At 47.2% G+C, this 71,508-nt stretch overlaps 1 protein-coding gene across 1 annotated transcript; it reads left to right on the top strand.

Moving 5' to 3' along the window:
* The first annotated feature begins 21,106 nt into the window (after window positions 1-21,106).
* LOC130489505 (trafficking kinesin-binding protein 1-like) lies at window positions 21,107-60,849 on the top strand. The gene is made up of 15 exons (XM_056863246.1): window positions 21,107-21,245; window positions 35,166-35,242; window positions 35,798-35,914; window positions 37,751-37,851; window positions 39,605-39,713; window positions 41,495-41,573; window positions 42,733-42,863; window positions 44,398-44,472; window positions 45,912-46,049; window positions 47,157-47,227; window positions 47,983-48,210; window positions 50,413-50,714; window positions 52,587-52,805; window positions 54,148-54,250; window positions 60,381-60,849. The coding sequence occupies exons 1-15, from the start codon at window positions 21,107-21,109 to the stop codon at window positions 60,847-60,849; spliced, it is 2,358 nt and encodes a 785-aa protein (XP_056719224.1).
* The last annotated feature ends 10,659 nt before the right edge of the window (window positions 60,850-71,508 follow it).

Genomic DNA, 71,508 nt, shown 5'->3' with positions numbered 1-71,508 from the left:
CCGTAACACGCGGTAAAAGCTCCATTTCCAGGAGTGTGAGTATGGGGTCGGATTCCCCGCCGAGCAATGGTTGTATTCGAACTGCCAGCGCGGGTGCCTCGGCTCCAAATGTCGAGGTCAAACATTGAGCCAAGGTGGCCACCGGGGTGTCCTTTGTACATTCCACAAGGAGAAGAGCGGTGCGAATAGCGACCCGCTTGGCTTCAGCTTGACAGCTGTCCACATCAGGTATTAGGGAAAAACCCTCCTGCGGGGCACCTGCCATGGCAGCGTTTCCCGGGGTAACAGAGGGAAAAGTCCCCCGAGAAATAAGGTTGTCCAAAAGTCCAGTTAGTACTTGTAAGTCCTCAGTTGCCAACCGGGCATCGTCCAGTAATTGATCCAAATCCTGAAGATCTAAACGAGTATTAGTATCCTCAGACGTCAACATCCAGAGAACCCCTCTTAGAGATTGCCACTGTTCCTGTACCAGTCCCCTCAAGTGGCAAACCTCTTGGGTAGTTCGAAAAAGTTCAGTGACTATGTCCTGTAACAAGGTGGGATCCTCCGGAGAGGAATCCAGGGTAGTAGGTCACTCGGAGAGCCTCCCAGCTCCCATCCAAGTGGCAGGCGAACCCCCCTCGGGCTCCAGCCTGGCTAGTAGTACAATGAAGAAGGTGGGTTAGCTGCCATAATGTCAGCTCCTGACCCTTAGAACCAGAAATCACCACAGAGTCATATAGAATCCAAGCAGATGGCTTTTACTGGTCAAAAAGGCAATACAGTGCAAACAGGAAAGTATGGCAGCTATGAGAGTCTCACTAGCTGGAGGATAATATAAGGCAGTAAATGGCGGGAGATTACAAAGCATCAATAACGCACAAGCAGAATACACTTTCCCAGGGGTAGCATTCCCAGGCTTTGGTATGTGAGGTCGACCTTGAGTCTAGACAGTTCAGCACAGATACAGAGGCAATACTGAAACCGAGATAGCAGCCTGACATCTAGGAAGAATTTTTTAATAGAGAGGTTCCTGAGTGGAACAGGCTTCCTCGGGAGATGGTAAGCTCTCCTTCCCTGGAGGTTTTTAAGCAGAGGCTAGATGGCCATCTGTCAGCAATGCTGATTCTATGACCGTAGGCAGATCATGAGAGGGAGGGCATCTTGGGCATCTTCTGGACATGGAGTAGGGGTCACTGGGTGTGTGTGCGGGGAGGTAGCTGTGAATTTCCTGCATTGTGCAGGAAGTTGGACTAGATGACCCTGGTGGTCCCTTCCAACTCTACAGTTCTATGAAAGACAGCCTTTTCTTTTTCGGTATTTTTATGAAGTCGGGTACAACTGCACCCACCCTACACACAGGATTCTAGGAGTTTCTTGACCTTGGGATCAAAGTCCACCTCCCATGAGCTTTGCTACCTGGGCAAACCAGCTAGCACCTGACATTTTTACATGTCCCACTGACCCTCAACACCGATGACTTCACAGCTATGGGTGCCATAAACCCAGCCCGAGACTGGCAATGAACTTTTGATGTGCCAGCCCTTGTCTCTCTAGTGGGCACTCCCAGACTGGAAAAGATCTGAAACCAGTCATTCGTTTTTACTTCTAACGTGAATACAGCTGTTAGGAGTACCTGGGGAGAGAAACACGACCTTTTTTGGTGGAGGTGTCCACCGTTTGCTGAAGCAATTTCAAGCTCCCAGTTCTTAAACTGAAAATCTTGCTCACCTCTCAGCCCTGATTACCATTTATTCAAATAAGTCTATGTAGCACATAGGCTTTTAGACAAAATAATATAGCAATAATTAAACTGCAAGAGAAAAGGAACATTCAGCGCTTAAGGGAAAGTAGATATTAAATACATATTTTAAGATAGCCAATTAAAATTACAATTAAAATACTCACGGAATCACAGGATATTTAACTGGGCACTGAATTGAAGGCAGTAGCTTGAATTTTTTGTACAGCCGAGATATATTTGACAACTGCCCGAGAGATGTGGTTTTCGTTTCCAGACAGAAGATTGAGTATGTGATAGTCCTCTGAACGGCTGGAAAAGTTAGAAGAAGGGGGGATAACAGAGAAGTTCTTAAACTGTCATAGAATTTGCATGCAAGGAAAAAATGTGTCCGGGTTTCAGGCACCTCAGGACCGCAAGAACAAATTCTTTGACCATGTGATCCAGCGTAGCCGTAGTGTAGTGGTTAAGAACAGTGGCTTGGAGTGGTGGACTTTGATCTGGAGAACCGAGTTTGATTCCCCACTCCTCCACATGAGTGATGGACGCTAATCTGGTGAACTGGGTTTGTTTCCCCACTCCTACATATGAAGCCAGCTGGGTGACCTTGGGCTAGTCACAGCTCTCTCAGCCCCACCTACCTCACAGGGTGTCTGTTGTGGGGAGGGGAAGGGAAGGAGATTGTAAGCCAGTTTAATTCTTCCTTAAGTGGTAGAGAAAGTTGGCATCTAAAAACCAACTCCTCCTCCTCCTCCTCCTCCTCCTCCTCTTCTTCTTCTTCTTCTGACAGACAGGGAGACAGACCAGGGAGGAGAAATGGCAATAAGAGGGAACCATGAGAGAACATACTTATTGCTGGCAAATGGTCTTGAAGGAGTAAAACCCAGGTACAATGGTAGCTTACATGATTCTCCTGTCCTCCATTTTATCCTCATGACAACCCTGAGAGGTAGGACGGGCTGAGAGAATGTGACTGGCCCAGGATTACCCAGCAAGCTTCCATGGCAGAGCGGGGTCTCCCACATCCTAGTCTGACACTCTAATCACTCTACCACAGTGGGCGTGTTTTGAATTAATAATAAAGAGAGCTTCTGAACTTGCACCAAGTGTATTTTTGCCACCACTGACTAATCACACACCTCTTGTTGACTCTGATAGGGCTTCAAGGCCAGAGGGTGCAAATTCTAAGTGACGGAGGGAAGGGAAGCTGGCATCCGGACCCTTGGATCCCATATCCAGCTCACAGACATCAGCACATGAAGTTGCCTTATACTGAGTCAGACCATGGCTCTATCAAGGCCAGTACTGTCTACTCTGACTGGCAGCAGCTCTCAGTCTTTCCCATCACTACTCCCTGATCCTTGCAACTGGAGACGATGGGGACTGAACTCAGGACTTTCTGGATGCACAACAGATGCTCTACCACTGAGCCACAGCTTCTGAGGGCATTTTGGGTTAGAGCAAGGAGGCAAATGGAATTCAAGACCACTCAGTCCTTTTCGAAACTTCCAGAGACATTTCATAGCTGAACTGGATTGCTTATGTTCTCGCTCTGCTCTCCACCCTAATCTCTTCCTTTCTCTCCTCAGGTGTGGAGTGGAATTTGGGCCCTAGATGATCTTCCCCTGCCGAGGCCCAGAGCTGAACTTCCTGTGTGCTAGCCACATCTCCCCCTGTGATCAGCCAAACTGGACACATCCGCATCGGAGGGGACACACCCAGGCCAGAGCCTTTCCGATAACCACCCACTTTTCCTATTCAGCCAGGAGCCGACGACTTCTGCCTCCTACGCAGTGCGAAAACATCATGATGCAACCACCCTCACCGGTGGGTACAGCTGGAAAAGCATGCTCAAACATACCTCGTGGTAGCTGGGCACAAGTCCCCAGTGAGCCCATGGGCCAACTGGTTTTACAGTCATTCCCTCTTTCCAGGGAAACCTGAGAACTGCAACTGTGGGAAGGAAGGGTCTGGATCTGCACCAAAGGAGTCTATGGGCATCCTCACCAAACTACTGCACCCATGATTCTTTGGAGAAAACCATTGCCATTAAACTGCATACATCCAAAATATTTTTTGAGTGGAGATATTGGCCTTTTATGCATGGGTAGTTTCCGCAGGATATGCTGTTTTCTCAATACCCAGCAGTTGAACTTGAAGTCTCAAATCACTATGCACAGGGGCTTCCCCCCCCCCCGAAGAAATTCTCATAGTACTTGGGGTTAAATTTATGCATCACCAGGGAAAGCTTGCTAGCATTCTTGCTAGTCGCAAATTTTAAAAATCCTGTTTGATCAGGCTGAGGTCTGAGACTGACCACACTTGCTGTGAAACTGACCAAATAAGCAGCCTCATAGTATTCCAGCTTTGAAGAGAGGGGTTGGATGGGGGAAAGACAAGTGGGCGGGAGAAGTGAGAATGGGCATGGGGAGAAAACCCCGAATTGACAAGTATGCACAGGACCAGCTTTCCATTTGGGATCAAGGCAGACATTAAACTTGGGGGAAAACAACATCCACAAAATGTGGGGGAAACACAGGGGGAGAGCGAGGCAACTTCTAAAGGTTGGAAAATACATGCATAATGAGAACAAAGTACTCGGGGCTTGAGGACGATGGAAACAACCCGTGCATAAAAAGACCATTGCCTAAGAACTCTTTCTCAAAAATCAAACCTGTTTTTTGGATTTAAGTGATCAGGAATAATCCACAAGCTCAAGGTTTTTATACTCTTGATCATTAACACAGGTAACAACAGCCCTTCAAAGCAGGTACTGAAGACTGAATGAGGGCTGATTCACATGTTACAAAGTCCTTCAGGTGTGTTCTGGGAATTCTGTGCCTTCCAGATATGTGTGGGCCCAATTCAGATTGGGACCACTTTGTGGGGTGGAGGGGTTCCCACACTTGTGCTTTCTCACAGGTGCTTTTCCCCATACTGAAACATTTGGGAACTGTCTTGTTTGCCACATTGGGAAAACATATGTGTAACTGTCACTACTTGTAAGTTTCCCCAAAGGGGCAAATAGTAGCCCCCTTAGGGGTGTTTCAGGTCAGGAAAAGACTTAAGAACCCTCTCCTAATACACCCTGGCTCAATGCAAATCAACCCTGTGCGCACCTGAGAATTAACTTCTGAGCACAGAACTCCCAACTAAGGTTTCCACCCTCCAGGTGGGAGCTGAAAATCTTCCAGAATTACAGCTGATCTCCATACTATAGAGATCAGTTCCCCTGGGGAAAATGGCTACTTTGGGGTGGAGGTGGACTCTATGGCATTACACTGTGCTGAGGTCCCTCCCCTTCCCAAGCTCTGTCCTCCCTAGCCCCCCCCCCCCAAAGTATCCAGGAATTTCCCAACTGGGAGTTGACAACCTTACTCACAACAGTTGTCTGAAAGTCCTTGGGGGCAGCCACAAGTACTTTGTAATATGTGAATTGGCCCTTTGCAGCCTACCCTGTTACTTGTCTTCAGGTTGAACCTAATTAACTAAATTAATGCAATTAAAAGCATGATAGAAATCAAATTTGTCTGCGCTACTTTATTGCCTTGCCCTGACCTGGGTGGCCCAGCCTAGCCCAATCTTGTCATATCTTGGAAGCTAAGCAGGGTTGGCCCTGTTTGGTATTTGAATGGGAGACCACCAAGGAAGTCCAGGGTCGCTATGCAGATTCAGGCAATGGCCAAACCACCTCTGTTTGTCTCTTGCCTTGAAAAGCCCATGTGGGGCTGCCATAAGTCGGCTGTGACTTGACAGCATTTTCCACCGCCAGTTTATTGCCTTAGCTATAAACTGGTTAGTCTTTAAGGGGCTACTGGACTCCTGCCCTTTTCTACTACTGCAGATAGACTAACACGGCTACCCACTGTGAACTATAAAACATATTGATTGAAATCTTCGAACAGCCCCAGGGGATACACTGCATGTTTCATTAATACTAATATTTTGACTGTGTTCTAGAAAATGATTGCATATTTTGCAATAACTTAAAGTTTGTGAGCCTAGATCTGGTCTCTCTCTTACAGTCTGCAGGTACAATAGGCTTTTGTAGAGAGGCTGAAGAACTGAGCGTTATATGACAAAGAAGAAAGGGCAGATGGCAGCAGAAATGGAATCCTGGAAAGAAACATTTTCTAGTGTTGATTCCAAAATATTTGTGTCTGCAAAGCCGACACCTGATTCCCTTCTTGCATAAAAGTCCTCATCTCTCATGCCCTCGGCCTTGGGGGTTCTAATCCCTTCTCCCTCAGGCAGGTCATGCTGTAGCCAGCATGGTGTAGTGGTTAAGATCTGCGGTTTGGAGCAGTGAACTGTAATCTGGAGAACTGGGTTTGATTCCCCACTCCTAAACATGAGTGGCGGATGCTGATCTGGTGAACTGGATTTGTTTCCCCACTCCTACACATGAAGCTAGATGGGCTAGTCACATGCTCTCAGCCTCACCTACCTCACAGGGTGTCTGTTGAGGGGAGGGGAAGGGAAGGTGATAGTAAGCCGGTTTGATTCTTCCTTAAGTGGTAGAGAAAGTTGGCATATAAAAACCAACTCTTCTTCCTCCTCCTCCTCCTCCTCCCCACTAATAGGCACAGGAATTCAACAGATCAAGATTTCATCTGCTGAATTTACACCTCTTGTGTAGCTGTTGGAGACGTTGACTTGCCCAAAAAAGAAAACCTGTTCGCCAACATGGAGTCAATCAGAAAGCTTACTTTGCCCTGGGACAGTCCTAAGCCTTTGCTGCCTAAACCAGTTTGAAGAGAAGCAAAGCCATGTTCCAGGAACTCCACAAGTATAGGCCTGCAGGTCTCCCAGAGATCATAATGCGCAGCTCTCAACAACGGTTGGCAGTTTGAGTCTAATCACACCCAAACTCGCAAGCTTTTGATCTCAAAAGTTCTTGTATCTGGGTGGAGCTTTCGGTTGGCTCTTGTGGCTGGTTCTGGCAGGCACAGGAGGGTGAGTTTGCATCTGGGAATGGTGCGTGAAAGTGAACCATAGCTCTGCCCATGTTTCCCTGGTGGGAAATAGAGCATTCAGATAGACTTTCCACCTGCAGTCACCAAACAGTTCCCATGTTAAATCAGAGAAAAATGGGTTTCGTTCTTCTCCAGATTAAAGAGTTACAGTCAGAGTGAGGCAGCATCTTGGGAACGTTCCTCTTTAATCCAGGGGTTTCCTGCTTTCTGTATTGGGGGGAGGAAATCCCAGGTGGAAGCAGCTTCTGTCTCCCTACCTTTCTTTTGGCTTTCTGCTGTTACTTATCCTTTGCGTCAAAAGAAGGATTATAATAATAGTGTGCCATCAAGTCAAAACCAACCCATGGTGACTCCAGGACTATGGGGTTTGAAAACTTGTGGTTAGGGATGCCAACCTCCAGGTGGCACTTGGAGATCTCCTTCTATTATAATTGATCTTCAGACTACAGAGATCAGTACCCCTGGAGAAAATGCTTTGGACCATGAGTGGGGCAAGAGATGAGCAGAGGTGGTTTGCCAGTGCCAGTGCATGCATCTGCATAGCAATCGCAGTGTGGCGTTGAGAGCCAGCGTGGTGTAGTGGTTAAGAGCGGCGGGCTCTAATCTGGAGAACCGGGCTTGATTCCCCACTCCTCCACATGACCCGCGGACTCTAATCTGGAGAGCCAGGTTGGTTTCCCCACTCCTCCACATGAAGCCAGCTAAGTGACCATGGGCTAGTCACAGTTCTCTCTGAACTCTCTCAGCCCCACCTACCTCACAGGGTAGAGCCAGCATGGTGTAGTGGTTAAGAGCAGTGGTTTGGAGCAGTAGAGTCTGATCTGGAGAAGCAGGTTGGATTCCCCACTCCTCCACATGAGCGGCAGAGGCTAATCTGGTGAACTGGATTTGTTTCCCCACTCCTCCACATGAAGCCAGCTGGATGACCTTGGGCTAGTCACACTCTCTCAGCCCCACCTACCTCACAGGGTGTCTGTTGTGATCCAGCATGGCTTTTCTTATGTTCTTATTACCCAATGGGGCAAACTACAGTTTCACAGGGGACATTTCAGGTCAGGAAATGCTAACCCCCTCTCTTTGTATGCTGTAGTAGAAAAGGGCAAGAGTCCAGTAGCACCTTAAAGACTAACAAAAATATTTTCTGGTAGGGTATGAAGAAGTGAGCTGTGGCTCACGAAAGCTCACACCCTACCAGAAAATGTTTTTGTTAGTCTTTAAGGTGCTACTGGACTCTTGCCCTTTTCTACTACTGCAGACAGACTAACACGGCTACCCACTGTGAATTATCTTTGTATGCTGTGGTCCTGATCTGAACTGGACCCCCCACGCCCACGGGGTTTATATTGTGAGGATGGAACTCCCAGGCTGGGTCTGTCAACAGTCCATGGGGGAACACATAGGGTTGGTAATGTGTGAATCAGACCTTGGCCTCTTTTCCCCTCTTGCTCACTGTCTCAGATTTGGAAAATATTCACTTCTTTCTTCGCACAACTGCTTACCTCTGTCCACAAGGGGGCAGTAAATTTCTTTTATTGGAAGATAGCAGGTTGGAAGCATCATTCGCTTGGGCCTGATTAAAAAAATGCTCCCCCCCCCCCACAGTCCCATGAATGCAGTATCATGAGTAATGAAAGAAAGACTGACATAAGTCTCCACTGGCTTGCAGCCTCCGATCTGGTAAAGGTGGATCTATTCCCCCCTCCTACACACACACACTGACCTTTCATGCATGGTTGTTTCTCTCACGGACAGGGGTCTTTGTTTGGATTATGCATGCCGTTTCTGACTGTCAGAGGTTGCCTTGCTCTCTCCCTGCATTTCCCCACGTTTTGCCCGTGTTTTCAAATTTGAGATAAAACAGGGCTGTTACCGTACTAGGTATCCCCAGCGATGTATTAAGAGTTTGGAAATGTTATAAAAAATACTGTTTGCACTTTCTATGTATTCCCAGCGATGTATTAAGAGTTTGAAACTGTTATAAAAAATACTGTTCGCACTTTGTTTGGCCCCTTGAGCTGTGAAGGCGGCTTCCAACCATTTATAAGCCGTGGTATCCAAAAACCCTTTTAAAGCGATGTTTTTTTATAACATTTCCAAACTCTTGATACATCGCTGGGAATACCTAGTGCGGTAACAGCCCAGGTCTCTGAAAACAAGGGGAAACGCAGGGGGAGAGTGAAGTAGGGTTGCCAACCTCCAGGTACTTAATAGAAGGAAGCACCTACACTAACTAGTCAGGTTGTGCAAAGGAATAGTAACAAGCTCTTGCAATATATGCAAAATAGTGATGTTATTCAAAAAGTGCAAAAATGTGCAAAGTTACAAAGTTCGTTATATCATTGTAACTTTGCATGTTTTTGCACTTTTTGAATAACATCACTATTTTACATATATTGCAAGAGCTTGTTACTATTCCTTTGCACAACCTCCAGGTACTAGCTGGAGGTCTGCTATTACAACTGATCTCCAGCCGATAGAGATCAGTTCACATGGAGAAAATGGCCGCTTTGGCAATTGGACTCTATGGCATTGAAGTCCCTCCCCTCTCCAAACACCGCACTCTTCAGGCTCTGCCCCAAAAACCTCCTGCCAGTGGCAAAGAGGGACCTGGCAACCCTAGAGTGAGGCGACCTCTGACGGTTGGAAACGGCATGCACAATCAACACAAAGACCCAAAGTCATCGGAGGGGTGACGGCGAGGAAAACAGCCATGCATAAAAGGCCAGTGTGCTTGAGCATTGGGAGAGACCAATGGCAAAACGGTTAATTAAAGATAAGGAAGAGCAAAGAAACCATAGATTTTACAAGCCATCTATGTAGACCAGATGTTTCTCCCCCCCGCCCACACACACACACCAAGTTTTGTGCTTAGAGAGAGCTGGCAAAAGTTTGTTTTTTTGAGTTATGAATAATAACAAGCTTAATGAATTATAATTAGCATTTATATAGAAATTTAAATGGTTCAAAGCATGTTTCATAGATTATCCCAGTAATGCATGATGTGCATCTCATATAAGAGATACAAAATTAGGCCAAGGCCGATGGTGCAAAATGAAGTAAAAATAAATTTTATTATTCAGTTAAAATCCCCCAAATAACCTATGCTTTTCGCCAAGTGGCTCCTTCAGGAGAATCTGTAACATATAATGTGCAATTGTATTACCGAGTTTACATAAACAATGGTTATTTAGTTACAATTATATAAGTAAATAAAACATATTAAAATCAAATTGCAGGTTTCTCCATAGATCTCACATGACAAAAAAAGCAAATCTTTCCCAATGAATCAAGCAAGCCAGCCAGGTTACATGATAATCCAAGGAAAGCAATCTCCACACTTCCTAATTTTTAAACATGGACTTTTAGATGTCTCAATGGGATTTTAATATTTTTAAGTCCCTTGAACTTTTATGGAATGAAACAGAGCATAAAGGAACCAGACAGATATGTAACCCAATAAATTATAATGTTCAGGAGACCTTGCTTTTAAATATCCCACCACTGTGTGTTTTGTATCTTTCCTTCCAACTTCTTAAAAATGAAGGTGGGAATCAAGCTAGTGTTCAAACATCAGAGGGAAAATTACGTTTCATTAAGACATTAGGTGGGATCCTGCCAGCTTGTTTGCGCAATCTCACATTACCTCTCTGTACTTAGGGTTGCCAACCTCCAGATAGTAGCTAGAGATCTCCCACTAGGGTTGCCAACCTCCAGGGAGTAGCTGGAAATCTCCTGCTAATACAACTGATCTCCAGCGGACAGAGATCAGTTCCCCTGGAGAAAATGGCTGCTTTGGCTATTGGACTCTATGGCATTGAAGTCCTTTCTTCCCCAAACCCTGCCCTCAAGCTCCGCCCTAAAAACCTCCTGCCGGTGGCAAAGAGGGACCTGGAAACCCTATCCTGCTATTACAACTGATCTCCAGCCGATAGAGATCAGTTCCCCTGGAGAAAATGGCCACATTGGCTATTGGACTCTATGGCATTGAAGTCCCTCCCCTCCTCAAACCCTGCCCTCCTCAGGCTCCACCCCAAAAACCTACTGCCAGTGGCGAAGGGGGACCTGGTAACCCTATCTACATCCTACATGGCTTTGTCCGTGCAGGTCCTAGGATCCCCAGCATAGACTTGTTTGGAGATCCTGCTTCCCCCTTTTCACCATGGGAACATCTGGTTGCTTAATTTATTTACTCACTCCGTTTATACCCTGCCTTTCTCCCCAGTGAAGCCCCCAAACGGCTTACATTGTTCCCCTCTTTTCTGTCTTACCCTCACAACAACCCTGTGAGGTTGGGCTGAAACTATGTGGCCGCCCCAAGGTCACCATGCGAGCTTGCATGGCAGAGCGGGGGTTTGATGCTGGGTCTCCCAGATCCTGGTCTGACATTCTAACCACTACTCTGCACTGGATCCAACCCATTACCTTGCAGTGTGTCTTATATCTTTCTCCCCCATCCCTCAAAACGCATGTGCTCAGGCCCTGCGCTGACCTTTGAGCTTGAAATGTAGAACATCGTCTTACAGATGTTCAACCTTCATTCCAGTATTTCAGTCTTCACGGCAAACACTGCACTTGAATGCATTTCGCTCCTTCTGCTGGGAGCAGGAGTGGAGCTAGCGTTCAAGTTTGTAATGTAATGTATCCTGGACTCGTGTGCTGAATTTCATTCCAACATTTCAGTGATCCAGAGAGAGGTTGTGTTACAAACAAATGCCAAACAGGCCCTATTAAACCAGTGACCTAATTTTGCTCAGCTGTCAAATGCGCTTGGGCAAGAGATGATTCCCACCTAGGGTTCCCAACCTCCAGGCAGTGGTTGGAGATCTCCTGCTGCTGATCTCCACCCAGTATTACAACTGATCTCCAGCCGGTAGAGAAGAAGAAGAGTTGGTTTTTATATGTTGACTTTCTCCACCACTTAAGGAAGAATCAAACCGGCTTACAATCACCTTCCTTTCCCCTCCCCACAACAGACACCCTGTGAGGTAGGTGGAGCTGAGAGAGTGTGACTAGCCTAACGTCACCCAGCTGGCTTCGTGTGTAGGAGTGGGGAAACAAATCCAGTTCAGCAGATTAGCCTCTGCAGCTCATGTGGAGGAGTGAGGACTCAAACCCGGCTCTCCAGATCAGAATCCACCGCTCCAAACCACTGCTCTTAACCACTACATCCTGGAGTTCACCTGGAGAAAATGACCGCTTTGGCAATTGGACTCTATGGCATTGAAGTCCTTCCCCAAACCCCACCCACCTCAGGCTCTGCCCCCAAAACCCCTTGCTGGTAGCGAAGAGGGACCTGGCAACCCTATTCCCACCTTTTGAAACTGTGAACAGTCATTTGGGGAAGCAGATTCCAGGGGGAGTATTAGTTGCCTGTTTTTGAACTCTGTGTCTGCATATCACTTAAAAATAGCAATAACAACAACTGAGCTTTGGGCTAAAACAGGGGTTCCATCTCGCGTTTTCATATCTTGTGTTAAAATTGCATAAGATGACACTGATGCTTTCCAGGCCCAGATATTTATTAATTAATAATTATTTACTTAGTTTATACCTCGCCTTTCTCCCTGACGGGGACCTGAAGAGGGCTTACGCCGTCCTCCTCTCATTCATTTTGTCCTCACAACTTCCCTGTGATGTAGCTTGGGCTGAGAGCGTGACTGGCCCAAGGTCACCCAGCAAGCTTCTGTGGCAGAGTAGGATTCGAACGTAGGTCTCCCAGATCCTAGCCCAACGCTCTAACCGGTATACCTCACTGGCTTTTGTGATGTGGTGGTTCTGCTGATTCCTAGTGGAAGGAAATGCCATCCACTAAGTCTCCAATAAATTTGTTCAACTGTCTTGAAGCCACAGATTCCTTTCTGGTGCAAGTTTTCCAGGAATCCTGTTCTAGAATTTTAAACAATCCACTGCCCAGGCATCCCAGAATGATAGTTGTGTTTCTGAATAACACCTGTGGCTCCCATAACCTTACATGGGAGCTAGATCTAATAACTTTTCTGTCATTTCCGTGCCAACAGAAATTTGACTTTTTCATTTTTACTGGACCTGCCCTTGAGCCTCTGGACACACCTAGCTTAGCGGACAGGTTATATATTGGCACAGAGTTAAGAGAGTGGGGGCAGGAAACTTAACTCACATAATTTCTGTGTGCTGGGCTACTGCTAAAGAAAAAGTTGGTTTTTATATGTTGACTTTCTCTAGCATTTAAGGCAGAATCAAACTGGCTCACAATCGCCTTCCCTTCCCCTCCTCACAACAGACACCCTGTGAGGTAGGTGGGGCTGGGAGAGCTCTAAGAGAGCTGTGACTAGCCCAAGATCACCCAGCAGGCTTCGTGTGGAGGAGAGGGGGAGCAAATCCAGTCCACCAGATTACCATCCGCCACTCATGTGGGGGAGTGGGGAACCAAACCCAGTTCTCCAGATCAGAGTCCACCGCTCCAAACCACTGCTCTTAACCACTACACCACGCTGGCTCTAAAAACATGAGAGCAGGGCCAGTTAAAAGTTGGTACTCTTACCTGGTGCAATTCTAAGCATGTTTACTCTTACCATGAGAGACAGCTTGGTGTAGCGGTTAAGAGTGGTTAAGGTCTGGAGGACCAGGTTTGATTCCCACTCCTCCACATGAAGCTGGGTGACCTTGGGCCAGTTGTAGCCGCAGGACTAGAGCTTACAGCTGCTTTGAGACTTCTTACAGTAGAAAAAAGCGGGGTATAAAAACCAACTCTTCTTCAAAATAAGTTCTTCTTTATTAAAGGGGACTCTTATTTCCATCGAAATGTGCATAGGATTGCAGCTTTAAGCTTTGTTCCCGCATACATATACCTTTACCCAGGGCTGGGTAATTTTTCTAGGGTTGCCAGTTCTGGGTTGGGAAATGCATGGAGATTTTGGGGGTGGAGCCTGGGGAGGGCAGGGTTTGGGGAAGGGACAAACTTCGATGGGGTATAATGCCATGGAGTTAGGGCTGCCAGGTCCCTCTTCGCCACCAGCAGGAGGTTTTTGGGCGGAGCCTGAGGAGGACGGGGTTTGGGGAGAGGGGACTTCAATGCCAGTCCAATTGCCAAAGCTGCCATTTTCTCCAGGTGAACTGATCCCTATCAGCTGGAGATCAGTTGTAATAGCAGGAGATCTCCAGCTGCAACCTGGAGGTTGGCAACCCTACATGGAGCCCATCTTCCAAAGCTGCCATTTTCTCCAGGTGAACTGATCTCTGTCACCTGGAGATCAGTTGTAATTCTGGGAGATTTCCAGCTACCACCTGGAGGCTGGCAATCCTAATCTTTACTCAGGGGTATGCAAGCACAGGGTGTGCACCAGGCTTTGGCTCCAGATCAGAGGCCCCTGATTATTAGGATTGCCAGCTCCGTGTTGGGAAATACCTGGAGATTTTTTTGGGGGGGGGTGTCTGACGTAGGCGGGGTTTGGAGAAGGGAGGGACATCAATGCCATAAAGACGTCTTACTTTGCCGTCCATGCATACAAGGAAGGCACACTCCTTTGTATATTGAATGAATTGTGCACGGAAGGATTAAGAGCTTGAAAAAGTTCCACATGAAATGGAATTATACCGGATTTCCATTGCACAGCGTCTTGTTTCCGTTGCCTGATTGTTGCAATTTATATGTATGGACTTGAAACGAATTGAGCATTTTTGCCTATACTTACCATTTTGTAACGCTTTTTGCGTCGTTATATTGGGTCTATATTAGACCAACTGCAAATTTCCTGTTTGCTCAACTGAGGTTGTGTTTGTGAGATTTTTGTTCTCAATATATTTTTCTAAACAGCAATATTGTATTGTAGTAACCTTATTGTGGGTTTACTTTTGCTTGTGCTTTCACTTTGAATGCACAACTTCTGAGTAGCACTTGTAGCCGGTTTTGACTACCACCTGGAGGTTGGCAACCCTACTCCCCGTCCCCTGCACTGACCCCACCTTCTTTCTTTGCTTTCCCCCAACGCTGTCCCTGAAGAGCTCTGTACTAGCACCAACGTCCCCGAGGTGGAAATCATTAGCCTTCTTGGGGAACAGTTGCCCCTCTACCAGCTCCGGGCAGACACAGTGTTTGGCTACGACCATGGTGATTGGATTCACACACCTCTTGTGGCCTCCGATGCCGCCAGCCGCCTTACCCCACAGCAGACCAAGGAGACCCTGGACTATTTCTGTAAGTAACCTATGTTTGGTTAGCGGGTGGGAGGAAAGGGAGTTATGAATGTAGGATGGGTTAATAATAGCCTTTGGCGTTTCCATGTCTTTTGAAAACATTTGTTCTTCCTGCAATCTTCACAACAAGTCTGCAAGGAAGGCCCATGTGATTTCTAGCGCCTTGGTATAAAATGGTGGAGCGCAAGCTATGGATCTTGTAGGTTATCCGGGCTGTGTGACCGTGGTCTTGGTATTTTCTTCAGTTATTCTTCATTTGGGAATAGGGCACATGCCTCACAGGCTGGGCCAGCTGCTGCACCCTCCACTAAGGAAGGAGGCAGATCTGTTCTTCTGCCCTCCTTCACCGGGGCAGGGGAAGGAAGATGGGGCAGTGGCACGGGAGCTGCAGGTGCTTCTCGGGGCTGTCACATGTCCTGGCAGCTTTGTGTCGTGGTTAAGAGCAGTGGTTAGGAGCGCTGGACTCTAATTTGGAGGTTTAGGTTTGATTCCCCACTCCTCCACATGAGCGGTGGACTCTAACCTGGTGAACTGGGTTGGTTTCCCCACTCCTACCCATGAAGCCAGCTGGGTGACCTTGGGCTAGTCACAGCTCTCTTAGAGGTCTCTCAGCCCCACCTACCTCACAGGGTGTCTGTTGTGGGGAGGGGAAGGGAAGGTGATTGTAAGCCAGACTGATTCTTCCTTAAAGTGGTAGAGAAAGTCGGCATATAAAAACCGACTTTTCTTTTTCATGGGAAACTGATCTCTGTAGTCTGGAGAGAACCTGCGTGGTGTAGCGGTTTGGAGCGGCAGACTCTAATCTGGAGAACTGGGTTGGTTTCCTCACTTCTCCACATGAAGCCAGCTGGGTCACATTGGGCTAGTCACAGTTCTCTCAGAACTCTCTCAGCCCCACCTACCTCACAAGGTGTCTGTCATGGGGAGGGGAAGGGAAGGAGATTGTAAGCTGGTTTGATTCTTCCTTAAGTGGTAGAGAAAGTCGGCATGTAAAACCCAACTCTTCTTCTTCTTCTCCACCATCCCTGGCTAAGCTGAGAATGACTAGACCAAGACCGCATCATGAGCTTGACAGGGAATATTTATCTTGGGTCTCCATGTCCCTCGCCTCATAGTCTTAACAGTGCCATCCTAAGCAGAGTTATACACCCTTCTAAGCCCATTGACTTCAATGTACTTTTAAGGGTGTGACTCTGCTTAAGATTGCTGCACCGTACCAGCTCCCATATTGCAGGGCTCGATTCTGGCATTTGGGAACCAACATGAAGCATTGCTGCCAGTTCTGCAGGAAGCTCTAAATAAGGATATTCTTTCTTCCCTGCTCCCTTCTCCAAACCCGCTCACCAGGTCGCTGGTAGCTAATCTTGTTTTAATAAAGTTGGCCGAGGTGATTTCCTGACTGTCCTAGAAAATCCCTGCTATTTTGAGCGGTGGCGTCTTCTTACAGTCCCGTTTATACCCGCTGTTGTGCTCACCGCTACCTGACCTTCCTGTTGCCAGAAGAAGAAGATCACTTGTAATAGCAGGAGATCTCCCGCTAGTACCTGGAGGTTGGCAACCCTATTGATAGACCGAGGGCCTGACTCAGTAGAAGGCCGCTTTATGTGTGTGATGCTAGCCCTGCTCTGCTTCTCTCATCTTTTATAGTATTCTGTCATTTTCAAAATTATGTTTGCTTAGCCGTCACGTTTGCAGCCTCTCTAAATTCTAAAAACTGTCACTGAAGGAAGAATGATGTAAATAGTCTAGCTCACTGTTAAACAACTTGATGAAATACACTGGGAATTTCTAATTAAATAACTATGCACGATATTACTTGTATTTCCGGGGTTGTTTTCTTTGTGTTGCGTACCCAGTTCCTCTTCTTTTGGTTGCTTCTCTCTCTCCATTTATTCATGGAAGGTTTTGTCTTGGATTTGCCACTCTATAGATGCACATTTCCCCCATCCGAATTCTCAAAACTCCGCATGGGGGCTTATTGTTGAGTTTTGAGAATATGAATGGGGGAAAAGTGCATCTAAAGAGTGGCAACTCCAAGGCAAAACCTTCCATGAATAAATGGCCACTGTGTTCTCCCCCATTCTCTTCTTTTTGGGGGTATTTTTCAGTTTAGCGGGGAGGGGGGAATGTGTTGTGAGAGGAGCAAGAAAGCATGCTGTGCATCATGATGATCAAGTTGAATCTTCTGGCTAATCTGACAGGTTAATCAGATTGCATTGGCTCACGTGGGCCAAACAGGAGGGCTAATTCTGGGCTGGGGATTACCTGCCTGCTACCACATTGAGAAGAGGGCTGTGGCTCAGTTGTAGAGCCATCTTCCTTGCATGCAAAAGGTCCCAGGTTCATTTCCTATAATCTCTAGTTTAAAAAAGGGTCAGGTAGTTGTTGACGTGAAAGAGCCAGTGTGGTGTAGAGGTTAGGAGCGGTGGACTCTAATCTGGAGAACCGGGTTTGATTCCCCACTCTTCTACATGAGCGGCGGACTCTAATCTGGTGAACCGGGTTTGTTTCCCCACTCCTCCACATGAAGCCAGCTGGGTGACATTGGGCTAGTCACGGTTCTCTCAGAACTCTCTCAGTCCCACCTACCTCCCAAAGTATCTGTTGTGGGGAGAGTAAGGGAAGGCAATTGTAAACTGGTTTGAGACTCCTTAAAGGTAGAGAAAATTGGGGCATAAAAGCCAACTCTTCTTCTTCTTCTGAGACCCTGGAGACTAGCTGCTGCTGGTCAGAGCAGGCAATACTGAAAAAGGGCCTGACTCAGTTTAAGGCAGCGTCATGTGTGTTCGGTTCTGAGTATAGCCATGCATATCCTTATGTTCCACTGACGGAAAGTTGCAGCGAACACTTGGTCCTCTGTCAGGATGTCATTTGGGGGTTTTACCCCAAGGAGGGCTGTACTGTGAGGCAAAGTGAAGCACCTGGCTCAGGTGAGGGATTTTGGCTGTTGTTTGCACAACAGAGTGGGAGACAAACAAATCTGACCCCTTAGGGCCCAATCCCCTGGAAGGTTCTCCTGTGAAAGCCCCACTGAAAACTGAAATTAAGGGGATCTGCAGAAGAGCTTGATAGTGTTCATTAGTGGAGTATATGTCTGAGGCTGTCTAAATCTTCCAGCATCTATCAGTGCAGTTCAAATAGGGTTGCCAGGTCCCTCTTCGCCACCGGTGGGAGGTTTTTGGGGCGGAGCCTGAGGAGGGCAGGGTTTGGGGAGGGGCTTCAATGCCATAGAGTCCAATTGCCAAAGCGGCCATTTTCTCCAGGAGAACGTATCTATATCGACCGGAGATCAGTTGTAATAGCAGGAGATCTCCAGCTAGTACCTGGAGGCTGGCAACCCTAAGGTCAAAGCAGTTACACGGTCACCTTTCTAACCCCAGCGAGTTTATAAGAGTGTGACTCAGTTTAGGCATGCACTGGAAAACATCTTTAAACAACCTGTAGAGTTATGAACCTTCATCTGGATGCTGAAGTTCTCCCAGAATTATAACTGATCTCCAGACTACGGTGATCAGTTCCCCTGGAGGAAATGGCAGCTGCAGAAGGTGGACTCTATATCGCAGAGTCTATGAGAAACAGAAGTCCTAGGCCTGCTGAGCTCCCCCAAGCTGAAGTTGGCTACCCTACCAAACCCTGCTAAATTTCCTCTTGCGAGGTTAAAGGCTTAGCAGCACTTCCAAAATTGTTCTCCACAGTTGGGGAATTCGTGGCTCCCTCAAAATCCAGGTCATTCTCTAAAAGATAAAGTCAGGTTGTCGTCTTTTCTGCTGCTCTGAAATTGTTCAGCTTCCCTGGTGAAAGCTCTGGCTTGCTGGTGAAAACGTATTCTATTATTAAAGCCCCAGTATCAATTATGCATGGCTCCCTTTCCATGTTGATTGAAATGCCCTGTCTGCTGTAACTGGAGGGCTGCCGAGAGCCCTCGGTATGATATACAGGTCTCCTATGGATAGTAGGATGGTCTTGATTCTACATAAAAGTCTGTATAAGATGATAACAGTGGTTCTGCCAATTTCTCTTTTCTCCTAATTTCCTAGAAAAGGCAACAAAAAAAGGTTATTTAAGTCCTAGCTAACCAAAGATGAAAGCCTTGATGAGAGTCTGTCCTAGCTTTGCACAGTTTACTATGTGACATAGTTGTTTTAGGGATAAATTTATTTATTTGTTATCAGATATGGATCCCTATATTTCCCCCCCAAAATGGCACTTTATGGCCTGGCAGCCAAGAAAATTAGAGAGAAGCAAATATAAATTGTAGAAAGCTGGATAGAATTGTACGGGCCCCTTAAAAAAAAAACGATATTGGTTTTAAAATTGTTGTTATATTGCTTTTATATTGTGATGGCCTAAAGCCTTATAAAATAAATTTGACGACTACTAGTAGTTGTTTTGGGCTTCAGGATATTGGTAGTAACCTGCTTTTGTCCAATGATCCCAGCCAATTGCTCATTTTTTTTAATTCTTAACCCAATCTCTTTGGAATCAATTGCAGTAGGGTATAACTATCCCTGGGAGGGAAGGCAGCATGGTATAGCCTGACCTTGTCAGATCTCAGAAGCTAAGCAGGGTCTGTACTTGGAAGGGAGACCCCCCCCCCCGGAAGACTCTGCAGAGGAAGGCGACGGCGAACCACCTCTGCTTTTCATTGTCTGGAAAGCACCTTGCTGAGTTCGCCATGAGTCGGCCACAACTTGATGGCACCTTATACACCCAGACTAGCCCTAAAATATACCATAGGAAATGCCCATGGAACTGCAGTGAATTAGTCCATTTGCCACAAATCATCAATAGGGTTGCCAGGTACCTCTTCTCCACCAGCAGGAGGTTCTTGGGGTGGAGCCCAAGGAGGGCGGGGTTTGGGGAGGGACTTCAATGCCATAGAGTCCAATGGCCAAAGCAGCCATTTTCTCCAGGTGATCTGATCTCTATCGGCTGGAGATCAGTTGTAATAGCAGGAGATCCCCAGCCGCTACCTGGAGGCTGGCAACCCTAATCATCAATGGAAATCTGCTCTTTCTCTTTTTAGACATCACTCGTGGAGACATTTAGATCGCCAGCCCTCTGTCAAGGCAAAGGCTCTGCCTTTCTCATTTCGCACGTGCATTGCCAAATTGCTGTTTGTTTATACTAGGCCTTCATCCAGTGTCTTTAGTGGCAATTTCATCTGCAGATATTAACTGGTAGTAAGGATGCTCACCTCCATGCCAGGGGCAGCGTTGCCTCCTGATTTCTCCCAGTCTGTTGGCAACCCTAACCAGCTCCCACCCACCCCAAACTAGCAGCGCTTGGTGAAAAACTTGGCAATCGTGTGTGTAGATGACTTAAACTAAGATGCAACAGTAGAAAAGAGCAAGAGTCCAGTAGCACCTTAAAGACTAACCCAAAAAATTTCTGGCAGGGTATGAGCTTTCATGAGCCACAGCTCACTTCTTCAGATACAGCTACAAACAATTGTAATATTACTTATGCCATTAAAGGTTTTTCATTCATTCAAACACAGCTAGAATATTCTAGCTGTATCTGAAGAAGTGAGCTGTGGCTCACAAAAGCTCATACCCTACCAGAAAATATTTTTGTTAGCCTTTAAGGTGCTACTGGACTCTTGCTCTTTTCTACTACTGCAGACAGACTAACACAGCTACCCACTGTGAATTAAGATGCAACAGTCACCCACTCCCTTGGCCCATGTTTAACGGCTTTGGCAAAACTGGGGATAATAAAACGCGGTTTTACAACGTGCCCTGCGCTATTTGTTTTCCTCCAGCGCTTACTCTGGATTAATTAACCCAGAAATCTCTACAGAGAAGCAACCCACCCTCCCATTCAAAAAAAAAAAATACTGCATAAAGATGGAGCTGGGAGGCTCCATTCGGCTACGCAACAAGGGGCGGCGGAGTGCCAGGCATCCTGCTGCTTCCTTTGGCCCCCCCAAACTATCTTTCGGACCCCCGTGCAAGCATTTTAGCGTCAGCCCCTAACTCGTCTCCTCCGCTCAGCTCCTTGCTTTGAGCGGCGTGGTTGGGTATCCCCATCCCCACCCCCTCTCTTGCAGGCTCAAGTGGACTTTTCCTAGCAGGTGCGGGGCCAACTCTATAAATAAGGGTGGGTGGAGGTTGGCTGCAGGCTGCGGCGCAAGAGAGCCGGATGGGCGACCCTGGTGCGGAGACGCCTTTTTCCTCCCTCTTGCAAAACCCGCGAGTGCAGCGCGCGTCGGAAGGGCGTCCTTCCCTCCGGCCCCATGTTGCCCACCGAGGTCGAGGATGCGCTGGGCTCGCCCGGGATGGAGTTCTGGTCCAGCCCGCCCTCTTACGCCGAAGTCAACGGGAATACGGAATTGGATGATAACACGGATCTGATGTCCCAGGAGCTGGAGGAGGGTAAGAAGAGAGCGGAGTAATGCCACCGGACCCTATTTTTACGCATAGAGCTTTCTTGCTTTATGCCACCCATGCTGCTCGGTCGATCTGTGCAGCTAGATGGAAGGCAGTTGAGATACCAGATAAAAAAAGATGCTGCAATTGACCGAGATGGGGAAGCTGACAGCTTTGGTCGACCGGAATGATAATGAACCTTTTTTGGGGGGAGTGGGAGGCTCGGAGGACGGGTCGTGAAAATTACTTTTTAACGGGACCGTGTAAAGGATACTCATTGATCGAATCCCTTATTCATGTTTTGTGTTGATGTTTATATTCGGTATTGATTTCATAGTGTTGGATAGGATAAGAGTAGATCAAGTAAAATAATATTGGGATTAGTCCTGTTAGCAAAAGATTATGCCATTTAATTTTAGACGGGAGAGGGAGAGGGGGAAGTCTTTTGATTGTTAAATTAGAATGATGTTTTTTTCCCTTTATTATCATTACTATATTGTTTTTTATGGATATATTAAATGAAGAAAAATAAATATATTTTTTATAAAAAGAAGAGAGCGGAGTAAAGGCGAGGTGGGGTAGGAGAAGTGCTTGGTGGGGAGGACGTTTCTCTCTCTCTCTTACTGACCTTCAGCTGCCTGGTTTCCTCCTCCTCCTCCTCCTCCTCTCGAGGAGCCTCGTGAGCTTACAGGTTGCATGGAGTGTCGGGCCAGATCCGTTCGGGTGCCCAGACATTGCGTCATCGGGATGGGTTTGGGCAGCTTTCCCCCCCACCCTTCATTTCTTTCGTCTGCCTCTGCAAGGGTTGCCAGCTTTGGGCTGGGAAATTCCTGGAGATTTGGGGGGGGGGGAAGCCTGGAGCGGGCAGGGTTTAGGGAGGGGGAGGACCTGGACGTCAGTGGGGAATAATGAACGCATGAAGCTGCCTTCTACTGAATCAGACCCTCGGTCCACCAAAGTCAGTATCGTCTACTCAGACCGGCAGCGGCTCTCAGGGTCTCAGGCGGAGGTCTTTCACATCACCCACTTGCCTAGTCCCTTTAACTGGATATGCTGGGGATTGAACCTGGGACTTTCTGCATGCCAAGCAGATGCTCTGTTACTGAGCCACATCCCCTCCTGCCATTTTCTCCAGGGGAGCTGATCTCTGTCTTCTGGAGGTCGCTTGTAATTTTGAGAGATCTTCAGATCCCACCTGGAAGTTGGCAACCCTGGCTTGAGGTAGGCGGCCTGTCAACCTGGATCCTACTAAGTGTCTGCAGGATGCTGTTTGTCAGGGCACGTCTGGCTGCTTTGCCCTGATTTTCTAAGCCATGCCTTCCCCCACCCGCCTTGTGTCTGTGGATTCAGCAGAAAGAAATTGTCCTTTCCCCATCACCGTATTACCATGCTTCTACTTCACCTGTTTTATTTCTGCCTGTCAGGACCCTTGTTTAAATCCTAAACCCTTTAAATCACTGGTTCCCAACCAGGGGTCCGTGGACCCCCAGGGGTCCCTGAGATCTAAATTAAGATCCACGAAACAAAGTTATAAACCCATAATAAATTAATATTTTCAATTAAAAGTTCTCTGTTATAAAAATATATATTCAAATATTATTCTAAGTTTAATGTTTAACTAACAGTTATGATTAAAGATTATTTTCAAATTCTCAGCATTTTAATTTTGAACCTTGGGGTCCCTGCACCAAACAAAAAAGTCCTAGTGGTCCCTGGTCGAAAAAAGGTTGGGAACCTACTTTAAATAAATCTAACTGTGGCTTGCAAACATACAGTTGTGACTTCCAGCAGCCTTGAGTGTTCTAACCATTAGAACATAACATAAGAACGTAAGGACATAAAGGCCCTGCCGGATCAGACCAAGGTCCATCAAGTCCAGCAGTCTGTTCACACAGTGGCCAACCAGGTGCCTCTAGGAGGCCCACAAACAAGACGACTGCTGCAGCGTTACCCTGCCTGTGCTCCACAGCACCTAGTATAACAGGCATGCTCATCTGATACTAGAGAGAATAGGTTTGCATCATAACTAGTATCCATTTTGACTAGTAGCCATGAACAGCCCATTCCTCCATGAACAAGCCTTCCAGGTTGGCAGCCATCACCACATCCTGGGGCAGGGAGTGCCACCATTCGACGATGCGTTGTGGAACTGCTAGAGCTCTTAGTATGGCAACAGTCTTCGGCGCCGGCGGACATGAGGGACTGCTCCCTCCCTGGAGTGTGTCCAGTGTAGCGAGTGGTTAAAGTGTTGGACTAGGAGCTGGGACGCCCGGGTTCGAACCCCACGTTGCCATGGAAGCATGCTGGGTGACCTTGGGCCAGTCACACCCTCTCAGCCTTACCTAACTCGCAGGGTTGTTGTGAGGATAAAATGGAGGAGGAGGAGAATGATGTAAGCCACTTTAGGTCCCTCTTGGGGAGAAAAGGGAAAAATAAATAAGAAGAGTTGGATTTTATATGTTGACTTTCCCTACCACTTAAGGAAGACCCAAACCGGCTTACAATCACCTTACCTTCCCCTCCCCACCACAGACATAGTAAACAGTCATGTTTTTCTCATGTGGGTGCCTTTTCTGCTTTCAAATCATATAACTAGACCAGGGGCCTTGATTAGACCCTTTCTCGTTGTTGAGGCGCAAAACACCTGCATGTCCCTTATATACTCCAAATAACTACCTATCCACATAAATGTTAACTTTTTCCTACTTTCTCTACCCTCCTGATCAAACCACCCTTGTTAAATGAAGAAGAAGAAGAGCTGGTTTTTATATGCCGACTTTCTCCGCCTACAATCACCTTCCCTCCCCCTCCCCACCACAGACACCCTGTGAGGTTGGTGGGGCTGAGAGAGTGTGACTAGCCCAAGGTCACCCAGCATGGCTTGGTGTGGAGGAGCGGGGAAGCAAACCCAGGTCGCCAGATTGGAGTCTGCCGCTCATGTGGAAGAGTGGGGAATCGAACCCGGTTCTCCAGATCGGAGTCCACCATCATAATGTAAACAAAGGCTTCAGAGAGAACCAAGGAGTCCTTATGCCCACCCCGTCGTCAGGCCTGGAGAGAAGTTGATAGGGGTTGGCAGGCCTGGATTGCCATAGAGAGCTGTTAAGCAGATCGTTCTGCCTTTCACTAAGTGGGTTCGATTAGGTGACTTTAAGTGCAATCCTCAAGAGAGTCACTCCAGTCTAAGCTAATTAATTTCAGTGGGCTTGGACTGGAGAAACTCTGCACAGGATTGCACTGTTTGTGGTTCTTCCTAGTTCCCTAATTTCGTGAACCCTTCTGGGTCTTGTTCTTTCCCCAGAGCTGCCGAAAGACACCCTCCCTCTTCTTTCACTCTCCTTTCCCACCTTCTGAAAAGACACAACTAGAAATTAGTTCCTAGATCCTGAGCTTATATGCAGAAATGATATTTTTTTTTACTGAGGAGGCGTGCCTGTCTCATTATTAGTAGCGCTTAGAGAGGAATGAGTTAAAACCTGAATGTTCAAGGTGTGCAAAGCTTTTGGAAGAGGATAGTACAGAGTGTGAAGGCTCTCTTGGGGAGAGTAAAGTCACTGCTCCATGGAGGATTGCCTTTCCACCCCAAAATGGCAGAGAAGAGTTACTGGCAAATACATTTAGAGCGCTTTCACACATGCCGAATAATGCACTTTCAACGCACTTTGCAGCTGGATTTTATTGTGTGAAATGGCAAAATCCACTGTCCTTCCCTGGAGGTTTTGAAGCAGATGCTAGATGGCCATGTGTCAGCAATGCTGATTCTATGACCTTAGGCCACTGGTTCCCAACCGGGGGTCCATGGACCCCCAGGGGTCCGCGAGAACTAAATTAAGGTCCGCGAAACAAAGTTATAAACCCATAATAAATTAATATTTTCAATTAAAAGTTCTCTATTATTTTATATATATATATATTCATTCAAATATTATTCTAAGTTTAATGTTTAACTAACAGTTATGATTAAAGTTTATTTTCAAATTCTCAGAATTTTTATTTTGAACCTTGGGGTCCCTGCACCGAACAAAAAAGTCCTAGTGGTCCCTGGTCAAAAAAAGGTTGGGAACCACTGCCTTAGGCAGATAATGAGAGAGAGGGCATCTTGGCCATCTTCTGGGCATGGAGTAGGGGACACTGGGGATGTATGGGGGAGGTAGTTGTGAATTTCCTGCATTGTGCAGGGGGTTGGACTAGATGACCCTGGTGGTCCCTTCCAGCTCTATGCTTGTATGACTCTATGATTTTGGGTTTTATGGTTCATATTGATTTGCTTGGCTCCCGGGTTTGTTGCTCTGGCTTGCTGCGGGCTGCCGTGGGCATCGCTCTAGAAAAGCAAGGTGTGATTAAACGAATAACTTGTTGACAACCATTTCAAGCTTTGCTTTCGTGGTGTCACTCAGCGCTGCTGTGCCTTTAGGGTTCAAGGGTATCCATCGGGTGCGTTCCAGCCTCCGATTATATTTCTGTCTGTGCCTGCGTGTTCCTCGCCTCTTGCTCCAAGCTTTTGTGTCTGAGTAGGCTGCTTAGAGGGCTCGGGATGGGGTGGGCAGTCTGAAGAAGGGATCAAGGATTCCATACCTGCCTACCATCTGCCCCCACAGCTGGTGTATTGCTTTCAGATAACATCCACTTACTTTGTTTATAATTAAGATCGTGGATTAAGAGCCTGGATCTGTAGGGGGCTCCTTCTGAGGCATCGAGGGATCGTTGAAATGGAATTTAGTTTCCTTTTGGCAAGGCTTTGTAGCTGCATTTTTCATGCGTAGGGTCTAACCTGAATGGCCTGGGGCCAGGATACGCGAAGGGCCATCTCCTCCCATACCGTCCAGCCCAGCTGCCCCATCGTCTTCACAGGCCCCTCCCTCTAGGATTGCCAACCTCCAGGTGGCACCTGGAGATCTCCTGCTATTACAATTGATCTCCTGGCAATAGAGAGCAGTTTCCCTGGAGAAAATGGTTGCTGTGGAAGGTGTACTCTGGGGCATTATACCCTGCTGAAGCCTTTCCCCTCCACAAACCCACCCTCCCCAGGCTCTACCTCCAAAACCTCAAGGTATTTGTCAACTCAGAGCTGGCAACCCTACCTCCCTCTCTGCCAAGTTTTGAGGCAGGCTGGTCTTCTCATTGGTGGCTCCATACCTGTGGGAATGCCCTTCTCCCTTAAGGCTTTGTCTGGCATCTACACTGTTCTCATTTAGGGGTCAGTCAAAAACATTTGTTTGCCCAAGCTTTTAATTGAGAGGTTAGTTTTTTTTTTTTTAATGTTATATAGATTGTTTTTCGCCTGAGGAATGTTTGACCCATTTTAAGCTGTTACACGTTTTATACTCTGACCCTGTTCTTATTTACTGGGTCTTAATATTTTTTATGATGATTTATGTTTTTAGAATGTTTTCTAAGCGGCAGAAAATTTTGCAAGTAATTAATTAATAACTTCATTGCATCTTCCGTCACCTGCTGGAGGCAGTTTGCAAGTTTTTCTTAAAGTAAAGCAAAACCATAAAAATGACAGTCATAAATTGTTCATGTTAAAGCAAGCCAAAAAATGGTCTGGAAGCAGGCCATAAAACAGTTGGTAAAGATGGAACTTTCCAGTTAAAAGCCCTGGGGAAAAAAGAAATGTTTTGGCCTGGCACTTCAGAGGCAATAAAGTAGGTGTCCAGTGAGTCTCAAGCAGGGGGGGGGGTGCGTTCCAAAGGTCAGGTGCCACCACCGAAAAATCCCTGACTTTGGTCACCGCCTGCTTCATCTCTGTAGGTGGGGAGAAAAATCTGGACTGGTGGACTGAACATGATAGGACATGTAGACATGCTGTAACGTGTCCAGAGGAGGGCAACAAAGATAGTGAGGGGTCTGGAGACCAAGTCCTATGAGGAAAGGTTGAAGGAGCTGGGTATGTTTAGCCTGAAGAGGAGAAGACTGAGAGGGGAGATGAGAACCATCTTCAAGTACTTGAAGGGCTTTCATATGGAGGATGGTGCCGAGTTGTTTTCTGTTGCCCCAGAAGGTCGGACCAGAACCAGTGGGTTAAAATTAAATCAAAAGAGTTTCCGTCTAGACATTAGGAAGAATTTTCTAACAGTTAGAGCGGTTCCTCAGTGGAACAGGCTTCCTCGGGAGGTGGTAAGCTCTCCTTCCCTGGAGGTTTTTAAGAAGAGGTTGGATGGCCATCTGTCAGCAATGCTGATTCTATAATCTTAAACAGATAATGAGAGGGAACGCATCTTGGTCATCTTCTGGGCATGTAGTAGGGGTCACTGGGGGTGTGGAGGGAGGGTAGTTGTAAATTTCCTGCATTGTGCAGAGGGTTGGACTAGATGACCCTGGTGGTCCCTTCCAATTCTATGATTCTAGGAAGGGGTGGATCATCACGTACCCTGGTCCTAGGGCAGGGAGTTGCCTCCTCCATTTTTTGGTGGAAGAGATTTCTGTTTTTTATATTCTTGGGTTTATTGTTTTGATTGTTGCATTGCTTTGCAAACTCAGTTTGCTTGAGAAATGTATTATTACGGCATTAGCCAGAAAAGATACAGACCTTGCCAATGAAACCGATGACATGATAAAATAATCTCTTTGTATAAAATACAGATAAAAATATATCAATTAAAATTAACCTTATTAACACTAATAAACTTTTTCCGAATGGATTTTAATTGCTGCAGAACAATACTTGGCTACCTGCAAGTAACACCGAGAGTCTCCCTCCCATAAGAGGAATTTCATTTTCTCTTCTCTGGACTGGATTCTATTGCGTTAATGAGATGAAGAATTAGCTTCTGATGGATTCTCTCATCATAGATACACCTAAATAGAACATGACTTATATTTTCCATTTCACCTGGCCTGCAAGGGCATCCCCACTCAGATCATGATAACTTCCTATACTTTCCCTCCAGGATTGCTGAAGGCAAGGCCGACCCTCTTGCCATTGTTAGGGCTCTCCTTTGCTTATTTAGCTCTGCAACAGATATTCAGCTGGAGACTCAGTTTGCTTGAAAAGATGTGGTGGTGTCCGTTCTGCTGTTGCATGGATTATTTGAAGTCGTCTGGATGGTGGGTAGGTTTGAGAGAAACGCACAGAAGCTTATGTCTTGAGACCTGTAGGTTGATCTTCTAGTCGGAGGGGGTCACCAACCTTTTTGAGCCTGTGGGCACATTTGGAATTGTGAAATGGCATGGTGGGCGCAGCCACAAAACGGCTGCTGCAAGAGGCGGAGCCAGCCACAAAATGATGGCCACAGCTTAACTTCAGTCACACGGTGCAGATCCTTGTGCAGTGGTGGCAGCTGCTGCCAAAGCAACATTTAAAAAAAATCTGCACAGCCAATCAGAAGCCTTGCTGGGCAAAAGCCCTACCTGGCCCCACCCACTTCCTAAAAACGCTTGGCAGGCACCAGAAAAAGTGTCGGTGGTCACTATGTTGGGGGACCCCTGTTCTAGTCTCCAAAATGCCATGATTGTCTTAAGAGTGAAGGTTATACCCTGGCTCAAAGAACTTTGGTGTTCTCAGTCTAGGATTGAAACAAAGCACTGGGGGCTATCATTGACATGTGTCCTGTTTTCAGCTGATGAAGTACTTCTTGATGGTTTTGAACCTCTTTGCTCCTCTCAACATCCTTGTGAGGGTTGTTAAGGTTTCGTTCTCAATTGACAGATGGTGAATTGCCTTAATAGCACCCCTTTGTTTCTAGTCTTGTTTCATTTTCATCGGCAGCGACTTAATAGAATCATAGAATTGGAAGGGACCAGGGTCATCTAGTCCAACCCCATGCACAATGCAGGAAATTCACAACTACCTCCCCCCACACCCCAGTGACCCCCACTACATGCCCAGAAGATGACCAAGATGCGTTCCCTCTCATCATCCTCTTTTAGCATTACAGCAGCGGATCTAATACTGGTCTTGGCACTGGGCAGATAACTGTGTTGTGGTGAGTGTGGGATGGGGGGAGTCTGATGGGTAGAAGGAAGTTTCTTCCTCCTATACCAGGGGTCAGCAAACTCATTAGTCAAAAGAGCCAAATATCAACAGTACAACGATTGAGATTTCTTTTGAGAGCCAAATTTCTTAAACTTAAACTATATAGGTAGGTACACTGTTTATTAACTTAATAAACTTTAATTAAAGTTTTAAGTCTTAATTAAACTATAGGTATACTGAATAAAACTTGATATCATACTTAATAGTGATCTTATTTATTGATAAAAATTAAATTGTAAGTCCCTGCCATTTCCCCCTCCCCATCCGGAGTCCTCGTCTAGAGGCCTGGTCTACCGCCATAAAAGCTTATTGGTACACCTGGCCTCCGGCTGAGTCCCATTGGGAGGCCAGGTCTACCCACTGGCTTTTTGGCAGTAGACCTGGCCTCCGGAGGCCCATAGAAGCCAATTGGTAGACCTGGCCTCTGAAGGGGGACTTTTTCCCCTCCTCGGAGTCCAGGTCTACTGCCAAGGAAGCCAGTGGGTAGACATGGCCTCGCAATGGGACTCAGCCGGAGGCCAGGTCTACCAAAGGAAGCCCGCCCCGCGGAAGCTCGCCCCGCCCAACAGCTGATGGGCGGGGGGGAGGAACCGGCGAGCCGCCCGCCCAGCAATCTTGCGGCTAGAGGGGAGGGGAGGCTTTAGCCTCCCAACCATTGAGGGCAAGGGAAAGGGGGACCTGGCCATTCTCCACGGCGGGGGGGGGAGGGGAGACAGCGCGCCCGCTCGCCTGCTCTCTCTGTCTCTCTCAGGCGCGCCGGCTTGGCTGCCAGCGTGAGCGGGTGCAAGAGCAGGGGCTCCGAACCAAGTTCGGAGAGCCGCACTCAACGGACCAAAGAGCCACATGCAGCTCAGGAGCCGCAGTTTGCAGACCCCTGTCCTATACAAATGGGTGGTGTGGTGAAACTGATTAGACCAGATTGGCAATGGCTTTTGGTCTACACCAGCGGTTCCCAAACAGTGCTTCATCAAACCCTTGGTGCTCCACGAAACGTCTCCTAGTGCTCGGTGAAGAGACTGGAAAGAAAAATACTACTGTCATTTGGTTTAGTATATAGGTGCTAGGTGAAAATGAGTGCTCCATGACGAATTTCTCTCCTGAAAAGTGCTCCATGACTCAAAAAGGTTGGGAACTGCTGGTCTACACAATTTCATTCCTTGAGGGAAATATATAGAAGGCAGCTACCATACAGGAGAGAGCATTGCCCACTGCTCCTGGTCATTTATCCTGAAGGGACGAGCCATTCCTCCACCCTAATGCCTCCATATTCTTTCTTTGTGAAAAAACCATATTTCTACTGCAAGCCAGTTGTGTGATTTGCCTGCTTAGTAAAACCAAGATATGTCTAAAAAATGCAGCTCGTCTGCAAATTTTTAAGGAAGAGTTGCTTGCTGTGGCACACTGCAAATCACCTGATGTGTTTCGTGAACTGGACGTCACCTGGTGAGAGCTGAGACCTGGAGACATTTAGCCTTCAAACCATCCTCTGAAAAAGCTCACACACGTTGCATTTGCAGCGTATTTCCATCCCAAACCAAATTCTCCATGTACCTAGGGGTAGAAATGTCCCACAAAATTTGTAATTTTTGTTTTGTGGTAGTCATGAGAGGCTGTATCTCCCCCAACCACTTGAAAACAGTTCCCTGGATCACTGTTTATTTAATAAACCCATGGGGTATTAAAAATACTCCAGTGGGAGATTTTAGTCAGTGTGGTTAAAAAAAACAAAATCCCAATGGCAAAAAAAGTATAGATTATCTGTGGTTTGTTTTCTCCCCAGCTGCTTTTTTTTTTTTTTTTGGTTGGTTGTGTTTTACAGAAAGTAAATTGTAAGTGATAACCGGCTATAATTTGGGGGGCATTGTTTACCATTGCTTTACCATTACCAAATGTCCTGAAAGGAAAACATCCTCGAACCACTTTCCCCGTGAATTCAGTTTTAAAACATTCATTTGGAGTAGCTAATTCGTTCCAGTAGTGTTTTTGGGGGGTTAAAATGGCCCCTGTGTTGACTGCAAGATGTTCGGCTGTCCTCACAGCACCCCTTCAAGGTAGGGACAAATGACTGACTTCCAGGTCATCGCTTCCAGAACTGAAGTTCTCTCGGTGTTGAAGGGGGCATCTTGGTTCTGCATCTTGGTTCTGCTGTTATCTCCAGACACCGAGGCTAAATGTGTGACTTTTGTATCAGCCCAAAACGCTGAGCTTCCAAACTGTTGTGCTTTTTTTTAATAAATATTTTAATTAGTTTTCAGTGTTAAATAGGGATACAGGAAAAAAGGAAAGGAAAGGGGAAAAATCCATCAGATAAACCATCAGTTAACCGTTCATCAAACAGCATTGCATAGGAATATATATGTATGTATATGTATGTGTGTGTGTGTGTGTGTGTGTGTATGTATATATATATATATATATATATATATATATATATATATATATATATATATATATATATATGTATATATGTATATATGTATACATATATGTATATGTATGTATGTATAGTTGTACTCCCTTATAAACTGTTGTGCTTTTTGAGCTTCTGGAATATAGGGTGTTAGTAGGCTGGACCTTGGCTGGCCGCAGAACAGCGATATAAATAACCCTCCATTGCTGGCGCATCTGGGTGATTTATCCCTGCTCTGCTGGAATTCATGCTCCAATTATTTCTAATTATGGTTCAGTTGGATGATGAGGTGCCAAAGGAGGTCCCCTATGGAGACAGGGCGAGGGGGAAAGCAGGGCAGGCAGACCAGAGGTCCGCCGCGGCGTCTATCCGCGGCATCGACGTGCCAGTCGGCACGGAGGCCAGAAAGGAGGCGGGGTTAACGGGCTTGTGGCGTGGCAATTGGGCAGAGAAGGGCAGCATGTTCTCTTGGCTGGCAGAAGCGGAGGCCATAATTCTGCTTTGGCGGGGCCTGATTGCACAGCATCTGTGTCCAAGAATAACATAATGGAATTTGATGTCTTCTCCGATACCCTCATGCTAACCTACTTCTTGCATGTGGCCGAACACCTCGGAGTAGGTAGATTTATCCTTGCGGGGTATGAACAATGCCTGTTAACTGGACAACAAGTGTTGGCTTTGCCCGCTAGAGAGGGGATGAGAAATGGAGGCAAGCATGAGATCTTACCTGAGAATCCTGACTCTGGATCGAATCCAGGAGTCTTAACTCCACAGTGTCCCCTGGAGAACCCTGCTGCTTTGATTGCGAAGGTTTCCAACTATCGGTGGTGTAAACCTTTTCAGGTCATTTATGCATGGTTTTGGGGGTGGAGCCCGAGGAAGGCGGGGTTTATGGGTTTGCCATAGAGTCTACCATCCAAAGTGGCCATTTTCTCCAGGTGAACTGATCTCTGTCAGCTGGAGATTAGTAGTCATTCGAGGAGATCTCCAGCTATCTCCTGGAGGTTGGATAAATATACAGTTAGCCTGCTATATAGTTAGTTAACAAAACCCAAAATAGCAGAAAACATTCACTGGGAAAATTGGTTCAATTAGGCATATGTATTTCCAAATAATGTATTCATTAGTGATACCAAAATCATATAAATTCTAAATCATGTCAATTCACATATGTGCTGTTGAATCACAAGCATTTCAAATCAATAAAGTATTTTGCGAGTGTCTCGTCAACTTGCGTCTGATTTTGGTATCACTAATGAATGCATTATTTGGAAATACATATGCCTAATTGAACCAATTTTCCTAGTGAATGTTTTCTGCTATTTTGGGTTTTGTTAACCTCCTGGAGGTTGGCACCCTTAGTTAACAAGCCGTGAGTCAGCCTGGTCCTTTGTTAAGAAGTTATTGGGGGAGGTGTCGGCAAGAGGCTGATATGATTGGAACTGACGCTACCGTGGGAGATGCCCTAAATAGGGGGAGGCTGACTGCACAAAATAGCTTGTTTAAGAACCGGAAATGTCTCTTCCATAATGTCTTGACCATAATGTGCTTTTTCCATTTCTTCCTGTCTTGTGCGACAGAAACCGTCTCTCTCTCAGAGGGTGGTTCTTCCATCCAACGTCGCTTCTGAGCCAGGAAACCAATTTTAATTTGTACCACTTTCCAGAGCGTGAGAACATTTTCGCACATAATATTAATGCACACACCCCTTCCCGGAACCTTTTTTGGTGCCTTTCTGAGTGATAAGACTTCAGGATGGCAAGTGGAAATTGGCAATTAAAAGCAAACCAAACTGAATTCATGTCTGAGTGTGTATGACTGGCCCAAGTCCACCTAAATACAGGGAATGCCAAAATTGCCTTAAATGTTGACGGGAAATGTTGGACTTCTGACCCGGGAAATCTAAGTTTATTTACGTTAGTTTTGTCCACCTTTCTCAAATCCCAGCTTGGTTGTGGAATTTTTGGCAAGTAGAGAGAACAAGCTGTGGTTCCTTGCAGAGCAATAGATTTATAGTGGTGTGGGCTATCATTAGGGTTGCCAACCTCCAGGTAGCACCTGGAGATCTGCTGTTACAGTTGATCTCCAGATGACTGAGTTCAATTCTCCTGGAGGAACTGGCTACTTTGGAGGGTGGACTCTATGGCATTATACCCTGATGAGGTCCCTGCCCACCCCAAACTCTGCCCTCTCTGGGCTTCACCCCCAAAATCTCCAAGTATTTCCCAACCTGGAGCTGGCAACCCTAGCTATCATAGGCAACCAGTCACAGATCTCTAGCTCAGAAGGATCTCAGACTGGCAGATCTCTAGCTCAGATCTCTAGCTCAGAAGGATCTCAGACTGGTGATCCGCCCCCTCCCGTAGACAGGAGTAGCCTCTTTTCAAGGCCAATGTGAGATTGTTCTGCCAAGAAAAGGAATCTTTTTCCCCACTTGCAGAAGAGTCGTTAGCTATGGAGCTGCTAGGACTGCCCAAGAAACTGTGTTAACCCTTTCCCACCCTGGCTGTGGAGAAACTTATTCCCTCTGTACTACAAGAAGGCTGGGGGTGGAAGTGGCGACAATGGAGGGGTTAAAGGGGGCAGGGCCAGAATGTGTGGGGGGGGCGGGTTCTTAGCCAGTGTGTCCTCATTTCATCCCTGCAGGTTGAGGTAGCAGGAGCTGGCTGTAGAATCCGGCCTGACCATGCAGAGCAAGAGCAACTCCGGTGTGTGGCTGGACGGCTACGCCCGGCTGGTGCAACAGACCATCCTGTGCCACCAGGTGGGCGAGTGCACCACCGGTTGGATGCCTGCCTGCTTGCCCATGCCGGGGGGAAGGTCATCTGGGACAGCTGCCTGCTTGGGCTTGGTTGGCTAATTATTAAGTTGATAATTTTGTATGGCCCGCAAATGATGTTATAAATATCCAAATGGCCCTTGATGGAAAAAAGGTTCCCCACTCCTGCCTTATAACTACAAGAGTATGTAAACAGGGAATGGCTCTCTGGTGAAATCAGGACATCCTATCTTATGACCACACAAAACCCAAAAATAATTGAATCAATTGCAAGGTTCTTACAGTTAGCAATCAGATTATCGTGAATGGTGTGTAGCTTTCCTTAATGGCTGATCTGGGATGGTTTTATCCAATTTTATTTATTTGTACTTGGATTTATCCTAATGTATGTTTTTCCTTTTTATATGCCAATAAAAGTGTATGTTGTGTTGTATGTACAAGTGTATGTTTTAAACCATATGAGCAGTCCCTGTTGAGATCTTTGAAGCTTATGTGTTTCTGTGCACTGCGTAGGATTTTCTTTGCACCTTCCACGCACATTAATTGAAGCAGGATAAATTAAGCAATTTCAGAAAATGCACTCACAAGTACATAATTTGCATAGTTTATATAGCTCACCAAAATCTTTTTTGTTCCAGGATTTTGGTTACCATTTTTTTAATGCTTTTTTTAAAATGCAGGATTCCAAGCCTTGTGTCATCCTTTAACTCTTTTATTGAACTTTATAAATGGGGCCAACACTCTTGTGTTTTCCCACAGTGCTTTGCTCTGAGCGGGTTGGCAGGATCACCAAGACCTACCAGGACATAGACGCGGTCACCAACCTGCTAGAAGAGGTATGCAGCATATAAATGAAATAATAAATAAAATGCACTCATTGCTACCGTTTGCAGTTATGCGGAGCTCAAATTGTATGCCCAGGGACTGTTCAAGGTGCAGAAGTTGGTGACGGTTCCTCGCTTATTCAACTGAATATTTGAGGCTGTTGGTTACTCATTCAACAGATCCATGGTGGAGGATCTTGGTTTGGATTGGACAAGGGCAGCAAGGGGATGAATGATAATGTGAGGGTTGGGAGATACAGAATTAAGCTGGTGGTAAGAGAACGGAGGGAGGGAAGGCAGCATGATATAGCCTGAACTCGGAAGCTAAGCAGGATCGGCCCTGGTTAGTGTTTGGATGGGAGACCGCCAAGGAATACCAGGGTTGCTACACAGAGGAAGGCACCTTTGTTCGTCTCCTACCTTTGAAACCCCATATGGGGTCGCCATAAATTTGCTGTGGCTTGACGGTGCTTGACACACACACAAGGGAATGGAGCCAGGAGAAGGTTTGTGCAGAAGGGGGCAAATTAATCTCATGATTGTCCGCGTCTTTCCCTGTCCCCACAGAAGGAGCATGACCTGGAGTTAGCAGCCCGCATCGGGCAATCGTTGCTGAAGCAGAACCGGAGTCTGTCCGAACGCAACGAACTCTTGGAAGAACAACTTGAATTAGCAAAGGAAGAGGTGAGGGGGTCTTGGTAGAAAACATCACACAGAACACACAAGGTTGCCAACCTCCAGGTGGTGGCTGGAGATCTCCCGGAATTACAAGTGATCTCCAGAATACAGAGATCTGTTCCCCTGGAGTTAACCTGTTACACGAAGGAGGCAAATTTTCTAATCGTGATATATGAAGTAGTGTTGCACAAAAGAGAAAAAGCAAGAGTCTCCATTTATTTTGTATTAGAAAGTGTTTGTAAGACTTGTATTACAAATATAAAATATACCTTTGATCTGCAACCATATTATTGAATGGATATTCATGTACATACAAATATATTTATGAGCATATTATTATGATAAATATATTTGTATGTACATGAATATCCATTCAATAATATGGTTGTGGATGAAAGGTATATTTTACATTTGGAAATAATTTTATACCATTGTTGAAAATAATTGGAAGTGTTGAAAATAACTTTATACCATAGGTTGGGACCAGTTGATATATTGTTAACCTCCAAGTGGTGGCTCGAGATCTCCCAGAATTACAAGTGATCTCCAGAGTACAGAGATCTGTTCCTCTGGAGCAAATGGCTATTTTGTAAGATAGACTCCACGGCATTATACCCTGCTGAGGCCCCTCCTTTCCCCAAACCCTCCCCTCCTTGGGCTCCCCCCCTCCCCCCCTGTGTATTTCCCTACACAGAGCTGCCAACCCTAAGAGCATGTGGGAAATGGGCTTAAGGAAGAGGGGAAGCCACGTCAGAAAGAGGACAAGCAAAAACAGATTTTAGTTGGAAAGAATTTTGGACACCGAGAGTGAACCTGGCGTGGGGTCACCTAAAGAGGCTGATGCAGTTCTCATCTTTGGAGGCTTTTAAGAGAAGGCCAGCTGAAAATTAGTTGACTGGTTATTTTAGGGTGCCCTGATAATTTCAGAAGGGCAGACGTGTAGGTCTGTTGCTGCAAAATAAAACAGCCACTCAGTGGCATTTAAAAAAAATGTTTTGTTTTATTTTAAACTTATAAAATTATACATAACGTTGACATAACACATAACATACATACATGATCTAACACAAGACCTAACATAAAGTATGCCTCATTTAGCTGTATTAGCTGCTAGAGATAATTCTGTGCTATCATATCTTCAAATCTATACTTATTAATTATCCTGATTATACTTATTGATGACTAAAAACCTTTCATAATATTATCTACATTGAATGCATGAGAAGGAAAGCATTTTAATTATATCTAACTTATGTTTTTATGTAGCTATAGTGATTTTTTGCGTTTTCATATATTCATATTCATATTCATATTCATATAAGTATATTCTTAACTAGTATATAGTTTAGTTATTGTAACTGTATTATTTTACTAGATTATAATTTGCTAGAGTTAGAAGTTACAATTTTGCATAATCAGAATAAACTTTCCATTTTCTTTGCAATTCTTCCATTGGTCTTTTGTTCATCAGATGTGTCAGTACTCAGTGGCATTTTAAAAAACTAACAAAGTGTATTCAAGATACACTCCAGGGTATCTGTTTGGAGTGGGCTCTGACTCAGGGAAGCTTATGCTGGAACATATTTTGTCAGTCTTTCAAAATGCCGCCAGATTCCAGTTTTATTAGGCTGGGTTGATTCAGGGAACTGGAGGATCAGTTGGATGATTTTTTTAAAAGAATGCCTGAAGCCCTCTTTTCCAAAGACGTGCAGTGCTTGAAGAGTGTGCTTCAACAAAGGTATCGAGTAGCATTCCTACCGTCTGACCCATCCTGTTCTAGTTGCTTTTTTCCACATCCTGCCCCACCTCTAACTCTCTAAACTTTTGCCCTCCACCCCCAAGATAGCTCAGCTGCGCCATGAAATCTCCATGCGGGACGATCTTCTACATCTCTACACCAACAGCACGGAGGAGAGCGAGCCGACCACCGCCACCTCTACCCCGTGAGTAGCTAGCTGGGGCGGGAGGTTTCCGCATGAGCCGACAATTCAAGAAGCATGCGCTTTCCCGATTTTGGCCTGCTTGCTGAGAGCTCTCTCTTAACACCTACAACTGGTGGAACATCCCTTGCCAGATTCCATGCAGAAGAATTATGAACTGGGAAGGGTTGGGGGTTGAGAACACACCAGTGAGAGCCAGCTTGGCATAGTGGTTAAGAGCAGTGGACTCTAATCTGGAGAACCAGGTTTGATTCCCCACTCCTCCGCATGAGTGGTGGATGCTAATCTGGTGAACTGGGTTGGTTTCCCCACTCCGACACACGAAGCCAGCTGGGTGACCTTGGGCTAGTCACAGCTCTCTTGGAGCTCTCTCAGCCTCACCTACCTCACAGGGTGTCCGTTGTGGGGAGGGGAAGGCGATTGTAAGCCGGTTTGAGTCTTCCTTAAGTGGTAGAAAAAGTCGGCACATAAAAACCAACTCTTCTTCTGATCTCATCCAATCTCGGAAGCTAAGGCGGCTTCATGTGTTCATGTATTTATATCCCGCCCTTCCTCTGTCTAGCAGGGCTCAGAGCGACTCACAACAAACATATGCAGTAGCAATAATTAAGGCTATCCAAACCACAAATAGATAAGTTAGATATGTTATGTCTAAACTATAAAAAGATAGCACATTAAAATCAGCATCCCAGATTAAAATCAATAATGACCCTATGGAAAACCAGGGGGTACATCAAGAAGACAAAAGTAATGACTGCAGGAGAATTATGCAACTTTAAGGTTGACAATGAGGAAATTGAAATTGTTGAAGGCTTTCTATTCCTTGGCTCCATCATCAACCAAAAGGGAGACTGCAGCCAAGAAATCAGAAGGAGATTGAGACTGGGAAGGGCAGCCATGAAGGAGCTGGACAAGATTCTGAAGTGTAAGGATTTGTCACTGGCCACCAAGATCAGGTTAATTCATGCGATCATATTCCCTATTGCTATGTATGGGTGTGAGAGCTGGACAATGAAGAAGGCTGATAGGAAGAAAATAGATTCCTTTGAAATGTGGTGTTGGAGGAGAGGGTTACGGATACCCTGGACAACCAAAAAAACAAATCAGTGGGTTTTAGATCAAATCAAGCCTGAACTGACCCTAGAAGCTAAAATGACTACACTGAGGCTATGGTATTGTGGTCACATTCTGAGAAGACAAGAGTCACTAGAAAAGGCAGTCATGCTAGGAAAAGTTGAAGGCAGCCGGAAAAGAGGAAGACCCAACAAGAGATGGATTGATTCTATAAAGGAAGCCACGGCCTTCAGTTTGCAAGATCTGAGCAAGGCTGTCAAAGACAGGACATTTTGGAGGACATTGATTCATAGGGTCACCTTGAGTCGGAAGCACCTTGACGGCACTTAACACACCCACACACAATGGCTAGCCCAGGTGACAATCGAGAGGGCTGACAGGTGGAGGGACCTAGTGGCAAACGACCGGGGTGGGGGGGTGGGGGTGTTATCCCATGATCCAGGCCGGCATACATTGTTAGCCATATAAACTATTGCAGTCTCCGCTACTGTTTGTCCCTTGGAGTTGCTTTGAGTATTTGCTGAGGTTGGGCAGCTATGACTTGCTGGTGAAATCGAGTCTGGTACCTTTGCTGTTACTAATGAAGCACTAATTCTGGAGGCCAGTGAGTTCAAACAAAAATATCTTCCGCTGCTGCTCCTTTCATGGCTTCCTCTCTTCCTCCCCCCCCCCCCCACTACAGGTTGCGAAGGAATGAATCTGCCCTCTGCCTGCAGCAGTGTTTCCAATACGACATCCTGCAGCAGAAGCTGAAAGGGTTGGAGGAGGAGAACCAGAAACTGCGCACAGAGGTGAGACCTGTGCACGCCCCGCTCACTTCAGCATGGTTTCCCTGGCCCTCCCTCCACCAGAGCGGTGGTTTGGTGTGGTGGACTCTAATCTGGTGAACCGGGTTTGATTCCCCACTCCTCCACATGAAGCCAGGTGGGTCACCTTGGGCTAGTCACAGCTCTCTTAGAGCTCTCTCACCCCCACCTACCTCACAGGGTGTTTGTTGTGGGGAAGGGAAGGTGACTGTAAGCCGGTGTAAGCTCTGTGCTTGTTGGCAAATCCATAAACAGACTCCATAGGCAGGAAATCCTAAGAAAGCTGGTTTATTTGGAAATATACAACAAGTTGCAGAAGCTAGAAAACTAGAAGGACTCTAATGGGATGCAGTCTACAGAGGATTGTATATATAGAAGAAAGGCTACAAAGTCAGGGCAATCCTTCATTTCCCACAGAAGTTAGGCAAAACATTAGTATGTCAGCATAACAGTTGCGACCTTGGATTAGCACCTGGCTAAACCACAGTACTCCGTTCTCAGGCCAGGCCGGTACTGACAGCCGGTTTGATTCTTCCTTAAGTGGTAGAGAAAGTCGGCATATAACAACCAACTCTTCCTCTTCTTCTTCCTCCTCTTCCTCCTCTTCCTCCTCTTCCTCCTCCTCCTCCTCCTCTTCTTCTCCACGATATATGCACATTATATACAAGCGTCAACAAAAGAATATAGATCTGAATACAACACAGTTTACAAGTTAGTTACCAACCCAGTAACCAACCCATCAGTGATCATGCAAGGGATCAATGCCCACACAGACAGTGCACAAGCATGTCTGGGGGAGAATGTCCCTTACAGACTGTTAGCAACAAGTCTTTATCTGGGGGATAAAGTCCCAATTTCTTTCAATTTTCAAGCCCTTTTTATACAATTTTGGAGACTCTTGGCCTGGGAACCAATAAGATTGTGTTATGGGAATATTGTCATTTTCCCATACTTCAAAGGGACTTGTAAGGTAATGAAATCTGATTAAAAGTCTGTTCCCAAGCATCTGCCTTTAACCCTGATGTCATAAATTGATGGATGGCATCAGGAAAATGTCATACTTTTCTCATAACATTGTTAAGGTTCTCACATATGTCTACCCATTGTGTGGTTATTAAGTCAAAAACATCCTCTAACGTTAAAGTTATATATAAGTGCATGTTGATTATACTTCTAAAGTAAGAAATCCGTCTAGCCAGATGAAAAGGCAGAGAAGCCTCTTTGCAGGCTTTATCTAGGTTGGCTTGCAGCTTAGAGGAAGAGTTGGTTTTTATATGTCGACTTTCTCTATCACTTAAGGGAGATTCAAACCGGCTTATAGTCACCTTCCCTTCTCCTCCCCACAACAGACACACTGTGAGGTAGGTGAGGCTGAGAGAGTGTGACTAGCCCAAGGTCACCCAGCTGGCTTCATGTATAGGAGCGGGGAAACAAATCCAGTTCACCAGATCAGCCTCTGCTGCTCATGTGGAGGAGTGGGGAATCAAACCCGGTTCTCCAAATCAGAGTCCACTGCTCCAAACCACCACTCTTAACCACTACACCAGACTCTCAGCTGGTCGCTGATCTAACTCTGTAGTTTCACTTTCCCACAGACGCTTCATTACTTAGTCTAGACATGAATGAGAACTGAGAATAAATGCATTTAAAGCCGCAATATATCAATACCTATAATCAATATATTGAAATCTATAACACCTCTCTGTCTTTTTATACCTCACCAAATGCACAGATCCATTGTAACGGTTTTTATCTGTTTCTCCCAGGTCACCACCATCTCCTCGGAAACATGTCAGTATGAAGAACAGGAGCAGAAGCTGATGATTGATTGTGTGGAACAGTTTTGTAAGTACCTCTGAAGGAGGTAGTAGTGGGAGGCTTTGGGGAATATCACAACCTCAGGTTTCTAAAATGTCTCACCTCCCCACTTCCTCAGGAGGTAGTGGGCACTCCCTGGAGGTTTTTAAGCAGAGGCTAGATGGCCATCTGTCAGCAATGCTGATTCTGTGACCTTAGGCAGATCATGAGAGGGAAGGTATCTTGGCCATCTTCTGGGCATGGAGTGGGGGTCACGGGTGTGGGAGAAGGAGGGTAGTTGTGAATTTCCTGCGTTGTGCAGGGGGTTGGACTAGATGACCCTGGTGATCCCTTCCAACTCTATGATTCTATGTTAATACACTTTGCCACTAATCACAAAATGGAAGATGGGATTTATTTAGCTTTTTATTCCCCTCTGTACATCTAGAGATCAGGACTGATCACAGCATTTTTGAATGAAAGAGAGGTTCATATTCCACTCAACCAGGCTTGTAGGTCACCCTGTAGATACGACTTGGGGCAGAAGTAACGGGGCAGAAATCCTGCCGCTGCACGGTTAGCTTCTCCATTTCACCCAATGGCATTAGGAGTTTGTTTTTGTTTAAACCTCTCCAAAGCTGGGAAAGATCAGGGTTAGAATCTCATCCACTCCACCATAAGTCAAGAAGGTTTGCACATTCTGCCCGACCCATCTACAATATTTATTTATTTAAAACATTTCTATGCCACCTTTTGATCTAATTCAGGATCCCCAAACTGGGTGAACATTAAAACATTTCAAACATTAAAAGGGATATTGTCGAAGGCTTTCACGGTCAGAGTTCATTGGTTCTTGTAGGTTATCCGGGCTGTGTAACCGTGGACTTGGTATTTTCTTTCCTGACGTTTCGCCAGCAGCTGTGGCAGGCATCTTCAGAGGAGTAACACTGAAGGACAGTGTCTCTCAGTGTCAAGTGCGTAGGAAGAGTAATATATAGTCAGAAAGGGGTTGGGTTTGAGCTGAATCATTGTCCTTTGATACTTTTTGCAGCCTTTCACATCACCTCCTGCCTGATCCCACTGGAGACGGCGGGGATTGAACCTAGGGCCTTTTTCGTTCAGAACAAATGCTCTACCACCGAGCCACGGCCTCCTGTGGAGCCCATCTGCTCTGGGCAGTAACCACCCTATGCTTCCTTTCCTACAGCCGAAGCCAGCCGGGAGGTCTTGCTGCTCTCCGAAGAGCTTGCCCGCAAGACCGAGGATACGGCCCGTCAGCAGGAGGAGATCAGCCAGCTGTTGGCGCAGGTGGTGGACCTGCAGCAGAAATGCCACGCGGTGAGCAAGGCGATGCGCTGAACCGGCTTGGCAGTGAGCTACCGTCGATTGCCTGTCACAAAACACAACTTACGAAGGCTGCAAGCTGTCCTACAATGGGAAGGGCAAAGTTTAGATGGAAGAGAGGGTGTAGATAGTCTTATTTACTTGTATTTGTAAGTGTCCAAATGAACACACATGAAGTTGCCTTATACTGAATCAGACCCTAGGTCCATCAAACTCAGTATTGTCTACTCAGACCGGCAGCAGCTCTCTAGGGTCTCAGGCAGAGGTCTTTCACATCACCTACTTGCCTAGTCCCTTTAACTGGAGATGTCAGAGATTGAACCTGGGACTTTCTGCATGCCAAGCAGATGAACACATGAAGCTGCTTTATACTGAATCAGACCCTGGGTCCATCAAAGTCAGTATTGTCTGCTCGGACCCCCTGCGGCTCTCCAGGGTCTCAGGCAGAGGTCATTCACATCACCTACTTGCCTAGTCCCTTTAACTGGAGATGCCGGAGATTGAACGGAGATTGAGATGCATGCCAAGCAGATGAACACATGAAGCTGCTTTATACTGATTCAGACCCTTGGTCCATCAAAGTCAGTATTGTCTACTCAGGCCGGCAGCAGCTCTCCAGGGTCTCAGGCAGAGGTCTTTCACATCACTTACTTGCCTAGTCCTTTTAACTGGAGGTGCCGGGGATTGAACCTGGGACCTTCTGCATGCCAAGCAGATACTCTGTCACTGAGCCACGGCCCCTCCAAGTGTGTTTGGAAGGTACAGAATGTTCTTTTCGCCTTCAGAGAGGAAAACAAGGGCTTCCAAAAAGATAGGGAGAGAGCACATTCTCCACTGGGCAGCGAAATCTTGACTGCAAATTGTGGCTGTTCAACTAGGCCAGGGGTCCCCAACCTTTTTGAGCCTGCAGGGACCTTTGGGATTCTGACACAGCTTGCTGGGCGCGGCCACCCAATGGCTGCCGCAGGAAATGGGGCCAGCCAGAAAAGGGCTGCCTCAGCTTACCTTCAGCCACACTGCAAAGGACCTTGTGTTGTGGTGGCAGCAGCTGCCAAAGCAAGGTTCACAGCCAATCAGAAGCCCCGCTGGGCAGAAGCCCCACCTGGCCCTATCCATTTTCTAAAGCCACTTGGCGGGCACCAGAAAAGGTGTTGGTGAGCACCACGGCTCCCACAGGCACCATGTTGGGGATATCCCTGAAATAGGGAATTCACACAGAAATAAGCAGGAGAAATCTGAACCTTAGCAGCAGATCATCTCTTAGTTGAGGCATTGAACCGATTCCCTGGTGGAGTATCTATGTTACAAACCAGGGGGAGAGGTGGCAAACTAGCCATGCTGTCTCTTCCTTTTGGAAGGAAAACCCTCCCTTGAAGGGAAAACCCATTATGCCAGTCATTAGAAACTGTTGGCCACCTAATTGCATATTATACCCTGGGAACTAGAGTGCCTTTGCCTCTCCTCGCAAGGTGCCCTTGAGCCCCGCAAGGCCTGCCCTGGGTGACGGTGGTCTTCCTTTCTCCTCCAGTATGGCTCAGAAGTGGAGGAACTGCAGCAACACCTGAGGGCTGCCAAGGAGACCCAGCGGCAGCTGCGGACAGAGGTGAGTCCCCTTGAAGAGCCACGGGAGGGAAGAGGGGGCTGCATCTCTCAGTCGTTGGCAGGAGAGCAGGGTAGAACTTTAGGCTACCAGTGCATGACCTCAAGCACCAGGATCCCGGTTGAACTGGCCTGGCTTCCTGGGAAGGATCCTGGGGAAGAGTGGTTTTGTTTGAGGGTGGTGCAAATTCTATGTAGGAGATAGAGGAGGAAGAAGAGTTGGTTTGGATGTGCTGACTTTCTCTTCCACTTAAGGAAGACTCAAACCGGCTTACAATCCCCTTCCCACAAATGACACCCTGTAAGGTAGGTGGGGCTGAGAGCTGTGACTAGCCCAAGGTCTCCCAGCTGGCTTCATGTATAGGATTTGGGAAACAATCCAGTTCACCAGATTAGCCTCCACTGCTCATGTGGAGGAGTGGAGAATCGAACCCGGTTTTCCAGATCAGACTCCACTGCTCCAAACCGCAGCTCTTAACCACTGTACCACGCTGGCCGTCTTCACAGAACTACAGGTCCCAGGTTGGGTCTGCTGAGAGCTCCCTCTTCACGCCACCCAGCTGACATCCACATAGGCTTTTTGCTCTGCTTTGGGATCCCAACTGCAGCAGGCAATTTCCGTGCTTCCACATGGCATCCTTGTCTCATCTGTTAACTTTCTGTGATTTCCCCACATTTGTTCAAACCCCCTTTGATCTGATGTTTCTTGCTGTTATGCAGGCTTGGCATGTTTTGCCTTTTCATGGAAAGTATGCTGCACTTGGACTGGTGGTGGTATTTTTCCTGTTGCATTTCCACACCACTGCAATTTCAACTTTCTATCTATTTATTTATTATTTCAACTTACTATCCCGCTCTCCCCAGCCAAGGCCAGGCTCAGAGCGCCTTCTTTCCCCATGTCACTGGGGCTGTTTTTATTTCTTAAAAAAAAATGGCAACATTAACATTACTATAGCATTGAATCCTTATAGCCATCTATCTATCTGTCAGGTCCTCTGAATTCCCAGCTTTCATTTTTTTAAAAAAGTATCTCGCTCTTGTTGCAGAGATTTCACTTGTTGCAGAGATTTCAGCTTTTCACTTTTATCTCCACAACAAAAAGGGCTAGAGATTTAGTTGTTTTTTAAAATCAAAGCTGGGAATTTAGAGGACCTGATAAATACATTATTTGCCCTCATGTCACTCACCCGGGGTTCCAAGAGCATGACTGTTTAAACATGGGGCATAGATATGGGGGGAAAGGGCAGGAAAATGACCACAGCTGAAAGAGATGAATGGGCTTAAACAAGTTGTGAGTTTGCTGCAAGATTATAGCTGGCACTTTGATGGGCACAATCCCACTGGAGTCCCTTAGGCTCAATTAACGCCTCCTAATCGTTCAGCTTGGCAGCCTAGGGAGGGATTTTTCTAAACTTTCTTTCCTGTAACTTGACGTTGCTGTAGCTCCAGGACCTGCAGGAGAAATATGCCGAGTGCGGGGCAATGTTGCACGAAGCGCAGGAGGAGATCAAGACTCTCCGGAGCCGCAGCCTCCCCAACAGCACCATCAATCGCCACAGCTCCCCAACCTTCCTGCCCCTGGTAAGGGCAAATGTTCCTGAGATGCTGGCAGGGTGGAGAAATACCTGGGCTTTAGCACTTGGTTTGTGCCAAAATAATTCCTTCCTTGTGGCTGGCTAAGGCAGATGGCAGAAGCGGTGGATAGCTAAGAGTTAACAAAGAGTTTCTCTTGGGTGTCCTATTTCTCCCTTCTGTGTTATGCAGACTGCTTCCTTTATTCTCCTGTCCCAACAATTGTGTGCTTTACCACAGATCAAGTTTCTAGTCCTTAGTGAGGGTGGGGGAAAGAGTGGAGAGATGAGGGCTTTCTTTAAGCTGGTGCTCACCAGGACTGAAACCTGGAAAACATTTTCAGTGCCAGGGCTCTACCTTCAAGGTGCATGACCTGGTAAGAATCTCTGAGCATGTTCAGAGTGACCAAATTGCCTTACCCACCCCAGATGAAGAAGAGTTGGTTTTTATATGCCGACTTTTCTCTACCACTTAACGAAGAATCAAACCGGCTTATAATCACCTTCCCTTCCCCTCCCCACAACAGACACCCTGTGAGGTAGGTGGGGCTGAGAGAGCTGTGACTAGCCCAAGGTCACCCAGCTGGCTTCATGTGTAGGAGTGGGGGGGGGGGAATCCAGTTCACCAGGCTAGCGTCTACCGCTCATGTGGAAGAGTGGGGAATCAAACCCGCTTCTCCAGATCAGAATCTACCGCTCCAAACCACTGCTCTTAACCACTACACCATGCTGGCAGGATTGAACCCTGGAATATCATCTATTTCAAAACCAGTCACTGGTGGTGGTGGTGGGGTGACTAGAGGGAACCTCCTGCCCCGTCAGGATTTTTCCAGGCATTGGTCTCTCTTCTCCCTTCTGAAGCGGTTTTGGGAGTCTTGCCTTTTGCTGTTCGGAAACACCCCTTCATGGTCTGTTTATTTCATTTTAGCCCTGCCCTTCTTTCAAGGAGTTCTGGGTGGTTTCTGTAGTTCTCCCCTCTATTTTATCCCCCTTGACAAGGTAGGCTAAGCCAAGAGAGAATAATCAACCTAAGGCCCCCTAGTGAGGTTCATGGCATAGTGGAGATTTGAACTTGCTAGCGCTAATTCCTGTTCTGCCCTTTTCCCTTCCATTAAAGGATTCCCTGGCTGCGGAGATCAAGGGTACAATGAGAAAGGGGACGGAGAGCTCTGGTTCTTCAGAGTACAAGTGAGTTGAGATGGAGCCTAAGGAGCGCGGGGTTTGGGGAGGGGAAAGACTTCAGTGGGGCATAATGCCACAGAGTCCTCCTTCCGAAGTGGCCGTTTTCTCCAGGAGAACTGACCTGTTGGCTGGAGATCAGTTGTAATCCCAGAAGATCTCCAACCACCACCTGGAGGTTGTCAACCCTAGCCATTGCTTTGATCCAGCATGGGTCCTCTTAGAGAGCACGAAGTTCTCCAAAAGGATGCTTTTATAGGTGCCCCAAGAACTCTGAGGTTGGGAGGCAAATTGGGAAAGGGGCACTCCACACTCAGAGGTGGAATTTAGATGCAAGTTGAGCTAGAGTGGGGAGTCTCAAGAGCATGGGGATTCGCGTGGGGAGGGGCTGTGGCTCAGTGGTAGAGTATCTGCTTTGCATGCAGAAGGTCCCAGGTTCAATCCCCGGCATCGCCAGTTAAAGGGACTAGACAAGTAGGTGATGTTTAAGGCCTCTGCCTGAGACCATGGAGAGCTGCTGCCAGTCAGAGTAGACAATACTGACTTTGGTGGAAGGGTCTGATTCGGTATAAGGCAGATTCATGCGTCTGAGGGCAGAGCTTACAGATTTTGACTGGTTTGTAGCCTGGGAGTGGTGGGACTTCGGTGGGCGGGGATGCCTCTGATGCTGTGTGTACTTTCTGGTGGTGGGGACCACTGTCCAGCCCTGCCCCTTGCTTCCCACCACTGACTTCGGCCTCCCCTTCTCCGTTTTTCGTTTCCAGGAGCTTTCGGAGGGTCTTTGAGACCGTGAAGGCCGTGAAGCAGGCGGTGAAATCCAGATCCCGGGCCGAGTCGCCGCTGAGTTTTCCTTGGGGCTCTTCCAAGCCGTCGTCAATGGGTTGCAGCCGCTTGAGCACCCCCCGCACCAGCTACTACGGATCGGACAGCCCCGTTGCAGGAGGGATGGAGGGGCAGGACAGCCAGGCTCTCGGAGGTCCTCATGGCGCCCGGTGAGTACCACTTGGGGTACGGAGGAAGCTCAGCATCCTATGGTAGGAGCCCATGAACGGTAGGAGCCCAAGCCCCGCCTTCCCAGAACCAAGGCTGCTGGGCTGGATTGGGGTCTCAAGGCTGAACTTGAACGACTGGTGACAGACAAAAAGGGGGAAAGAAAGACCCAACCTAAAAACAAAATCTGGGTACCCAAAGGCTGGGTGGAGAAAGACTAAATAATGTTTAGAAATGTGTTTATTTTAAGGCACTGGTATCTATATCAAAAACATTAAAAGTCCTATTAAAAGAAAGCACAATGGCAACTAATACAGGTTGATCAACTTAAACCACGATCCAAACGCGTTTTGGCCCACTGGCCTTCATCAGTGTTTACCGTTTATCTGGTTGAGAGCGCCAACGTGGTGGTGTGGTTAAGAGCGGTGGTTTGGAGCGGTGGACTCTGATCTGGAGAACCAAAGGCCATTACATGCCCAGTACTCAACACGGCTTAAAACTTAAGGGTACAGTTTAAATTTAAAAGCCTTATAAAGTAAAGGATATGAACTTCTTCCTAATTTTAATAGACAAAACCATAAAAGTAGCCATGTGAAAAGTAACATAAGCTCATCTGCCAGTAAAAATTGAACGCGCTCCATATCAGAAACGGAGAAGTTAATAATGAACGGACGCAGCAGCTTTATTTCTTATAATTCCATAAAGAGGGAAGTATAAAACATAACGCTTAATACCTTTGACGGTCACCGGAGGCAAAGCTGTTGCTCCACAGGAATTTTATGAAATCTGCCCCCCCCCGAAATAGACAGAAGGTACGATCTGGAAACGTACACTTGTAAATGCATTCCCTAAAGATGCATTCGTAAGATTCCTTGAATAACAAGAGCAAAATGTATTTTTCTCGAAAGAAGTAAACCATGTGGAACGTTTTGATTGACAAGCCAAATGGGTATCGCGAGTGGCATCACACTCAAAGAAGCAGTTAACGGATAATCTGGTGATGTGTTTAACCAGCCGGTCACACGTTGCGTAGGCCTGTTACAGCCCGAAGCGTTGCTTGCAGGGCCTGTAAGACAGAACTATTATGCCAGGCATATGCTTGAGGACAGCGAAGGTATTTCAATCGGTATTCCACCTCGCTAGCCTCTCCTCCCCGGGTTGCTCTGCTGTGTGCCCGCAAATGGGCTGGAGTTGTTATGGCTGCTATAGTAGTGATGTGATTGACATTTTTAAGGTGCCTGGTTTTCTTCATTTAATTTTTTTTTCTCGAAAGAATAAGAGGAAAACATAAAGAAAAAGGGTAAAGGGAAATTACAATAATACTTCAATGCTGTAATATCTACTGATAAATTCTACACAAAGAATATGTACACTGGGTGGAAATATACTTTTTTTGGTTTAACCTCTACATACTAAAATACGATAAGTTTAATTTTCTTGTCACAATACCATTTTCTAAGTTTCTATATACGAAGCAAAACTACCTTTCTAAAATACTTTTTAATATTGTCTTAATATTTGACTCCTTCTGAGTTATACTATTTTACCAATGCTCTCTGTCTTTGTATCGCCGTTATTAGGTCACATATGCATAATAAAGCTGATGGGTCCTTGAGGCAGAAGTCTGTGAACCAGCCGTTTTTTAAACAAAATTTATTACAGGCTGAGTATCCCTTATCCGGACTGCTTGGGACCAGAAGTGGTCCGTATTTCAGACCTTTCCGTACAATGAAATATTTTTGGATTTTTGCATATACATAATATCTTGGGGATGGGACCCAAATTCATGTATGTTTTATATACGCTTTATACACATAGCCTGAATGTAATGTTAAACAATATTTTTTTTTAAAAAATGTGTACATTGAACCATCAGAAAGCAAAGGTGTAGCCGTCACAACTGAATACCTGCATCAGCAGTTAAACAAGAGCAACAACAAACAAACTAACAACGGCAGGCGTTCAGTCTCCACCTATGATGCAGTGTACACTGTATAAGGGATACTCTACCTGTCTTAAACAATAATTGCCAGTGTTGTATTGTATTGTGTGTCTGTCTATCTATCCTTTGTGTATTTTACTTAGTTTATATTTTACTTAACTTTTATTTATAGCCATTCCTGGTTATAAGTACTAGTTTTAATGGTAGCGGCTAATAAATAGTGGATCCCAGTGGGTGTTAAAATGCTTCTGCTTTGCTTCAGCCGGGAGGAGCTCGGGACATCCTCAGGCACCCCTGGCCGGCATGACCTGGAAGCTGCCCTCCGGTGCCTGTCGGCCCGCCAGGAAAGCCACAGCACAGAGCGCTCGTTCTTTGAGGTGGAGCGTGAGAGCAAGCTCAAGCGCCTGGCCCGGGACCTGGAGGACTCCAGCGGCTTCCTCACCCCCAACGAGAGCGTTGCTTCTACCGGCACCAACTATTCGGGCAGCTCCGGAGGCTCCGGCTTCTCCCTGGGCTCATTCTCATACTTCCCTGATAAGCTTCAGATTATCAAGCCTTTGGAAGGTGAGGTGGGGTAGGAAACCCAGAATGGTGTACGTGGGGGGTCCCTTGGAAGGGCTGCTCTGTGGATCCGCCCCAGCTTATATTTGCATCCTTTGTTCTGAAAGCCTGCAATGAAACAACTCAGCCTGTATAGTTTTCAAGGAGATAGGAATAAAGTGTTTCATCAGAAGTTAGTTTTCAGGGAGATAGAAATAAAGTGTTTCATCAGAAGTTAGTTTTCAGGGAGATGGAAGCTTCAGAGCTAACGTTTTATTTCTAACTGATGGTGGAGTCTTTTTTCGATGCAAGCAGCCTTGCTTTGCTGGAAGAGATCCTGGTGGAGGGCTTCTCTTGCATTGGATTTGGAGGAAGAGTCCTCTATTACTTGAAGGGAAATTCTGGCTCCAAATCAAAAAGATTATGGGCTTTCCCACCTTCTCATTTTCCTCGTTCGTAAGTTCCTGTTTCTTTGAGAAGGGGTGGTGGTGGTATCAGTTCTGCACAAGTTTTGCTCCCTCTAGTGATCGAATCAATATCACACAGGTTAATGTCTGGCATATCTCCCAGCACACTTGAACTGCAGGTTTTTATGCCAGACATAAACCTGTGTGTTATTGAATCGACCACTAGAGAGCAATGCACAGGTGGAACAGGAACACCCCCGCCACCATGAGCTTTCATGGCTCGGTGAGGACTTGAATCCAGAGTTTGATGTTCTAACCGCTACACCACCCTCACTTTAACGTGTGGTCTTAACAGAGGGCTATCAGTACCAGTGTGGTGTAGTGGTTAGAGCAGGACTATCAAACATAAGGCCCGGGGACCAGATCCGGCCCCTTGAGAGCTGTTATCCGGCCTGTGAGCCAGCTGAGGCAGCCACCTCTCCCCCAGCCCCAAAGTGTCAATGATCAAAGACTGTTAAATAAAAGAAAATACTGTAAGAGTGTTATTGTTTTAAGCATGTTTGGTGTTTTAAGTACAAAATAAACATAATATCATTGATTGGCTTGGCTGGTGTCTTCTGTAAAGTACCTGGCATTAAATTTCTCTGGTAGGTAAAGGTAGTCCCCTGTGCAAGCACCGGGTCTTTCCTGACCCATGGGGTGATGTCACATCCCAACATTTTCTAGGCAGACTTTGTTTATGGGGTAGTTTGCCAGTGCCTTCCCCAGTCATCTTCCCTTTACCCCCAGAAAGCTGGGTCCTCACTTTAGCGACCTCGGAAGGATGGAAGGCTGAGTTAACCTTGAGACGGCTACCTGAAACCGACTTCCGCTGGGATCGAACTCAGGTCGTGGGCAGAGCTTGGACTGCAGTACTGCGGCTTACCACTCTGCGCCACGGGGCTCCTATAAATTTCTCTGGTATCTGGCATTAAATTTTATGCTACACATGGCCCGACCTGACCAAATGACATTTATATAAATCCAACCCTCTTAACAAATGAGTTCGACACCCCTGGGTTAGAATGTCATTCACATACACATGAAACTGCCTTCTACTGAATCAGACCCTCGGTCCATCAAAGTCAGTATTGTCTGCTCAGACCAGCAGCGGCTCTCCAGAGTCTGTGGCAGAGGTCTTTCACATCACCTACTTGCCTAGCCCCTTTAACTGGAGGTGCCAGGGATTGAACCTGGGACCTTTTGTATGTCAAGCAGATGCTCTACCACTGAGCCACAGTCCCTCCCCACATTAGGACTTCAGAGATTTAAGTTCAAACCCTCACTTAGTCCTGAATTTCACAGGGTGAAATTCCATCCTAACCTACTTCACAGGGTGTAGTTATGGTAAAATGGAGAGGGGAGGGGATGGTAATGATGTAAACGGCTTTGGGTCCCCCTTGGGGAGAAATGTGTATTAAAAAAAGCATTTCCTCTCCTCCGCTCATAGGCTCCGTGACCCTCCACCACTGGCAGCAACTCGCTCGGCCCAATTTGGCCGGCGTTCTGGACCCTCGTCCTGGCGTGCTTACCAAAGACTTCCGGCCACTCGATGTAGACCTGGAAGAGATCTACAACCTGAACGACTTGGAGGAAGATGACGTGGACGCGAGCTCCTTTCCCGCCCTCGCTACCTCGACTCCTGCCAAAGTCAAGGAGAGACCCAGTGGTGAGTGGGGGCACCCGGTTCCTTCAAATGACCGATCGGTACGGCAAGGCCTAGACACCACCGAGAAATTTGTCACCCCCGGTTTGGGGAACGCGCAAGTCTTGAGTTGTCCCCTTGAGTCGCCTTGGTCCAAAGTCTTTGGTGGCTGTTTTGTGAACCAGCTCCACGTGGATGTTGTGTGGTCTCGTCAGTTTCTGCTCCTGCTTGTCAACCCCTTCAGCAAGATGTATGGCAGATGTATGCGTGTGTGTTCATACCGTTCCTTGCCCTTCGTGGCCAGATCATGAGGTTGGTCTTGTGACCCAAGTCTTTTCCAGCGAATCCCATCCTCCGCAGTCTAGGTTGGGTTCAAGAATTGCGCAAAACAAAACTTTGGGGTCTGTGTGATTATCCTATCAGCATGAGGACTGTAACCTGGCCTTAATGGTCATAGCCCTTTCTAGAGAATTCTGGGAACTGTAGTAGGAAGGGACCTGGAATCTCTAATTGAAGAATTTTATAGGACTCCTGAAGGAACAGGATGATTTGAGTAATTCAGGAATTGCCCTGCATGCGATTGTCTGTTGGCAGGAAAGCAATCTTCGCTGTGTTTCCTTGAGTTTGTAAAGTCTATAGTTTCCTGAACATCAACATTTGTGAATTTTTGTCTCAATTCTGAGGCAACCAGAGCTGTCTAATGTTGGGTTGCATTTCTCCCAGTTCCCACCTGACTATTGAACACCCCCCCCCCCGGCTACCCTTTCTGATTTCAGGGGGAGGACAAAGTTTGTCAAGGTCCCAAAGGGGTTCCATTCATGAATCCAGTCAAGGTTGAGTTGACAACATCAGTGTCCATAACAAACACACCCTACACAGTAATTGCTAGAAACACAGAACAAATTTCTGTGTGCACTTGTTATGGCTAATGGCTTTTGAAATGATTTGCCCTTCATAAATCTGTCTAAAGTTTATTTTCGAGCCCTTGCCGTTTTAAATGTTTTCTTTTCTTTTTTTTTAATCGGAGAGGGAACCCATCTTTTGGCAGGCTTGAACTCTCAACCCACCCTCCCCTCCCAGAACCGCTCTCTCTTAAGTCCTATGTGCTTAACCAACTGGGCCCCTGGAGCCTGTTTGAAATGGGCCTGCGAGACGATGGGGCCCCGCTCCTCGTGGAAGCTTTCTGGCAGTAAAGTTCTTCCTGAGCGTCACCTCGAGAAAAATCAAGGCTGTTGAGGATGGGAACAGGAGGCTTCTTTCCCACCCTGCCGCTCTCCGTAGGCCTCCAGGCATCCGTCTGTCTGTCCATCCGTCTGTCTCTCCCCGCCCCCTACTCATTAACCCTCCGTTTTCGTGTCCGTTTCAGTCTTCCACTCCGTTAACAATCTGCCCCAGACCCCGCCTACTTTCACCATCACCACCTGTTGCATCTTGCACCCTAGCAACGAGGTCACCACGGTGACGCCCAGGTAAGCACGCTGTGGTCTCTTCGGCTCACTTCCCATCCTTGCTTCTCCCTGCCCTTCGCCACCAGGGGAGGATCCCCCTTCTGTGTGTGCGAGTTCGGCGTTTTTAACCTGTCTCCTTGCATCTCCCTCCCCCTCCCTCGCCCCCCAATTTTGGATCCAGACTTTTAGGCACTGCTGCTCCAGGTATGGTCCTGTCCCGCCGCTCTTGGCATTCTGATGGGGGCTCCAAAGTAAGAAACCCCTCCCTCTCTTCTCTATGTCCCACGTGGGAAGAGCAGGGCAGGATACCACCACTTCCCCCTCCAGTTTACTCTGTCCAGAGCATTGCTGGCTTGTGGAAAAGAGGCTCTCTGGCACCCACGCGGTGGGGGGAGGGAGGAAACAGTATTGTTGAAGGAAATGGGATTCGCAGAAATTAGAAATCACCCGTCCTTTCCCAGGAGAAGCGGTCCTGGACTTTGTTCTTGTCTTGGAAAGCTTATGCCCTCAAATTTGGCCTCTGATCCACAATTGTGAAGACTGTTTAGTCTTTAAAGGAAAGGAAATGAGAAACATCCAGCCGGGGGCACATGCTCAGAGGCACTCTTCTTGCTTCACATGTTCAGGACTGAAGCTCTGGCGCCGGAACAGCGGCTGGGGCCGAGACCGGTTCAAATGACACTTTGCCTGGCCCATGGAAATTGTGGGATGGGCAGAGTTGGCTCCTCCCACCGAGAACTGGCTCCTCCCAAATGACGTGGCTCCGGCTTAAATGATAAGCGTGATAAATGAGTTCCCGTGAGCCATTAAGTGGGTCGGTCTGTCTTCTCTTCCTCCGCCACTTTGTCCTCCAGCCAGCATATGCTTTTTGGGGATGGTGGGAAAACGAGAAACGTCCAGCCGGGGGCCACAAATCAGAGGCTGAATGAGCTGCCCTCCCCACCTGGATGAATTTGGCACACGCATGTCCTTTTTCCCCCCCACGGTGAGATGCCAAAAGCATTAGCAATCCTGAGCATTCATAGTGGTGAAAATGGTGAACGTAAGCCTAGCAGGTAGAGCCATGTTCTAAAGAACTGTTCCTATGAGAATAAGAGAGACCTTTCCTTGCCCCACTTGCAGTAGAGCCAGTTCACACATTACACGGTTCTCGTGACATGTCCTGTCAACAGGCACAATCTGGGAGTTCTGTATTCAGAATCTAATTCCCCAGCACGTGTGGCTCAGTTTGGATCAGGGTAAAAAGGGGTGTAAGTTTCTCCCCTCACATGAGCACCCACGAAACTGCCTTATACTGAATCAGACCCTTGATCCATCGAGGTCAGTATTGTCTACTCTGACGGGCAGCTGCTCTCCAGGGACTTAATTGAGCTCTTTCACATCACCTGGTTCTTTAACTGGAGATGCCAAGGATTGAACCTGGGACCTTCTGCATGCCAAGCAGATGCTCTACCTCTGAGCCACGGCCCCTCCCCCAGCATTGTGTTCTCATCCGGAGATTGCCCCAGAGACCCACTATTTGCCCCACTGAGAATACGTATGCCGTTCTGATGGGCTCCTTGGGGCCATTTCGGATTGGGAAAAGGAACAGGTTTAAGCCTCTTTTTTCCTTGGCCCCAATTTGAACCAGGCCCACATGTGTGTGTGGTTTGGCCTTTATTTGTAACTTTTAAATACTGTCCAGAAAGTGGGGAGAGGGTGATAGGTTGCCTATCAATTTATCCAATTCGGACACATACTTCCCCCCACCCCATATGAGGCATGTTGGTACCGCTCCATACCAGCAGAAGAACACTGTAAATAACAGCCTACAGTTGTTCTGATTTGGCAGCTCAAAAGAATGTAAATAGGGGAGTTCTAGTATATACTTACGAGATAAGAGGGGAGGGAAACCAAGAGAAGCAGAGGAGACTAAACTCTAAGCGGTAAGACTTTTATTTATAGCTCTTTTGTAAGGAAACGCCCTGCGCCTGCAAACAGCTTGCTCATTACTCCTCAAATTAGCTACTAAAGATGGCAAAGAATATCAGGGAACTGTCAGAGCAAATAACTGCTCTTCAAAATACAGTGCTAGCATTTCAAGATAAAATAAGTGAAGAAATCAAGTCTGTAAAGGAGGATGTAGCTAAGATAGGGAAGGAGATAGCAGGAGTTAAGCAAACAGCTTCTTCCGCCAAAGAACTTGCTCTAGAAAATGAACAGAAGATTGCTTATTTAACACGGCAGATTAATGAACTTTCAGACCGCAACAGGAGAGCTAATTTAATTCTGGCAGGGATTTCTGAAGAGATTTCTGCCAAGAGTTTAGAAGGAACTCTTAGGGAGTGGTTTGAATGGAGTCAAGGTTCAACCTGACGAAATAGAAAGAGCACACTGCTTGCAAAGGAGGGGAAAGGACGCCCCCCCCCCGTGATATTATTATTAAATTTTCAAGAGAAAAAACCCAACAACAAATATATAAAGAATTTAAAAAGAAGGACTTGAGCTTCAGAGGGAGAAGAGTTTGGGTGAGACAGGACTTCTGCCAAGAGACTCTTAAGAAAAAGAACTTAATGCGTCCTTATGCCCAAAAGCTGCATATAAATAATGTAAAATTCATGTGGGGCTACCCATCCTCAATAATTATATTTGAAGATGGAAAGAGACTTATAGCACGTAATACCTCTGAAGCAAAAGAACTGCTTAAACAGCTGGGAATTAATACAGAAGACATGAGTGAGCAGGAAATGGAAGAAGAAGCAGAACTCTGAGAGGACCCTGAAGAAGGAGGTTCAGGGAGAGCCAAAAAATGCCCCAGGACAGACTCACAAAGTGGAACCACCTAAAAGGGAAGTATACAGGCATAAAATGAGATAATGTTTAATATTTAATAGCATTAAGGGGAGGGAGATTTGTTCACTCCATGAGGTGGAGAGAGGGGATGATGCATTCTCCCCAAAAGTTTTCTCAACCACAGGGGTGGGGGGAGAAGGGGAGGAGTAGGTTAGTAAACTATATAAAATATCCACAGCCATGGAGTCCAAAAGCCCAAATTAATAAGGAATATGGAGAGGTCAATAGGACTACTTACACTGAATGTCAATGGATTAACTTCGGATCTTAAGAGATATAGGATATCTAAATTGGCGAAAGATCAAAAGATTGATGTAATATGCCTCCAGGAAACACACAAGAAAAAAAATGACAGAAAGCTGCTGTTAAATGACCTGGCCTGGGAGACATTAGCAGAAGCCAGAAGTGACACTAAAGTTAAAGGGGTAGCAGTATTGATTCATAAGAAATTTTAAGCGGAGGAAGTGGAAAAAATGGTAGACAGAGATGTTAGATACTTGCTAGTTAAATTTAAACTGGAAGGCAAGAGGTATACAATAGTAAATATTTGTGCCCCAAACAAAGGGCAAAAGAAGTTTTTATGTAGTATATTTAAAAAAACCAAACAATTCTCAGAGGGGGAAATTATTATAGCAGGGGATCTAAATATTGACATTACAAAAGATAAAATAATTAATCTGGGAGAATGGGGACTGAAAGAGGCACACGAACTTATGGGCTATCAACCCAAAACCACCCACATATCCAGCAGACATAAAACAGCATCATGTATAGATTACATAATCCTAGGAAAGAGTAGCAATATGAACATTAAAGGAATCAAAACTCACCCAATCTGGATATCTGACCATGCTCCAATAAGTGTCGAAATAGAATTAAATCAGCAACAAACAAAAAGATCCTGGAGGTATAATAATTTAATAATAGCTAAAGAAGAGGATAGACAATATATGAAAGAGAAGATAAGGCTGTATTTTGAGGAAAACAGAGGGACGGTCTCTACTAATATGGGATGCTGCAAAGGTGGTGATAAGGGGGTATTGCATAAAGAAAGAAAAGAATATAAAAAGAGAGTGGCACTCAAAAAGACAATTCAAAATCCAGGAATTGGAGAGGTTACAAAGCAAACAAATGAACAAATATAACCCCAGTTTACAGAATCAAATAATAGAACTTAAAAAACAACTAGAGGCTTTAAACTCAGCAACACTATGGAAAAGGGAAGTTATGGTGAGGAATGAATTCCAAAGAAATAGTATTAATTCAGCAAAAAGACTGGCAAATTACTTGAAAAATAGGAAGGAAAGACAGAGGGTAAAAAGTATAAAAGTAAATAGCCAAACAACACAACACCCTAAAGAAATTATGGAGGCGTTCGAGTCTTTCTATAAAAATCTATATAAGGAGGGACATAGTAGATTTTGAAGAAGACATTAACACAACATTGAAGGAGCATGAGAAAGTTAAACTGGGAGAGGATATCACATTGCAAGAGATAAAAGATGTAATGAAAGAACTGAAAAAGGGTAAATCATCTGGCTTAGATGGGTTTACAAGTGAATTTTATAAGGAAATGGTAGAAATTCTAGCCCCAGAACTTCAGACAGTGTTCAATGAAGTCTTGAAGGGTAAGAAGGCCGGCAGCAGCTCTCCAGGGTCTCAGGCTGAGGTCTTTCACATCACTTACTTGCCTAGTCCCTTCAACTGGAGAAGCCGGGGATTGAACCTGGGTCCTTCTGCATGCCAAGCAGATGCTCTACCACTGAGCCCCTCCCCATCAAAAGAGGCTTTTTTATAATTGGCAGAACCTCCCTGGCTGTTTTCAAGCAGAGGATAATCTCTAGCTTGGGCTATTTTTCTAGTACTGATTTGCAGAGCCCTCCCCAGCACATACACAAGGAAGGGCTGGGAGGGGGGCAGCGACATACAGCCTCTGGGGAGCCCCAGATTTAACCCATTAATCTCTTCCTAAACCAGACCTTTACTGCTAATCCGTTTGCTTTTTCCCCGTAGCTAACAGGTACTAACATTGTGGCCTTTAGTTGCAAGTGTGTGGGTGCTTTCTCTTCCTCCAGGACGTGGTATCTCCCCTCTTCACTCCTTTGAGCTCCTGGGGTAGGGGAACAAGTAGATAACTAACCAGCATGCTGGTCTCGTGACTACTGTAGTGAAGGTGTTTGGCTAGAGAAGGAGAATAATGGATTGGGTGGGGCGGGGCGGGGTGGCAAGGAGAGAAATTTTGGGGCAGTGCTGGCGTTTGAGGCTAAGCAGGTCTCTGTCCGGGGGCTCGTTTTCACAAAGTGTTGTGCAGTGGTGCTACGGTCCTAAAAGTCGTCTTGGTGGTGGTCACCGCAAGGGCCAAACCAAACATGCTCTAGGACAGGAGTATCTGAAGAAGTGAGCTGTGGCTCACGAAAGCTCATACCCTACCAGAAAATATTTTTGTTAGTCTTTAAGGTGCTACTGGACTCTTGCCCTTTTCTACTAGGACAGGAGTGTCAAACATACATCCCAGGGGCTGGATCTGGCCCCTTGAGAGATCTTATCTGGTCCACGAGCCAGCCGAGGCAGCCACCCCCACCTCAGTCCCGATCTGGGCTGGCGTGGCATGGCCCGGCACGACCAAGTGACATGTCATATCCGGCCCTCGTAACAATTGAGTTCGACACCCCTGCTCTAGGAGTTCTGTGTCGGGAGCTTCCTATGATTAAAACAAAAAAAATTTTTTCATAAAGATTGCAGGGATCTCCATGCATGAAACTCCCGAGTGCCTGCCTGGTTTGGCCCTGTGCACAAATTGAAATGCTGAGAAACCGGGAGTTGGTACCTATTTTCCTTTGGGCTAAAGACAGGTTGGAAACGGCATAATCCAAACACAGGACCGAAGTGGTCGGAGGGGTGACGGCGAGGGGAAACGGCCATGCATAAAAGACCCTAGTGTGCCTTAGGGTCTTAGTTCAAATCAGGCACCATGTTGTGCGGGAATAGAGGAGAACCCTCTATTCCTCAGGGGTGTGGGCAAGGCCCTTGCCTGGGGGGGATTGTGGATGGATGATGGTTCCCACCTCGGAACAGCCACCGCTGGAGGAACGGGTGAGCTGTGAGCCTCCCTGACATTCTAGCCTTGTGCAAGGAATGGAAGCAAATGGGGCTCTTTTTGTCGATGGCAATTGCAAACAGTGCTCTCCACGAGCCACCGAGTGAGTCCCACTGACCTATGCAATTGCAGGCAGTTCAGCATCTATTGAAATGCACTATTCATGCTTCCAACTCTTTGTACTGACTTTGTTTTTCTTTCTTCCCCCCCTGCCTTTCGCAGTCTTTATAATACAGTTGTGTCCTCTTGTGGGCCCCATGCGGGGCTGAGCCCCCCTCCCCAGCTCCCCCTGCAGCAAGAGCCCATCCACAAACTGCAACGGGACTCTCCTCTTGGACTGGCGACTCTGCTGGCAGAGCGAGGCATTTCAGCACAGAGCAGAGCCGGGTCAGTGGTGGCCCCACCCGTCTTTGCGGAAGCCTCCAGCTCCCTGGGTTGGCTGTCTCCTTCCTTGGCGTCGCTGCATCACTGCCGCTGGGACGGCCTGGCCGAGCGGGTCTTGCGCTCGAGTTGGCTGCGGCAGAGGGAAGGCTGGAAGAGCCAGAGCAGCATCTTCAGCATGAACCTGGTGGAGAAACTGCAGCGGCTGGGGCTGGACAAGGTGGTGGCCAGAGGGGAAGCCTCGTACACAACCTCACACCTTCGGGGGGCTCCACCGGAGGAAGAGATGCCTGTCGTGGCTCTGCGGTGACAGCTTCTTCTGTGAGGCAGGAGCCACAGCCAGCAGGAAGGGGGCGTGCTTGAACCGGCTCTGGAGCTGTCGGGCGGTTTGTGTTTGGCGTCTTGGGCGAGCATTTGGGGGAGACCTTGGAGGGCTCGGTGGGCGGGATGAGCTCAACATCCCCTCAATGTCCCCTCCTTCTGTGGATCGGGAAGGTTGGGGGCTCTCTCCACTTGGATGTTCAGCATGTCTACTCTACCGATAAACTGCATGACATCCTCCCACCCTCCCACCTTGGGAACCTTGAGATGGTTCTCCTTAGGATGAGAAGTCCCAGATCACCCTTGAAGACCTACAATCCCCAGTTTTGCAAGGAACTCCCACCCTGGGAACCTTGAGATGGTTCTCCTTAGGATGAGAAGTCCCAGATCACCCTTGAACACCTACAATCCCCAGTTTTGCAAGGAACTCCCACCCTGGGAACCTTGAGATGGTTCTCCTTAGGATGAGAGGTTCCAGATCACCCTTGAAGGCCTACAACCCCCAGTTTTGCAAGGAGACGTTCGGGAGTGGGGAGCCGTTGAAACCTGCTTGTAAACTGACTGCATAGCATGTAGAGATCTCCCCAAGTGTCTGTCTTTGTGTTAAACCCCCCCCCCAGTATCCACACAGGACCCAAATCCATTAGGGGCAGGGTGCCGTGGGTCTGCAAAGGAAATGGAAGGGGCAGCCTTGGAGGCTGCCTGGTACAGAGTCCCAAGCTGTCAATGGAGCCTGGGGCTTTGACGTCCTTTCTGAAAGAGATGGGTAGGTTGATGAGGACCAAGGAGTACTGATTTTTTAAAAAGGCCATGCCAGCTCATATTTTCCCCCTCGCCCAATGAATTGCTTCCTTTGGTTAATTCCGTTGGGGATGTACCTTGTTTCTAGGAAGTCCCTTTTCATGGACCGCGAAACCTCCTGTATGTCAAGATGATTAGTGGAACTAAGCAGGGGTTGTTGGAGGGAGGCTGGGCATGTCTGTTCTTCCGCCGCCACCTTCTATGCTCTCAGATTTCTGTGCATGCCATATCGCCATGTAGCTGTCTCTTGCTCAGGTGCAATGGGGTGTTTTCTCCCCCCCCCCGTTTTTGTTCTAAAAGATCCCATCCCAATTTTCTCAAAGAAAGAGGGTGAAGAGTACTGACCAGGCTCCAACGGAGCCTGTAATCCACCTCGGTGTTTTTCCCCAGTTCTTCAGGCCTGTTTCCAGTCGCTTCCCCCCCGCCGCCCCCAGTTACAGTGCACTCCAAAGCAGAGTTTACGTCCTTCTCGATCCGTTAAAGTAACTCTGGTTAGGATTGCGCTGCGAGTCGGCCAGAGCTGGCTGCGCCCTGAGATCTCCTCGTTCGTCTTCCGTCCTCCCAGTCCGCTGATGAAATTTTATCCTTGGCTGGCCTCTGGGCCCGTTTGAATCTCTGCGTGTGGTTTATATGTTTGCTGATGCCGGGGTTAGAGCGAGTCCCTTTCCTCCCATCAACTTTGGTGCTCTTATACGTGGGCAAACATGTTGATTTGTATGGCGCTTAAAAAAAAAAAAAGGATTCCCGCATCTTCATTTACCAGTGTTAATTTAATGCACGCGCCTTCCCGAGAAGGGCCTGCCGAAATTGCCACACCTTTCACGCTCCTGTGCGTGTTTTGCACAATAGCTGTTCGCACGCCTGTTCCCCAAACTAAGGCTCCCATCCTCCTCCCCATTGCTTGATCAACTCACCTGTGCGGACACATCTGCATTACCTGTTCTTCCACTGTCTCTCTGTTGGTGAAATAAACACTTGTTGCTGTGGTCCCAACCTCTGTCTTTTGCAGTTTGTTTTTTTTGCTGTCAAATCACAGCTGAGGTATGGCGTCCCATGGTGGAGTTTTCAAGGCAAGAGACGCTCAGAGGTGGTTTGCCATTGCTTGCCTCCACGTCACGACCCTGATATTCCTTGCAGGTCTCCCATCCAAATATTAGGGCCGTTTAGCTTGGAAAGAAGGCGGTTAAGGAGAGACATGATAGAGGTCTATAAAATTATGCATGGTATGGAGAGAGTGGACAGGGAGAAGCTTTTCTCCCTCTCCCATAATACTAGAATGCGGGGTCATCTGCTGAAGCTGGAGGGTGAGAGATTCGAAACAAATAAAAGCAAGTATTTCTTCACACAACACATATTTAAATTGTGGAACTCCCTGCCCCAGGATGTGGTGATGGCTGCCAGCTTGGAAGGCTTTAAGTGGGAAGTGGACATGTTCATGGAGGAGAGGGGTATTCATGGCTAGTAGTCAGAATGGATAGTAGTCATGATGCATACCTATTATCTCCAGGATCAGCCTATTATATTAGGTGCTGTGGAACACAAGCAGGATAATGCTGCTGCAGTCTTATTTGTGGGGTTCCCGGAGGCACCTGGTTGGCCCCTGTGTGAGCAGGCTGCTGGACTTGATGGGCCTTGGTCTGATCCAGCATGGCCTTTTCTTATGTTCTTACCAGCCTGGGCTGACCCTGCTTAGCTTCTGAGGTCTGATGAGATCGAGCTAGCCTGGGGCTATCCAGGTCAGGGCTTCTTGCAGCCTTATCTTTCCTTTATACCAGGGGTGGGGAACCTTTTTTCTGCCAAGGGCCATTTGGATATTTAAAACATCATGTGCGGGCCATACAAAATTATCAACTTAAAAATTAGCTGACCAAGCCCCAAGCAGGCAGTTACCCCAGATGACCCCCCCCCGGCGTGGGCAAGCAGGCAGGCATCCAACCAGTGGAGCACTCACCCACCTGGTGGCACAGGATGGTCTGTTGCACCAGCCCGAGCGTAGCCATCCAGCCACACGCCGGAGTTGCTCCTGCTCCGCATGGTCAGGGCCAGATTCTACAGCCGGCTCCTGCTACCTCCGCCTGCAGGGATGAAATGAGGACACACTGGCTAGGAACTCCCCCCCCCCCCCGGCGCATTCTGGCCCCTGCTTCTTTTAACCCCTCCATTGTCGCCACTTCTGCCCTCAGCCCGCTTGTACTACAGAGGGAATACATTTCTCCATGGACCAGGTGGGAAAGGGTTAACACAGTTTCTTGGGCGGTCCTAGCAGCTCTATAGCTAACGACTCTTCTGCAAGGGGGGAAAAGGTTTCCTTTTCTCGGCAAAGCAAACTCACATCTGCCTTGAATAGAGGCTATTCCTGTCCGCAGGAGGGGGCAGATCTCCAGTCTTAGATCCTTCTGAGCTAGAGATCTGCCAGGACCCACAAAGGGCCAGACCAAATGATTTCGCAGGCCTTAAAAGGCCCCCGGGCCTGACGTTCCCCACCCCTTCTTTATACTATTGCTTTGCTGTTTAACCTTGTACCTCATGCTTTCCTGTGCCAAACTGGGCCAGTTCTGGCAACTGATGGAGTTGCTTGCTAAGACTCTACCACTTTGGCAGACTGTACCACTTCAGGCTGCAGGGGTAGAAAGCACCGGAGAGGGAAGGCGCTTACAGCTTGAATGAAACTCTGCCAAGATTTCCAGGTTTCCCGTCATTAATGTATGGCAACCCAATACAAAGGAAAAAGACCAGGACAGCGCAGGTCGGAAGCAGGCAGAGCCCTACCCTGACACATTAGCTCTGCTTGTGGCCGATTGTTTCCTCCAGCAACCCCCTGCCCACCCTGTCTGTATTCGTAACATTTGTATGAAACGGAACAATTAACTAGAAAAGTAGATGTTGGCGGGTATGAAAATGGGCTGCAAATGAATCGATGGCTAGAGCAAGGGATTAAAAACACACGCACACACAACCTTTGGCTTTGAAAAGATGTCCCTGATTTCTTTTAAATCCAGATGTTTATAAAGTTGCAAATGGTGGAAGGGGCTGTCCCCCTTTTCAGATGCGCAGCCAGGAGGGCAGCTTCTAGGATGTTGCCTGTTGTGAGAGGAATTGGTTTTTATACGCCAGCTTTCTCTACCTTTTAAGGAAAAATCAAACCGGCTTACCATCACCTTCCCTCCCCACCCCCAACAGACACCTTGTGAGAGGTAGGTGGGGCTTAGAGAATTCAGAGAGAACTGTGACTAGCCCAAGGTCACCCAGCAGGATTCATGTGTAGGAGTGGGGAAAGCAACCCGGTTCTCCAGATCAGAGTCTGCCGCTCACATGGAGTGAGAAATCAAACCCGGTTCCCCAGATTAGAGTCCACTGCTCTTAACCGCTACACCACGCTGGCTCACATTTAAGTTTGCATCCAAGAAGGAGGGAATGCCGGGGGGGGCTACATTTGTTTAAATTATCCACTGGATGGCAGCAAAGTACGTGATACCTGGCAGCCCCAGGCCAGAGTGTGCAGCTGCCTGGTTTACCCAGCTGATGGCAACAGAGAATTTATTTGGGCTGCCATGGTTGTATAGGGAGCCCAGAAAACATATGGCGCAATTGGATAATTTGTCCACTAGATGGCGACCATAAATCATGGCATTGACCAGGGATTTGTCACTCCTGAAAAAAATGTGTGTTTGTGTGTAAAGTGCCGTCAAGTCGCAGCTGACTTATGGTGACCCCTTTTTGGGGTTTTCATGGCAAGAGACTAACAGAGGTGGTTTGCCAGTGCCTTCCTCTGCACAGCAACCCTGGACTTCCTTGGTGGTCTCCCATCCCAATACTAACCAGGATTGACCTTGCTTAGCTTCTGAGATCTGACGAGATCAGGCTAGCCTGGGCCATCCAGGTCAGGGCCCTGAAAAAAATACATTGAGGGAATGTGCAGTCTACATTCTCAAAAGCCCCCTGCTGCAATCCCACCTCTCACTCGCCAGAGCTGAGCACTGATGTTAAAGAAAATGTCTAGGTCTGAGACCTGGGAAGCATAGTTTAAACTGTGGAACTCCCTGCCCCAGGATGTGGTGATGGCTGCCAACTTGGAAGGCATTAAGAGGGGAGTGGACATGTTCATGGAGGAGAAGGGTGTTCATGGCTACTAGTCATGATACACCCCTGTTCTCTGCAGGATCAGAGGAGCATGCCTGTTATAGTAGGTGCTGTGAAACAGGCAGGACAATGCTGCTGCAGTCATCTTGTCTGTGGGCTTCCTAGAGGCACCTGGTTGGCCACTGTGTGAACAGACTGCTGGATTTGATGGGCCTTGGTCTGATCCAGCATGGCCTTTCCTGTGTTCTTTAGTGGTGTAGTGGTTCCTGTGTGGTGTACGGTGGTTTGGAGCGGTGGAGTCTGATCTGGAGAACCGGGTTTGATTCCCCACTCCTCCACATGAGCAGCAGAGGCTAATCTGGTGAACTGCATTTGTTTCCCCACTCCTACACACGAAGCCAGCTGGGTGACCTTGGGCAAGTCATAGCTCTTAGTGCTCTCTCAGCCTCACCTGAATCACCTGAATCTCAGGACCCCCACTGAAGAGGTGGGAAGGTGATTGTAAGCCGGTTTGATTCTGCCTTAAGTGGCAGAGAAAGTTGGCATATAAAAACCAACTCCTCCTCCTCCTCCTTCTTCTTCTCCCCGCCCCCTTGGTCTCTACCTACAAAGGCAAGAAATTTCACTGTGATCCAGCTTCCCAAGTCCCTCTGGGCTGGTTCCCACATGGTTGCTGAATACAGTGCATTATGATGGGTTGAGCCCTGTGCTTCTGTTCTATTAAAGGTGGTGCTTCATGCCACACATGGAGCTTCCCCTTGATGTTTGCATAATGTGGAAGAACACGTGAAATTGCTCCCAGGGTCACAAACAGGAACCTCAGTGGCATGTTAAAGACTACCCTGATTTCATTCCAGTATAACCTTTCATGGACTAAAGCCCACTTTGTCAAAAACCTGCAGTAGGATTATGCAACCAAACAAACAGCAGGGTCAAACGCTCTGGAAATGCAGGAAGTCGTATAGGCTGAGATGTAATTAGGTAAAATGGAAGAAAAGTACAGTATCTGCTCACACTAGTGAGGGCCAGCATGTTGTACTGGTTAAGAGCGGTGTTTTGGAGCGGCAGACACTAATCTGGTGAACCGAATTGGTTTCCCTACTCCTACACATGAAACCAGCTGGGTGACCCTAGGCTAGTCACAGCTCTCTTACAGCTCTCTCAGCCCCACCACCTCACAGGGTGTCTGTTGTAGGGAGGGGAAGGTGACTGTAAGCCGTTTTGAGTCTCCCTTAAGTGGTAGAGAAAGTCGGCATATAAAAACCTCTCCTTCTCCTTCTCCTTCTCCTCCTCCTCCTCCTCCTCCTCCTCCTCCTTCTTCTTCTTCTTCTTCGTTCCTCTCGTTTTTGTTAAGCTGGTGGACAACAGAGATGGCTATGGGAGCCCAGGCTGTTCCTAGATGGTTAGCGCCTGTAATGACTAAGGACTGTCAAGACTTTGTTCAGCCCTGGGGAGATGGTGTCAAAACTCTTGATGAATTCTAGTTCAGCAGCTTCTTGCCAGAGCCTTCCTTTTTTTGTGGGTGGGGGGAGTGCATGAAGAATTCTGTCTTTGAGGTCAGCAACAGCCATGGGCGGTTGAAATACCCACCCACTGGTTTCTGAATAGTGTCATTTTTTATTGTCAGATTTGCATCCACTTTTTTTTTTTTTTTTTTTAAAGAGACTGGCTGGTTTGTCCCATGGAGACAGCAGAAAGGCAGTGCCGACGCAGAAGGGAATTTTTTAGATTGGAGAATAAACAAATAGATGATCCTAAAATGGTACCTCTGATGCGGTTAAGTCCTGTCATATTTATTTAATTATATCCTGCCTTTCAGTCCTATGCCCCCCCCCCCGCCAAAGTGGCTAACAACTGAAAACAGAGCAGTGCAAAAATATACGAGTTAAAAAACCAGATATCTAAACAGAGAATCTTCAGTTAAAAACATAGGGCTGGAAGGAGGGATTATCGGGGGAACACCTGAGCAAACATTTATATTGTCTGAGTGTATGTGGGGACAAAGTTGTCATGGTCGTGGGGACTGGTCCCTGGCTTTGGGCCTCTGTTAGGTAGTCCACTGTTGTTAGTAAGGAGATGTTTTAAGGTGAGCAAGGAGAGGTGTGCCCCCCTACTTTTGAGAAACAACTGTCATGATCAAGGACAGATTGTTGTGGATGTGTTTTTCCCCCCCAGTTGGGAATAATAAATAAATAAATTTTATTTGCGGCTAATATGCCAGATAAAACAGATAAAAGTTGGGGGGAATAATGCTCATCTGGAGCCGCTCATTTTGTGAGACGAAATCTGGATCTAAGCCCCCAAGTTTAGCGCTGTCGTTTGGTTGATTCAATGAAAAAGATACGTTGAAGGACCTGTTTTAATTATCCTCTCCTACACAGGGAAGTATAATCCTTTTTAAACTTTGAAACATGCTTTAGACACGGCAAGAATGGCGTTTAGAAGAGATGCCTCGGGGCAATTCACAAACCCGTTGGCCCCTTAACACACCGCTGCTGAACCACCTGCCTCCCAAGGTCGAAAATGTCCTCCCGGCCTCCGTTCTGCCTCCCATCTCCCCTTGCCAAGAACAATTTCATCCGAGTGATAATTTTGTGGCTTGCCGGGGGTTCACGAGCCACTCTCCGCACTGCCCGATGTAATTAGCGGTCCCGTGGCCGAGAGTCGCAAACCCTGTTGGGCAGGCTTGGAGAATCGAGTTGGTCGAAGGTTAATGTTCCGGGCGTCCCCCTGAGAACTTTAATGAAGGTGGCCCCAAGCGGAGAAAATGAGGGGCCTCCACTAGCCATTGGCTTTGTGCCTCTGGATGCATTAAGTACAGGACGGTCCAAAGGTGTGAAGACTTATTGATTGCCAATGTCGGATTTTTTCCCCACCCTGGGGTTCGAGTGGAAGAACAGCTTGTCCCAAAGCCAATCGCTGACTTCAGATCCTGTGTGCAAAATCGGAACGAGATTCTTGCCCCATGCTCAATACTTCAAGTAGATGTCCACCACCCCCGCCCCAAGTCTAACTATCCTGTGAGCTGATTGATGCTTTATGGCAGGGGTGGGGAAGCTTTTTTCTGCCAAGGGCCATTTGGATATTTAGAACATCATTTGCGGGCCATACAAAATTATCAACTTAAAAAGTAGCCTGCTATATTTGGTCAAACATTTAGCCAAGAGGCACGACTGGAGACTGCTCCGAGTGTCTGCCACATAGAGCGACTCGCTTTTGAGCTCAGCTGTCCCCAGCTGGGCCCAAGAGATTCAGGTAGGGCAGCATCCGTCTGAGCTAGAGATCTGCCAGGACACATGAAGGGCCAGAACAAATGGTTTCAAGGGCCTTATACGGCCCCCGGGCCTGACGTTCCCCACCCCTGCTTTATGGAATACAGAGATTGGCCCTGGGGTCCCCCAGCCTGTCTCACAGTCAAGTGTGAATTGCAGGTTCTCCTCAGTTCCCACACACATGTGGCTTTAGCTGGATATAAGTCTTGTTGCATGTCTGGTTTAATTTAAAAGTTGCATTCTTTAAGAGGATGGGCATGTATGAAAATTATGCTGCAAGATTTTTGTTGGTAATCTCTTCTTACAATTTCCTTTTTTAATTGTTTGTTAACAAGTAAGCATTTAGTTTTGTACAGTGCAGCTCCCACACATGGTGCCTGATTTGAACTGGGACTAAGGCACACTAGGGTCTTTTATGCATGGCTGTTTCCCTCGCCATCACCCCTCCGACGACTTCGGGTCTTTGTGTTGGTTATGCATGCCGTTTCCGGCCGTCAGAGGCCGCCTCGCTCTTCCCCTCCTTTTGCCCGCATTTTCAAATTCAAGATAAAACAGATCATGATGGGTAGCTGTGTTAGTCTGTCTGCAGTAGTAGAAAAGGGCAAGAGTCCAGTAGCACCTTAAAGACTCTAACAAAATTTCTGGCAGGGTATGAGCTTTCGTGAGCCACAGCTCACTTCTTCGGATTCTTCTTCAGATTCTTCAGGTCTCTGGAGAAGTGAGCAGTGGCTCACGAAAGCTCATACCCTGCCAAAAAAGATAAAATGGGTCTCTGAAAACGCGAGCAAAATGTGGAGAAACGCAGGGGGAAAGCGAAGCAACCTCTGATGGTCAGAGACAACATGCCTAATCAACACAAAGACCCGAAGTCATTGGAGGGGTGACAGGGAGTGAAACAGCCATGCATAAAAGACCATGGAGAAGGGGTCTCAGCTTCTCCTCTCGTGCCCTTTTCCTGGCCTGTTCCTTGACCACTAGGGAAATCCATGTGGCTTCCCCAACATTTTACCTCACAAAAATGGCACAGGCGGCAGGCTGAACCCCTTCTCCTTGTGCCCCATGGTTTAATCTGAATCTGGCACATGTGGATGAGTTGAGGAGAAAGTTTCCCCACAAACCATTCACACATGCCACACAGCTCACTTGTGGCTTCTACCGTGGCTCAGTGGTAGAGCATCTGCTTGGCATGCAGAAGGTCCCAGGTTCAATCTCCGGCATCTCCAGTTAAAGGGACTAGGCAAATAGGTGATGTGAAAGACCTCAGCCTGAGACCCTGGAGAGCTGCTGCTGGTCTGAGTAGACAATACTGACTTTGATGGACCACAAGGGTCTGATTCAGTATAAGGCAGCTTCATGTGTTCATGTGAGAATTGGTACAGCCCAGGAAAGGTATCACCCCAATTCTGTTGCTTCTATAAACTGGGACACTGAAATTCTTGTCGGCACACCTCTTCAGTGGGGGTCCTGAGATTCAAGCCAAGATTCGCGATTCCTAAATTGCTGAGGCCCCTGAATGTTGACTTCCCAGCCCAGTTCCCATTGCATTCTTCGAACACACACAGGAAGCTGCCTTATACTGAATCAGACCCTTGTCCATTCAAGGTCAGTATTCTCTATTCAGTCTGGCAGCGGCTCTGCAGACTCTCCGGTGGAGATCTTTCACATCATCTACTGCCTGGTCCTTTAAACCATCTGCATGCCAAGCAGATGCTCTACCTCTAAGCCATGACCCTGTCCTTGTCCCTGTGCTTTGACCCCCCCCCCCCCAAGCCAGCCTTGTTATTATAACCAGTTTCTTTTATTACAGTGGCGAGGATATGAGGGTTCTTCTGGTTTGGGTCTTCCTTTAGTTCTTCTTCCCCTTGCCCTTGCCCTTGGACTCCCGCTTGCTTCTCGTCTGGCTGACCCAGGAGCAAGATGCGATGAGGGAGATGATTTTGCTGGGCTTCCGGCGAGCAGCTGCAGAGAAACCAAAAGACAGAGAGAAAGGGGGCTCAGGTCTGAGAGGACATCTATTGGCCCATCCTACTCTGTTTCACTTGAAAGTATGCCCTACGGCAGTGATGGCGAACCTTTTAGAGACCGAGTGCCCAAACTGCAACCCAAAACCCACTTATTTATCGCAAAGTGCCAACCCTGCAATTTAACCTGAATACTGGCCTGAGCGCTCTGCTCCCCTCCTGCTATGCCACGCTGTGAGCTTTGCTCCCCTCCAACCTAGCTTCTCTCCATCCCCACCACAGGAATTACCTTTGCCACAGTCTCAACAGGCTGCCGTCCATGCCGCACCCTCATGCCGCATGTGAGCCACCCTGCCACGTGACAAGGGAGGTAGGAAGTGCTCCCGTTGGGCTGCTAGGCAGAGGGGCGGGTGATGTGAGAAATGCCCTCAGGCACACGTGGAGAGGGGAGCAGCCCGGCCCCGAGTCCCTCTGGCTTTCTAGTAACAAACTTAGGCGAACTCTGTGGGGTGATGGCGCGCGTGCCCACAGAGA

The sequence above is a fragment of the Euleptes europaea genome, chromosome 18, assembly GCF_029931775.1.
Source record: "Euleptes europaea isolate rEulEur1 chromosome 18, rEulEur1.hap1, whole genome shotgun sequence".
NCBI lineage: Eukaryota > Metazoa > Chordata > Lepidosauria > Squamata > Sphaerodactylidae > Euleptes > Euleptes europaea.
Note: the sequence above shows the minus strand (reverse complement) of the source record. Positions and strands in the feature narration are given on the sequence as shown.

Coding starts and splice junctions, on each gene's coding strand:
- LOC130489505 (XM_056863246.1), top strand. CDS start 21,107: ATGTTGCCCACCGAGGTCGAGGATGCGCTGGGCTCGCCCGGGATGGAG. Junction 41,574..42,732: donor TGATTGTGTGGAACAGTTTT/GTAAGTACCTCT, acceptor CCTTTCCTACAG/CCGAAGCCAGCCGGGAGGTC. Junction 47,228..47,982: donor TCTGGTTCTTCAGAGTACAA/GTGAGTTGAGAT, acceptor TTTCGTTTCCAG/GAGCTTTCGGAGGGTCTTTG.